This window comes from Spinacia oleracea, chromosome 4 (genome assembly GCF_020520425.1).
Source record: "Spinacia oleracea cultivar Varoflay chromosome 4, BTI_SOV_V1, whole genome shotgun sequence".
NCBI classification, from domain to species: domain Eukaryota; kingdom Viridiplantae; phylum Streptophyta; class Magnoliopsida; order Caryophyllales; family Amaranthaceae; genus Spinacia; species Spinacia oleracea.
The window spans coordinates 6,647,647-6,708,594 of record NC_079490.1 but is presented as its reverse complement, the minus strand read 5'-3'; the positions used below and the strand labels follow the sequence as shown (position 1 = coordinate 6,708,594).

The 60,948-nt window shown below is 35.0% G+C and overlaps 4 protein-coding genes across 7 annotated transcripts; 1 reads left to right on the top strand and 3 right to left on the bottom strand.

Annotated features, from left to right (window-relative positions):
• Positions 1-4,975: 4,975 nt before the first annotated feature.
• LOC110792798 (FBD-associated F-box protein At5g27750-like) lies at positions 4,976-10,757 on the bottom strand. The gene is made up of 2 exons (XM_056827625.1): positions 10,460-10,757; positions 4,976-7,740 (listed from the first exon to the last, which is right to left on the bottom strand). The coding sequence occupies exon 2, from the start codon at positions 6,613-6,615 to the stop codon at positions 5,146-5,148; it is 1,470 nt and encodes a 489-aa protein (XP_056683603.1). The 5' UTR covers positions 6,616-7,740; positions 10,460-10,757; the 3' UTR covers positions 4,976-5,145.
• A 1,969-nt stretch (positions 10,758-12,726) lies between these two features.
• LOC110792797 (F-box/LRR-repeat protein At4g14103-like) lies at positions 12,727-14,619 on the bottom strand. The gene has a single exon (XM_021997619.2). It carries the CDS (start codon positions 14,297-14,299, stop codon positions 12,836-12,838), a length of 1,464 nt encoding a protein of 487 aa, XP_021853311.1. The 5' UTR covers positions 14,300-14,619; the 3' UTR covers positions 12,727-12,835.
• A 10,883-nt stretch (positions 14,620-25,502) lies between these two features.
• LOC110792806 (uncharacterized) lies at positions 25,503-29,740 on the bottom strand. The gene is made up of 5 exons (XM_021997629.2): positions 29,534-29,740; positions 28,316-28,657; positions 27,213-27,317; positions 27,071-27,118; positions 25,503-25,941 (listed from the first exon to the last, which is right to left on the bottom strand). Exons 2-5 carry the CDS (start codon positions 28,586-28,588, stop codon positions 25,702-25,704), a joined length of 666 nt encoding a protein of 221 aa, XP_021853321.1. The 5' UTR covers positions 28,589-28,657; positions 29,534-29,740; the 3' UTR covers positions 25,503-25,701.
• Positions 29,741-35,194: 5,454 nt separating this feature from the next.
• Positions 35,195-52,313, top strand: LOC110792805 (inactive glucose-6-phosphate 1-dehydrogenase 4, chloroplastic). Of its 4 annotated transcripts, XM_021997628.2 has the most exons (13): positions 35,195-35,442; positions 36,923-37,166; positions 37,421-37,665; positions 38,205-38,299; positions 46,880-46,994; positions 47,125-47,330; positions 47,426-47,534; positions 47,624-47,664; positions 47,755-47,875; positions 47,962-48,164; positions 49,524-49,724; positions 50,680-50,921; positions 51,839-52,313. In XM_021997628.2, exons 1-12 carry the CDS (start codon positions 35,362-35,364, stop codon positions 50,915-50,917), a joined length of 1,899 nt encoding a protein of 632 aa, XP_021853320.1. In that variant the 5' UTR covers positions 35,195-35,361; the 3' UTR covers positions 50,918-50,921; positions 51,839-52,313. The 4 variants fall into 4 exon arrangements, with proteins under 4 accessions (XP_021853320.1, XP_056699114.1, XP_056699113.1 ...); XM_056843136.1 differs by lacking the exon at positions 35,195-35,442 and having other exon boundaries at positions 37,022-37,150; XM_056843135.1 differs by lacking the exon at positions 35,195-35,442 and having other exon boundaries at positions 37,111-37,245.
• The last annotated feature ends 8,635 nt before the right edge of the window (positions 52,314-60,948 follow it).

Genomic DNA, 60,948 nt, shown 5'->3' with positions numbered 1-60,948 from the left:
TCAAAAAAAAAAAAAAAAATACATATGTAATGTATTTTAGAATTAAATAATTCAATCACCGTGTAAGTTAAAAAAAATAGCAATGAGAGTAACTATAATTAATTAAACTAATTAAAAAATTTATTTTATTTTATTAATTATTTTAACATAAATCTATGTCACTTGCGTGTGGGTGGTAAGAATTGTAGACTCAAGAGAATTGTTGATCATACGTTATTATATTCCAACATTTAATTAACAAACATATATTCAATCTTTATATATTCCAACATATATTGAATCTTTATATATTCCAGTATATGTTTTGGTTTTCACGTTCTTGAGTCGGTCTATTAGTTCCAGGTTACTTGAAGTTCTAAGTTCCTCATTATTCTGTCATGTGTTATATATTAGAGGGATAACAATCTTTAAGCTTTTATTTATTAGAGTTGGACAAGGGTTTGAATGAATTCTTGTAAAGGGGAATTGGTCAAGGGTTTGAGTGAATTATTGTATCAACTGAGGGGCGCGAACTTGAGTGAGTTCCTGATATGTATTAGGGTAAGCTTTGAGTGAAGTCTATGAGAGAGAAGCAAGGAGGCTTTGAGTGAATAAGTCTATGAGAGAGAAACAAAGATGCTTTAAGTGAAGCCAAAGAGTCGAGAGAGATTTCTAGGGAAGTCAGTGAGAGCATAGTTGTTTAAGGGAACAACTATTGGGAACTTGACTTCGTAGAGGAACTCAAGTAATGGTCAAGTTTCTCATAGGATTGTAACTTAATTAGTTGTTTCCCTATAGTGATCGAAAAGAGTTTGAGTTGAAATCTCTAGTGGATATCGAGGTTTTATTTCCAGTTGGGTCATGAAAAGTTTCCTTGTAAAATCTATTTTGCATTGTTTCTCTACTTGCTTAGATTCTTTATAATTCCGCAAAAATAGTCTAGCAAGTTACATATTGCAATTCACCCCCCTCTTGTATTTATTGTTCCATCCGAATAACACCCATCAATTGGTATGAACAAATAATAGACATTACCAAACAAAACAAAAAAACAAATAATAGTCCTTGTTCTATTTTCTTTTGAAATTCAGAGTACGGCCGGAAATAATGATCCTTGTTTATCAAAAGCATGACTTATTTTTGATAAAAGGCCGAAATGTTAAAAGTTAATCAAAACATATTAAAAATTGCAAAACAAATTGGGTAAAAGTTACAAAAAAAAGTGGGTAGATATACTGATATACAATGAATTTATTATACATCTTGTGTGTGCAAGACTTTTTGTATATTATATCCCGATTGGGTTTATGACTAAATGGTAAAGTATCTTAAATCAAAACTGTTGGAGTGTGTTCCTCCAAAAGGGATGCTTCAAAAGAAGGAAAACTCAATTGTCCCACATTGATAAAAAAAAAAACCCCACATGCTTCCTTATTTAAATATCCCACTACCCTTTAATGATTTGTAAGAAGACTAGAGAGGTGGGTCTAGTAACCACACGCGCGCGCGCGTCGGGCCGGGCTTGGGCAAGTGGCGCGGCGCGTTCGCGGGTGTGGGTGGGGCACCTTTTTCTTAACCGTTATTATTTTTGGTCATGTAATCTTTGCAAGATTGACGTAACGGTTAATTGATTTCTTTGACGATTTGATTTCCGTCAAAGATATTATTCCGATTTATTGCTTCAGTTACGGAATCAATCAAGGACTAATTGATTGTGCTTCCGTTTTTATCTTAACCGTTTTGGCTATAAAACACTACCTTCCCTTCCAGAAAAATACACACAGAAAAATAATCTCTTCCTCTTCTCCGAAATGAAAACACAAAACCACCATTGTTCTGGGCATTGCTTAAGGGTGTTCTCAATCTAGTTCTTCGTCGTACACCGAAGGATTGGAGTCTTGTATCCCTGGGGGTCGGTTGCTACGAGTCCGCGTGTACTTAGCGGGGCAAATTCGACTTTAGGGCAGTGATAGGTGTCACGCCACGACATTATTACAGATAAGCTTGTTCTAATTATTGTTCTTATTAGTCATAGTTCCTACAAAAACTTCTACGACGGTCATCTTAAAAACAAGTACATGATCTTAAAATCTTAGCCATCAATTAGGGAATAGATTTTTGCAAGTACTCCTTAGTTTTATTTTAGCACTTTTCTTTTGTGTATAGAGAGCACGGTTTTCTGTACTCTTCCAGAGTTCCGGTAGGAATTGAATGTCACAATCAACTTCCCACCAATTGATATGAACAAATTATAGTCCTTGTTCTCTTTTCTTTTGAAATTAAGTCTTTCCTATTCCAAGTCAACTTTCATTTCTCTTTGAGGCTCAAGATTTCTACAATGCATTATTTCATTTCATTGGTTGATGGTTTGACGAGTTGACGTCCCTTAGTTGGGCCTTGATCTTTTTGGCTTAATTTTAATTTCAGGACTTATTTCGCAGTTAAGGTAAGTTCAAGAGCATTCAGTTCAGTTCAGTTCAGTTCAGTTCAACTCAGCTCTAAATAACAGGGTCTTAGAAGTTGCATCACAATCTCTGTAATTGGTCTGTCGTGGGTAGCCTTCGCCTTTTTATTCCTTTCCCAACACCACCATGGTCCACCAAGCACACCTAGGACTAGGAGTGCTAGATACGTTCTTCTGAAATGTATTTTAGTTCACTCTCAGGGTGCGTTCTGTTCACCTTAAAAAAATAAGTTTCAGTTCCAATAAGTTCAGATAAGTTCCAATAAGATTCAACAATAATAGTAGTAATAATAATAATAATAATAATAATAATAATAATAATAATAATAATAATAATAATAATAATAATAATAATAATAATAATAATAATAAATAATAATAATAAATAATAAATAATAAAAATGATATTTAATAATTAAATAATTATTCTTATATTATTATTCTTCTTCTTCTTAATATTATTATTATTCTTATTATTATTAGTAGTAAAATATTACTCCCTCCATTTCTTTTTGATGTATCCATTTGGAATCTGATGTGGTTTTTAAGAATATTGGAATATTGGTTTGTATGGATATAAGTGTAATGATTGGGTGTAAGAAAAATGATTGGGTGTAAGAGATTATAATAAATAAAGGAGTGAAAAAATAATAAAGAAATAAGGTAAGAGAGAGGAGTGATAATGATGGGTGATAAAGGAGGTGAGAGAGTGGGTATATGGGGAAGGGAAAAGAATTAAATATTATGGGTGGGGAAAATTAGGTGGGAATATGGGTAGAATCTTTAGGTATTTTGGTAATTAGATATAAATGTAAGGGTATTTTAGGATAAAATGTATGTCCAAAAATAGAATAGTTTCTAAATGGATACAACAATATGAAACGCTCAAAATGGAAACGGATACAACAAAAAGAAATGGAGGGAGTACTATTATGATTATAAATAACCCGACACGATATTAACCCGAACCGATAAGAACCCAAATTCGGCAAAAATTGACCCATTACATTCAAACCAGGTTTACCCGATCTGACATGAAGAGGACCGATATAATTCTCAAATCCGTTTAAACCCAACCCCTTTTCAACTCGTTCTCGTTTAAACCCGTACCCATTAATACCCGAAACCGTTTCAACCCGTTCCCGTTTAATCCAGGATCTGTTAAAACCCGAACCCGTTTCAATCCATACCCGTAAAATCCTAAACCCATTAAAATCCTAACCCGTTTCAACCCGTACCCATAAAAACCCGAACACGTTAAAATTCGAACCCGTTTAAACCCGTACGGCCGTACCCATAAAAATCTGAAAACGTTATTTATTATTATTAATTATTTTTTAAAATATATATTATTAATTAATTATTGTTATTATTATTATTAATTATTAATTATTAAATATTATTATTATTATTTTATTTTTATTATTATTGTTATTATTATTATTATTTTTTATTTTTTATTTTTTATTTTTTTATACTTTTTTTAATATTTTTTTATCGTTATTAATATTAATCATTATTATTATTTTTATTTTTATTTATTTTAATTATTTTAATTTATTATTATAATTATTTTAGTTATTTTAATTTATTATTTTAATTATTATTATTATAATTATTATAATTATTTTAATTTATTATTATTTTAATTTATTTATTTAATTATTATTATTATTATTACTATTAAAAGTTTCAATAAATTCCAATAAGTTCAGATAAATTCAGGTCAAATAAGTTGAACAGAACGCACCCTCAATAGCATTTTGAAGATAAATCGTTGCAGGTACTGTGTATTTAATTAGTTCTTATGGAAGTTGCTTCGAAATTTATGTAGTTGTGTCCTTAGTTTCTGTCTCTCACTTTATAATCATCTTTTACTGAGCATATAATCCTCTTAATGTACCACTAAGTATTACGGAGTAGGTAGTAAAGATGGCTATGGGTCTGGCCGGGTCAGGTTTCGTACTGAGTCCACGGGTCGTGGGCCTAACTGTGACGGCCTCATGGTAGGCCCACGATGTATCGTGTCGGGTCGGGCCGAAAATTTTAAAACAGGGCCCGGGCCTGGCCCAAGCCGATCCATCGTGCCTAAGGCTAGCTAGTTTTACTAAATTTAGTCTGCTTTGTCGTATCGGGTCGATTCATGATGTGCCTTGTCGTGCTTTTTTCAAAAAATTAAGGTACAGGCCCGGTCCATGGCTTCGTGCCCGTGCCGGGTCGGACTTTAGGCCGGCCCGGCCCACAACCATCTTTAGTAGATAGTATAGTAGTCATAACATTTTCTCACATAAAAGATAAAACGTACCGACTGTATAACATACTTCCTCCGTCTTTTAATACTCGCAACGTTTGGACTTTTGCCACTATTCATATAATCTACTTTGACTATTCTTAGTGTTTTTTATATAAGATAAAACATAGTCATGTGGTATCTTGTTCGATTCTTCTCAATGTTTATAAATGATCAAAGTTGTGCATTGGCATACATGAAACTAAGGATACGTTGCGAGTATTAAAAGACGGAGGAAGTAGTTTTGACAAATTTTCCTTAGAACAGGAACATCTTTAATTTCAATAATACAGTAAACTTCATACTACGTACTTCGTAAAGCACCTTCAATAAAAATAAAATAAAAAATAAAAAAAACTTCGTAAAGCCATACGTTGTTGTTTCTGAAGAATTCCATCTTTGCAGTCATGACTCATGACTTGATTCTACTATATATATCCTCAGATGTAATCCAAATCTCACAAGTTGAAGAGGCCCTTGGAAGATCGAACAACGACTTACGAAGATCATTTCCCAAACTTAGTCCATCTCTTATGTGAAACTCTTCTAAAACAGTTGCATTACTCAGAAGGTAAGCTATCAATTCAAGCTCACGAGTTAACCAAATCAATCCAAATATTGTTATTCTCTTGATTTTATTCACCAAACAATCTGCTGGTTTATCGTACTCCACTGCAACATCATCATTATTTGTAAGCCAATAATGATGCACCTCAAGATTCTTTAAGTTGGGAAAACATTCCAAACAAAGCAGCAAATCCTTCCACCCACTCATACCAATCATTCTCAAATCCAATGTAAGAGTAGCTAGTTTACCAAACATAACTCCATTATTTATTTCACCATTAGAAAGGTAACCCATTATATTCGAGTTTCTATCAAGTCTCAAGTGAAGATTGTTACTAACATTACACATTCTTCTAACAAACTTGGCCATGTCTTTTCGATAATCATAATCTCCTAACATTGCAGCAGTTTCAGTTAGAGTCCTGGTCAAATCAAGTGATGCTTCCAGTAATGTAGTTGGATTTTGGGTCAAGTAATAACACGAAGTGCTATCAACTATAGTCAGGTATTCCAAATTAGGTGTATCGATGTAGAATTTGTTGCGATGTATCTGACTTCTTACCACGGAGTAACAACTCTTTATCCACAATGACTTCAAATTGGCAGCAAATATATTCACAATACGAGGCTCAATGTCTCGTAATATAAACTCTAAGTCTAAAACTTCCAACAAAGGGCTACACCTACACAGAGTTTCTAACCAAGGAGGGATCTTGGAAAGATAGCGCAAATCAAGATTCTTCAAATTAGGGAGTTGAATAGCTACGTTTTCAGGCATACGAAAACAAATATGCATGAAACCCAAAGTTAAACTTACCAGAGATTTGGTTGTAAACACAAAGGGCGGGACGAAAAGAACGTATCTATTTCCCTCATCGGGGCAGAAGATATTGATATTCTCCACATCTCGACTGCAAACTTCATGGAAGCATGATATTTGATCTCTTAGTATATTTGTTACAACGTTAAATATCAAAAAGTTAGATAGAGATTTCAATTCAATATGAAAGTTGTGCAGTTTCAAAGAGGTCAGCTTTATGAGCTTTTGTACAAAAAGGATGTCGTCTTCGTCTTTGTTGTTGTTTTTGCCGATTTCGGACAACGCGACAAAGTTGGTGACTCCGGTCCAGAGGTGACGCCATCGGGTGGATAGGACGGAGGTGGTGGCAGCGGAATTGATAGGGAGGCAAGATAGTATTTTGGTCAAGATATCGTCTGGAAGTGAACTCAACCTGTCTTTTTTCTTTTTCAACACCCAAATTTTCCTGCAATTTTTTCTTAGCCATCTGACATTGTTGTTTATCTTAATCTTCATGCTGATAGACAAGAAGGGCCGTCCAAGATACAGGAAATTCAGAATTGGCTATATGATAGAATATGGGAGCGGAAATCTGTAAAGTATATTTATCCTAGCCGATAGAATATCGTATGTGGTAGAGTTGTGTTATATCTTAGCTATATATATAATACGAAATATAAGATAGAATTCTACGTGACTTAGGAAAACGATGAAACGTAGGATCTAGTGTGTGTTATAAATAGAAATCAACGCCCACGAATAATCATAACACACAACCTAATATAAATTAGGAAACTAGCTAGAATCATCAATGTACACAAGATAAGTACTCCGTATTTAGGTTCCCTAAATACATAATTCTCCAATACTCCGTACTATACAAGGAGTATTAGAGACCTAATAACATTAGATTACAACTTGATAATCAAGCAAGGAAACAACACAATGACACACTTTGATATGACTAGTTATTGGTATGACTAGTTATTGGGTACGTGCACGTGCCATACAATTCATTTTGCTGGCCTGTTGTATTAGGGGGTAAAGTGGCTACAATTCATTGGCATTTCCCTTATAATAGTGAAAAAGAGCAAAGGTGAGAGACAACCTTTCCTATATGCTACCGAGGCCGCCGCCAGCCAGACCGGTATTGTGGGGCCTTTCGTATAGAGCCAACCAGCCAAAGTGTTGAGGGTTGATACTGTAATCTCCGAGAATGGAGTTTAAGTCTCTTAAAATTACATTTTAAGGAGGATTCTACCGTCCTAACAATCAGCCGAAGGCTTTGATTGAAATTGAATTTCTCCCCCCACCATTGATGATTCGTGTGGATACAACAATGTCAGGATCACTGGTCAGGCAAAGCTTGGCATAAACATATTTCTTGTAGTAATTATAAAAGTTCGGAATGTCCCTTGCCTGATGTACATACACATCAAGGGTACCGATAAAATCTTCTAGGTTATGAACATTCACATTCACCACGTTCTTGTCAGTTCCGTTTAATTAGCTCTGTGAGTGAGAGTATAGCTGACTAAGACTTCTTACCTCTGTGGCCCACCACCGCTAACAGTCAAGATCTTGAATGTTGACACGGTAGATTTTGGTGAGTCAAAATTGTGCAGCACAAGAATCACAAACCTGAAAGATCATAAGAATATCACATTGTGAGAAAGTTTGACAAGGGCTAAATAGCACGACACACAGGTTAAACTCCAAAAAGACGTTCATGATGAAACATAACAAGTCCAATCAAAATTGATGTTCACATTGTAGCAATATTAGCAACTACAAGAACCACAAAAGCTAAAAAGAATTCCATATCATAATACAAAGCTTCTAAGATAACGGAGTAAGTATTCAGTTTTCTCATAAGGCATAATACCATCAAATTTAATCAATTCATAAATTTGGAAAACGAAAATTCTTGAGCATGACATTAGCATTTTCTCAAAAATCAAAAGGTATCTAAAGGATATATAGAAAGAGTTCCCTTGGTTAAAATATAGCATGGGGCTATTAGAGACGAGAAACAATTGTCATTTAAAATTAATTGATCTCATAACAATGAACAAAAGATGGAATTGAAGTTATCCATAATTGAAGAAACGTATACTGGAGTAAAACTATGCTTGCTTAGTTAAACTATGAGACTACAGTTACCACACTGTCAGGATATGAAATTTTATACAGTTGTAAAGACACATTCATCAAAACTTGTACACTGAACTAAACTGAACAAAAAATAACTGAAATACACATAAAACATTATTGCTATGAGTTCCATGAGTTATTGTGTGAAATCAAACTAATAACAACGAAGGATATATAATTTATGAGAAAAAGAAGGTTAGATAATCAAAACCATGTAAAGGATGAATATTATAACAGGATATTTGCTGCAAGAATAATATTTCCTCCGTTTTTTAATACTCGCAACGTTTGGACTTTTTCCACTATTCATATAATCTACTTTGACTATTCGTAGTGTTTTTTTTATATAAGATAAAACATAGTCATGTGGGATCTTGTTAGATTCGTCTCAATGTATATTTTCAAAATATCAACTTTTTATATTTTTTGCATAAGATATTTTAAGATATAAATGATCAAAGTTGTGCATTGACATGCGTGAAACTAACAAACGTTGCGAGTATTAAAAGACGGAGGAAATATCTTTTAATTTCGCATAATCATAGTGAGGTGTAATTCACAAAACATTCATAGTAAAGAGTTGAATTTAACCAAATAATAGTATGTAGTTCATGACTGCGTGACTTCCATAAACAACAACTAATAAAGATATTGGGACTTGAGAGTATAATTAAGTACTCCCTCCGTCTCTTTTTGTTTTTTACGTTTGGTATTTTGCACGCGTTTTAACGACTAATTAATGTGCATTGAGATTATTCTAAGTTTTTCATTAAACGAGAAAAATTACGTTTATTTATAATGTTTTCACTCTTATCAAAATTCTGATATGGGAAAAATGAAAAAAAGTTAATGTCTTTATGGAAAAGTGTGATGGATTAAATGACTCAATTGATTTAATTGGTTAATATAATAATTGGGTACAAATTTTGATAGAATATTAAATCATTTATGTGATAATATAAAAGGAAATGTAAAGAATATTTTGAAACACCAAAAAAGGAAACCTAACAAATAAAAAGAGACGGAGGGAGTAGATCATATTAGCAAATAAAAGTAACCATGCACTTAATCATTAGCAAAATACTACACTCACTGTAGTATATGGCAAAACAATTGGATATATATTATGTACCAAAGAATACACATATCCTGACTTCTAGGTATCCATAGAAGAATCTTATAAACCGAAATCGACGATTCAAAAACGAAGCAATGATGTTGAAAGAACAAAAATGCTAGCAAAACGATTGGTCCAATTCTAGACTTATAATAAAATTCAGCTCCCTCAATTAGATAATCTTTGACCACCATCAAATATACAATCATCTATACTAATATATTAAAAGGCGTTTATAAGAACATATATGTGCCACGTAGATCCCTCCTTATTACGCCACATCACCACTACTAAGTATCATGACATGTAGTTGACAACCAAAAAGTACGTTGTAAGGATTGAACACTAGACCTCTTGAATTAAAAGTTACCATTCTTACCATCTTAGCTAGCCACAATGATGTTATATCTTTCTATTTAAATAATAAATACAACCTTTTTAAAATGAATAATAATGAATTAAAGGTAAAAAAAACAAACAAAAGGGAATTAATTACTTAACTTATAAATGTACAATTCTTCTCTTCTCAACTTAAGCTTAAAAATTAAAAAAACTTAGGATAATGGCCATGGGGTGTAATTATGAGTGCGGAAGAGAGAAACATTGACAAGAGTATAATAATCAACTAATCACGAAGAAGAGAACTCAAATTTGTTTGGATTTTCGGATATGGGAAAGAAGTTTGTTGATCGACCACTGATCTTGCATGGAAATCAAATAATAGCACCACATACGCACATATTTAAAATAAGTAAATCCCACTAAAAGTAAAACTCGGAGCGACGCCCGGACCACAAACTAATTGAACAACTAAAACATGCAATTTCATCAAATGAGTTCATCCTTTACAAACACCCAATTTCCCTCTCCATAGAACAAAAATGAACCAAAAAATTCCACTAAATAAAGAAAGTAAACACAAAAGGACGACCTAAAGAACTTCGCACATCAATTGAAACACAAAATCAACCACAAATTAAAGTATAAAAAGACAATAAAAAAAAAATAACACAGATCGAACAAATAACGAATTAAAAAAAAAAAGGGAAAAAAAAAAAGAAGAGAAATATGCAAAAACAGAGTTCAGACCTAAACGAACTACGGGAGTATTCCTAGATCTCTGTCCGCCATAGATAGGAGACAACTTCGATGGAAGGAGTGAATTAGAAAAGGGCAAAAGAATTTCGCCATGTCGGTTGCTTGAGAGAGGAGAAAAATATGTAAATGTGTAAAATTAACTTGTAATATGTTATTAGGAGTAGGGGTAGAGAACTGGAATACAAAAATTACGACAAAATTACTTGGCTTCCATTCATAGGAAATTTTCTGGTGAGTTACAACACCGGTTGTTCGGCTTTTTTATATTTTGATAGATGATAGATATATGATAAAGAAACTGTATATTAAAAGAAAAAAAGAATAAGATAAGGAAACAAAAAATTACAGTAGTTTTATAAAAAATCAATAAATACATCAAGTCACTACAAGAAATTGTACTATTAGCGACGGGAAATCCCGTCGTGAAAGGCCAATAATCATTGATTAACGACGGGATTCCTGTTGCGAACCCGTCATAAAAGGGGGTCGTCGTTAATAGAAAATCCCGTCGTAAATTCGTCGCAAACCCGTCGTAAAAGAAATTTGCGACGGTTATTTCCGTCATTGTTTGGTTGTTAGCCCCGTCGCAAAATGCTTTTGCGACTGGATTTTTGACCGGTCGTAATTAGGTTGTCGTTAAAGATACAAGAATTTGTGCACCTTAAGAACATTAGTATATAATTAAAAGAACATTTGGTTACGTAAAAAGTACATGGACATATATTTTTAATAAATTGTGATTTTTTATAACAAAAAAGTAAAACATTATATTGCATGTTCTTTTGTCGTAGTGTCATGTTCTTTTGTTTATGCATATGTATTCTTTTGGTGCAGATGGTGCACCATGCTCTATGTGCACCATGGTCCATAGTCCACGGATTGATCGTTGGTGTACAAACCTGATGAGCTTCAACATGGCTATAATATGGGCTGTTCTTGCGACCACATAAAAGATTGTGTATCCAAATGAGGTTTGGTTCCTTTGAAAGAGCCTGTAAAATGTCGCCAATTCGACCCTCCTAGGATAATATGGCCCGCTCTTGACCACATTGAGGCAATGCAATCTGACATGACCGTTTACAACTATGATCACCTTTGTTTTACTCCGTATAAATATTATACATCGGAGTAAAAATTAACTCAAAATGTTTAATAGTTACCCTGCATATGTAAAAATTATCTATTTTTAGTGATAAAATTTTTCGGAGTCTCATAGTCATAGCCTCCAGTTACTTTGTTTAGGATAGACAAGACATGATTGGAAGCATGATCACAATCACAAACAAAACAGAAAGGTATACCTAGCATTCTAGTATCCAACAAAAGTATTGGAATAAGCAGTCTAGTTAATGTATGCATCTGTCTGAAATTGTATCTCCCAAACTCCCAATTAAGGAAGAGATTAAAGTTTAAACATATACAAATCACATGCTAATTGCAAGCCATAATACCATTAATTCCTTAGTTACAGTAGGATTCAGCATAAGTTCTACTCCCATGGCATTCTAAAGTAATCATCATAGATATTGGTTGGGGCAAAGTCTAAGCTGGAGACCTGGAGTACTGGACATATAAGGCATCAAATTCCTATTGGAAAAAACACTATCTTAAAATTAAACAACACTATCTGAAATTCAAAATGCTTTTCGAGAAAAAAGAATGTGGATCAACTTCAATGACCAGTAAAGTTTAATCAAAACAGGTCAAATTTCATGAATCATTTGGCCATTTGACCAAACTAGATGGAATTAAACAATAATCCAAAGGTAAAAACAAGATGCCAGTAGGCTTAAATCAGCTTAATTAAGAAGGAAAAGTCCCATATGGGCCATATGGTATTTTGTCTACAAGTCTCATATGGGCCATATGGCTGCTGTCCAAGCCAACAAAACCAAAACTCCGTATTAGGGGTGCAAACGAGCCGAGCTGAGCTTTACCTTGTTCAGGTTCATTTAACTTATGTGAGCTCGAGCTCGAGCCCGAGCTTTTAACCGAGCTCAAAAATCTGTTCAAGCTCGATTCGTTTAAAAGATTTTGTGTTTGCGAACTGTTCGTGAACGGCTCATTTATTAATCACAAGTACGGAGTACCTACACAACTAAGCAAAGGAAAATGAGTTCAAAAGGAAACACCTTTCCATGCAACCAAAAAACAAAAAAAAAACCATCTTCAGAACTGATTTTCATGAAAAAACATCTTCACCTATATACTTCCATATTTACGGTGAGGGTGTAACAAATTAAAATAGAAAACATTTTCACATTAATAGGTAATTGGTATTCCTTAATGCAGAAAGCTAGCTCTTTTAAATGCAGTACAAAACAATTACAAATTTTACATGTCTAAAAACTCTAAATGTTCACAACTCTAAAACCATACGTTGAGCAAGGATTCTTCAGATAGAATATCTTCATTACTTGATGCTGTAACCCAAATCACACAAGTCGAAGAGGCCCTTGGAAGATCGAACAACGACTTACGAAGATCATATCCCAAACATAGTCCATCTCTTATCACAAGCTCTTCTAAAACAGTTGCAGTACTCAGAAGGTAAGCTATCAATTCAAGCTCACGAGTTAACCCAATCAATCCAAATATTGTTATGCTCTTGAGTTTCTTCACCAAACAATCTGGTGGTTCATTACTTGGTGGATACCAAATCATATGAAAATAATGATGCACCACAAGATTCTTTAAGTTTGGAAAACATTGCAAACAAAGCAGCAAATCCTTCCACCCACTCAGACCAATCCCTTTCAAATCTAATATAAGAGTGGCTAGATTACCAAACATAACTCCATGATTTACAAGGTAACGGATTATATTGGAGTTTCTATCTAGTCTCAAGTGAAGATTGTTACTAACATTACACATTCTTCTAACAAACTTGACCATGTCTTTTCGATAATCATCATCTCCAACCATTGCAGTTATAGTTCTAGTTATGGTCAAATCAAGTGATGCTTCCAGTAATGTAGTTGGATTTTGGGTCAAGTAATAACATGAAGAGCTATCAATTATATTCAGGTATTCCAATTTGGGTGCATTGATGAAGAATTTGTTGCGATGTGTCTGACTTGCGTAATAATGAGTCTCTATCCTCAATGACTTCAGATTGGTAGCAAATACATTGGCAATACAAGGCGGCTCAGTGTCTAGTAACATGAACTTTAAATCTAAAACTTCCAATAAAGGGCTAGACTTACATAGAGTTTCTAACCAAGGAGGGATCCGGGAAAGAAAGCGCAAATGAAGATTCTTCAAATTAGGGAGTTGAATAGCTACGTTTTCAGGCATATCAAAACAAATATACACGAAACCCAAAGTTAAACTTACCAGAGATTTGGTTTTAAACACAAAGTCCGGCACTAAAAGAAAGTATCTATTTTTCTCATCCGGGCAGAAGATATCGATATTCTCCACATCTCGACGGCAAACTTCACGGAAGCATAATTCTTGATCTCTTAGTGTATTTGAAAAAACGTTAGATATGAAAAACTTAGATATTTGTGAAAAGGTAGATAGAGATTTCAATTCAATATGAAAGTTGTGCAGTTTCAAAGAGGTCAGCTTTATGAGCTTTTGTACAAAAAGGATGTCGTCGTCGTCGTCGTCGTCTTTGCCGGAATCAGACAATACGACAAAGTTGGTGACTCCGGTCCAGAGGTGACGCCATCGGGTGGATAGGACGGAGGTGGCAGCAGCGGAATTGATAGGGAGGCAAGTGAGTATTATGGTTAAGATATCGTCTGGAAGTGAACTCAACCTGTCTTCTTCTTGTCTTCGCCCTCGTTCTCGTTCTCGCCCTTTGACATTGTTGTTCATCTTCATGGTATAGCAGGCTATTAGGAAAACTTAATAGAAAATTAGAATAATCAATATACACAATATATATATATATATATTTAGTTTCACTAAAATACATAATTCTCCGGTACTATACAAGGAATATAACACTAGAGACCTAATAACACTAGAGACCTAATAAGATAAGATAAGATAAAAGAAACAAATAACTAGTTCAATAAATATCCAATTAATTTTAGAATTAAATAATTCAATCACCATGTTAGAAAAAACAACGAATGAGAGTAAGATTACGTCGTTTCAGTCAGCAACTTTTCTCTTGAGCTCATTCGCCAAATCCATAAAAGTTGTACCCTGTTTGGTTAAATAACAGAAAACATCAACTCTCGCATATCGGACAAATTTTTAAAGGATACCTATTCCCATTCTTAAGGGCTATGTCCAAGGGTGTATTCCCATCCTTGTTCCTTTCAAGCAACAACTCCCTCATGTTTTCTAAAAGAGGTGTTTGTGCTAGTCTGATTTCAATATCAGCACTCATACACCCACTCCTCCCATAAGGGAGTTTCTTCGGTCCAAGAGAAAAAACACTGCTAGAAATCAACATGCTTGTGTACCTTTCGGCTAAATCGATAGGATACATGTCATCCTTGTTCCTTACTCCCTCCGTCCCTTACTACTCGCACCGGTTTGACCGGTGCGGAGTTTAAGACATTTGAATTGACTTATTAATTTAATGGGTGTTAGTTTATAGTGGGGTATTTTTTTAATATAGTCAGTGGGAAATGGGTAAGAGGTGGAGAGTGGTGAGTGGTGAGTGGAGGTGTGAATTTTTAAATGATTTTTGTAGGGAATAGGGGTGTAGGTGGGGTTAGTAAGTAAGTGTGAGAAATAATATAATATTCGTATAAATTTCCATTTTATAGAAGCGGTGCAAGTATTAAGGGACGGCCCGAAAAGAAAAGCGGTGCACGTACTAAGGGACGGAGGGAGTATAACTGTTGCTGTCTTGTTAGCCATGATGCCCATGAACAAATAGTATGCTGTCTCTAGATTCTTGTTCTTAAGGGCTAAGTGCAAAGCTGTCTCCCCATCTATATTCGTTTTCAGGAGCACTCTTGCGAGCCTGTGTTGGTGTACAAACCTGCTGAGCTTCAAACGTACATATCGTGAGTGGTGGGGATGGGGATGAGTGATCTGTAGCCAGGTAGTATGTGGTTACGGTGTGGAGGGACAATCCTGATCACGATTTGTTAGTACTTTCGATGCGTGCATATAAAACTAATCACTATCTAAAGAAACAATCCCCAACAATTAAGACATCACTTAAGACACCTTCGTAGAAATTGGAACATGACTCCACAAAAGCATTGTTCATAAAGATGAGAATCCACAAAACAAAACAAATATTTAAAATACATTCATCAAACTTCTCTCCACAAACATTCATCAAACTGCTCTCCACTACTGCAGAGTGTTGCTGCCATCATCCAAAGGAATCACTGCTGCAACTGCCCATCTCCTAATTGGCGGAACTAAGGGGGGCTGGCGGGGGCCATGGCCCCCCCGTGATTTAGGATAAATATAAAATTTTCAGTTATAGACCACATGTTATAAGTAGCGTAGCTGGTTTGAATGTGTTGGGAATTATCCAATGCTCCTGGATGTTTGAAGCCTGCGAGTAGCCTTTTTTTCATTTTTTTTCCCTTTTTCACTTGTACTTTTTATATTTGAGGGGTTATAATAGTGCTATTACCTTACTTATACAACCGTATTATAGCTTTTTTGAAAAATATACGTACATCTTAGTTAAATTTATTGGGTAGAAGTTCATATATTCAATACCTCTTATCTAAAATTCACAAATATGTTATACTTAAATTTGTGTTTCTCTATATTGTGGAACTCTATGATATTTTATAAATCTGTTAATTTCTATCTCTATTCTCTTATCAGTAAAAATATTCATATCCTTAATTTATTTTCTACTGCTTTGAATAAAATTAAAGAAAATCGAAGGAATATTACTTCAACCTTTGAAATATTATGTGCAATAAATTTTTTCATTCGTATTATTTTTTTAGACAAAGATAATATATTCGATCGTACGTTAACCTTTGGCCCCCCAAACTTCAATTTCTGGTTCCGCCACTGCTTCTAAAGATTTCAAAAGTGACTCAAATGTGGGCTAATTTCCTTCTTTTGTGAGAGCTAGTTGAAGGTCTTCAACTTTCAGGTTATCACAAGGCGCGAACACACGACGCATATTGTTTTTGAAAGAACTATCGGAAAGACCTATCTACAATTCCTTGCAATTTTGGGTCTCTAGAATATTCCGTACCATATAACAAGACAATATCAATTATGCGGATCACAGTTGGTTGAACTATATTATTCCTATCACAGATAACCTTCGTAATTTTGGACCACAATTGGTCTTCTTTCCAACTTCCACCATAGGGAGCTTGTCCACATTTAACCGAGACCAGTTCTCTAAAAAGCTCATAACAATTAACCATGCTCTTCGTTTCTTTAAAATGCCCCAACCCCTTAATTCCCACTCTATCTCGCTCTTCTTGAAGGTCTTCAACTTTCAGGTGATCACATGGCGTGAACACAAGACGCACATTGTGTTTTAAAGACCTATCTACAATTCCGTGCGTCAATTTTAGCTTCCAAAAATATAGGAAACCACATCAGCCAATATATTTAGATCACAAAATCTTGTTTATAAAGGGTGTACAGTAATTTATTGTACACCAAGCCCATTTTAGACAAATATAATAGACTCCCACGTGTGAGTTCATTTAGACTTTTTATTTTTAAATTTCGAAGGGGTTTTGCTTCCACTTCATTTTCTCTTAATTCCTCTTTCTTCAACCGTGTTTCTCTCTTTTCTCTCTCCTCTCCCCTTTCTCTCTCTCTCCCCTGCGAATCTGTTGCGACTTTCTTGCGATTTCTTCGCGAATTGGAGTTGCTTTCTCTTCGATTGTTTTTCAAGGTTAATTTTCTTCCTATTTTTTTCGTTTTTTTGTTTTTTTTATATTTAGGTTTTAGGTTTTCTACTAGGTTTTGTGAGAGATGGTTCTTCATTGTGCATAATTTTTCAATATTATGTTTTGATTTAGGTTTTCTAGTAGGTTTTATTGATTGTTTCGATTTTTAGGATTTATTATGTGAATTGTGTTGAAGATCAATATTATGTTTTGATTTAGGTTTTCTAGTAGGTTTTATTGATTGTTGCGATTTTTGGAATTGCGTTTTTCTGTGTTTGTTTTTGTTGCGATTTACAGTTATGCCTGAATTGTTGCTCTTTGCAAGTCTAGTTGTGGAGAAAGGGCTTGCTCACGGTCGTGATGAATCCTATGTCAAACAATTGTCCAAATTCATAGTACCAGTTATTATTAGATGTGGTAGTTTATGTTTTCTTAATGCTCGACTGTTGTGTAATCCCTAAATCTAAATTGTTTGCAGGAGGCTGATGTTGAAATTTCTTAGCATGTTGGATGCATTAAATGAGTGTTTACAGGTTAGCTAGATTCTCAGTGTTTTCTTTGGAAAGCTAAGTTGTGTAATCTAGATTCTCTGTTTGTGGATACTTTGGCATATTGGTTATATCTTTGGATTATGGATGACAAGGAAGTAGAAACTAATGTTTGTTTGCTGCAAAGGGCAACTATGAACTATTGTATCATTCTTTTACAGTAGATGTTTGCTTTTAATCCCTTTGTTAAGAACTCCTTGGAGATAACTTATATTGAAAGGGCTAAGCCAGTTGAAGCTTGGCAGAGGTCCTTTGGTTGCTCAAATATTGTCTGCAACGATGTTTGTGTTGTTCTTCTCAAGCGTATATGGTCTCCTCGATGCACATTGGCGCTTCACAGATGTTGTTGCCATTAGTCCGACAGAACAAGTCCTTAAAGGTCATCACCTTCTCGAAGCAACTCTTCTTGTACACCTTGAATCAGATCCCTCGTCTGATTCTGTTGCTTTTCCCAATGATACTACAAAAGGCTATTAGCTCAAACGGCAGAGCAATGTGCATTATGTACATGATGTGGGTTCAAATCCCACATAGCCTACATGCTTGCAAGTTGCAAACCAAGTTATGAGGTTTCACTTAAGTGAAAAATTAGGAATATCAATATACTATGTAAAAGTTACGAATTTCAATGTAAAAGTTAGCTCAGGTGTAATAAAAGTTAAGAAAAATCTTATATTAGTTAACCTAACTTTTACTAGATAAACGTTGACTTTTAATGCAAAAAATGTAACTTTTACTTCTTTTTTTTAACTCAAAAAGGCCAACTTTAACTTCTGGGTGTTCACTTAAGTGAAAAATTAGGAATATCAATATACTATGTCAAAGTTACGAATTTCAATGTAAAAGTTAGCTCTGGTGTAATAAAAGTTAAGAAAAATCTTATATTAGTTAGCCTAACTTTTACTAGATGAACGTTGACTTTTAATGCAAAAAAGGCAACTTTTACTTTTTTATAACTCAAAAATGCTAACTTTAACTTTCGTGGGTCACTTAAGTGAAAAATTAGGAATATCAATATACTATGTCGTATCAAGCCTAACTTTTACTTTTAATAACTTAACTTTAACGACTAAAAGTCTGACTTTTATATTTCTACCTTTTTTCAGCTAATGTGAGTCATCCAATCTTTTTATTGCACACATTATAGTTTTATGTGTTAAAGTTATAGTTTTGTAGGTTAAAGTTATGGAAATTGTTCTAAAAGTTAAGACAGTCTTTTTCATCTCAACCCTAACTTTTACCTTTTTAACTTAACTTTAAGCGCTAAAAGTCCGACTTTTATATTTCTCCCTTTCTTCGGCTAATGTGAATCATGCAATTTGTTTTATTTCACACCTATTAATTTTATGTGTTAAAGTTGTGGTACTATGGGTTAAAGTTATAGAAATTATTCTAAAAGTTAAGACAACCTTCCGTCGTATCAAGCCTAACTTTTACTTTTAATAACTTAACTTTAACGACTAAAAGTCTGACTTTTATATTTCTACATTTTTTCAGCTAATGTGAGTCATCCAATCTTTTTATTGCACACATTGTAGTTTTATGTGTTAAAGTTGTAGTTTTGTAGGTTAAAGTTAAGGAAATTGTTCTAAAAGTTAAGACAGTCTTTTTCATCTCAAACCTAACTTTTACTTTTATTAACTTAACTTTAAGCGTTAAAAGTCTGACTTTTATATTTCTCCCTTTCTTCGGCTAATGTGAATCATGCAATTTGTTTTATTTCACACCTTGTAATTTTATGGGTTAAAGTTGTGGTTCTGTAGGTTAAAGTTATGGAAATTGTTTTAAAAGTTAAGACAGTCTTCCGTCGTATCAAACCTAACTTTTACTTTTATTAACTTAACTTTAACTGCTAAAGTCTGACTTTTATATTTCTACCTTTCTTCAGCTGATGTGAGTCCTCCAATCTTTTTATTGCACACATTGTAGTTTTATGTGTTAAAGTTGTAGTTTTGTAGGTTAAAGTTAAGGAAATTGTTCTAAAAGTTAAGACAGTCTTCCGTCGTATTAAACCTAACTTTTACTTTTATTAACTTAACTTTAACAGCTAAAAGCTAGTCTGACTTTTATATTTCTACCTTTCTTCAGTTGTTGTGAGTCCTCCAATCTTTTTATTGCACACATTGTTGTTTTATGTGTTAAACTTGTAGTTTTGTAGGTTAAAGTTATGGAAATTGTTCTAAAAGTTAAGACAGTCTTCCGTTGTATTAAACCTAACTTTTACTTTTATTAACTTAACTTTAACAGCTAAAAGTCTGAGTTTTATATTTCTACCTTTCTTCAGCTGTTGCGAGTCCTCCAATCTTTTTATTGCACACATTGTAGTTTTATGTGTTAAAGTTGTAGTTTTGTAGGTTAAAGTTATGGAAATTGTTATAAAAGTTAAGACAGTCTTCCGTCTTTTCAAACCTAACTTTTACTTTTAATAACTTAAATTTAACTGCTAAAAGTTTGACTTTTATATTTTTACCTTTTTTCGGCTAATGTGAGTCGTGCATTATTTTTATTTTCACACGTTGTACTTTTCTGTGTTAAAGTTGTAATTTTATAGGTTAAAGTTATGGAAATTGTTAAAGTTAAGAAAAGTTTTGTACCAGTCTACCCAATATGTAAATGTTTGAACACTAAGGCTATTAGCTCAAATGGTAAAGCAATGTGCATTTATGTACATGGTGTGGATTCAAGTCCCATATAGCCTACATACTATTGGGTTGCTTTTTGGTTCGATATAGAAATGACTAACAATATAAATAAAGTCTCCCCTAAATCGGTAAAAGTTACCCCAAAATGCCAACTTATTTTTCAAATAAAACCAATAGCCTATGTAGGATTTGAACCTACATCTCCACGCAATTTGCACGGTGCTCGACCAATTGAGCTAATAGGCTTACAAAATAAAAACATACAATGTAGAACATATATAGCCAATTTGATTACTTAAAGGGTACTAAGATGTTGAACTCTTACATGATCCTCCACAATAAGGTGACAGTAATTGAACCCACAATAATGACAATAATCAACTTCTTGTTGTTCTTGTTTGGAAATCAGAGGCTGCAAGTCTAAGATGAAGAGTTTTGCCACTAGTATCACCACAAGAAAGTTGCTGAATGTTGAATTGATCTTCATACCAAACAGAACACCCACCAATATCATACGCATAAGCATAGCAATTCAAGCAAGTTGCTTCGCATTTCCGTATGGTTGGAAAACTAATAAAACGATCAGATTGGGGTAATTTCATTTTGTAATACACATAAAATCTGTCCCTCTTTTTCTGAGAAGTGGAACTTCCACACTGCAATGGGGTCTTCCTTACACATCCCCTTGAGTAATCACTTAACCCCAATCACCATCAGAATTAGGTTGAAATCCTTTCAAACAGGTACAAAATGACAAAGAATTTTGGCTACAGCTCCCAAATGCACCACAATGAGCATAAACTTCACACTGTTGCTTAGGATTGGACCAAAACAATTTCCATTATTGGGTGTTCTCCAGCCATGCCAGTTGCTTAACATGACCAGAAGTATCCATCACAAACCTCAATATAATCGATGACTGATAAACACTATAGATAAAATAATTCTCATTTTCATTATTAATATAGCTGAAATTATAAGCATAATTCAACCTCGTCTCAAGAAACTAGATTGAAAATCCTCGTGGCAAGAACAAAAGAGCAAAATCAAGACAACAATTGCTTAGAAAATCAATCAAAATCAAATCAACCAGGCATACAAATAGATTATCGAAATTTTCACTATCAATCTATCAAAACAATAACTAAATCCAAAGATTTTGTATATATACCTAAATTCCTCAATCTATAAAAAAGAACTAAATTTCAAAGAGATTGAATACATACCTACACAATTATCCTCTGCGAATTGGAGTGAAGATCAATCACATGAGGGATTCAAGCTCCAATTCGCAGAAATTTTTCGCCTTCTCCTTCACAATTGCAGATTTTCGATCGATCTTGCTCTCTCCTCTCTTTGCGCCTTCTCTTTTGCTATGCTGTTTCTCTCTCCTATTTTGCAAGATGCTGGTCTGCTGCTTTGGTTCGCACGTGTGAATTTTTGGTGTACATTAATATTAATGTACAACTGTTGCGCGCAAGACCGATTGTATTTAGATTAAGTAAACATCCAAACCGTAAAAAAAGAAATGAATACAATCTGTTCAGATTACAAAAACAGCCAATAAAATACGGATGGCTATAACAAAAATACAGTAAAAAAGACGAATACAATCTGTTCAAATTACTTAAACAACCCATAAAATACTGATGGCAGTAGGTAACAAATTAATAAATAAAATTACAAAACAAAAATATTCCCCAAGTTACCTACAAAGTAGGGTAACAAATAAAAAATATATTCTACAAAAAATAGAAAATTCCTTAAGTTCCCTGCAAAATAAGAATGCATAGAAAAAAATAACATAAATATCTTTGAAAAGATTACGTACAAAAAGCATTTAAGAATAAAAAACAGGTAGAAGTTAGAGATAGATAATTAGGCGTGCAACAAAAATTATAAAATACTCCCTGCTTATCCAGTAATCCTTAGAATCTAGAATAATCACAAAGAATTAGGGTTACACCTAATTCAACTAGCCATAATCAGCAGTATATATACTCCCTACTAATCCAACAAATATTATCAAGCAACATTATAAACGCCATTTGTGAGAGAGAAAAAATGGCACAAAATTTAAGTCTCATACAGAGTATTAAACCATCCATAGAAAACGTAACGATACAAGATTTATCCGACTATGGACAGTTCCTGCCTTCAATAATCCGAGTAAAACGTATACTATTGAAATGGTTTTACTAGATGCAAAGGTAATTCCATCATTCATATTGTGCTATATTCAATGTTAATATCTTTAAATAATATGTTGCTGACTATTTCTTTATTTTACTTTTTATTATATACTTGGGAGGCAAGATTCAAACTTCCTTCTTGCTAACCCCTCTACTGTCCATGTCAGCAAGAAAACCGGTCTAATTATTTTTTTTTATAAAATCTACAATAAACCGCTATCTGAAATAGCGGCTTATAAAATCGCGCGGTTTTGTTTTAAAACAAACCGACATTTGAGTTCGCGGTTTATACCATTGAACCGCCAATTTAAATGGCGGTCATTTCAATTGGCGGTTCTAAGCTGAACCGGGAAAAAAGTACTTTTCTTTCTTCCATGCTGACGTGGACGGTATGGAAGGAAATAAGTTAGAAAGTGACGTATTTTGATAATTATTGGATCTTTAAGCAATATTGAATGAAATCGCTCAATAATATTTCCATATTTAGTATAAAAAATTAAAATTGTTTCATATTCATGTATATATTCATGTTATTAGTGGATATATTGTTCACCTATGCACCGTAAGAACTTCTCAAATTAATAATTATACGAAGTATTTGAAAAGTGGAACATTAGTGGTATGGAAATTAGATGGATACGAATTATTTTTTAACAAAAATACATGTCAATAATTTTGGATTACCGTGCATTGCACGGGTCCTATACTAGTTACTATATACTAAAAGAGACACCAGGAGTGACACATGTCATCTCCTAGTGCGATTTTTTCCCGCCAAAATGTTATTTTTTATTTTCTTACTTTAAAATAAGTAAATTACATTACGTTTTTTTTAGGAAACTAAGATAAAAATATATTTTAATTACCATAGATGTGTACTGCGTAATATATTATTGGAGGAAAGCTAAATCAATATTATTTTTCCTTTATGATATAATTTTATTTATGTATTAGTATAACTTTATAATCTGATAAGAAATATAAAAAATATTGATAAATGGACTTCTAATTTTAGTCTACTATTAATAATATAATACATAGTAACTGGTAAGTAAGAATGTTAATTAAAATAATAATACATGGTAAATAGACTAACATATAAGTTTATTTATCAAGATTTTAATCAATTAAAAATATGTTGTATTTGACTAACTCGGTTATGCTCGGGTCTTTTCGAAAATTAGTCTTGAGACATTCGGGTTTGGTTACGTTGTTAGATCGTTCTACATACAAGTAAAAGAATATAATTTTTAACTTTGAATAGTAATATCCAAATTTAGTTCATTTGAATATTTTTTTTACACAACTTTGAATTTATACTTTTTCGTATATCCTTTTTACTTTCATGTTTTCCTAATATCACAAGTATTTTAGTTACTATTATAATAATAAATTATTTTAGTAGTAGCCGTGCGTTGCACGGGCCCCTAAACTAGTATACTTCTATACAGTACTTTTACTAAATAATTCTTGTCCATTAAGTAATTACATAAATTACCATTGAAAAGTACTTGCAAAAGAGACTGTCTCCATCTTTGGGACAAACAAGTGGATATTTTTAGTGTATCGCTATTCGACGTCCTCATACGCTAATAACGTCCGCGTATTTCACATGAATGGACATTTTTTCTCTTATAAAATCCACTGACTCCACCACCATCTCCTTCACCTCTTTCACCTTCTCCACCACCATCTCCTTCATCACCATCTCACGAGCACCACCACCTTTTTCGCCACACACCATCACGCAAGAGCAGAACCACCGCACCACCACAACAACAAGATGCACCACCACGCACCACTACTCAACACACCTGGAACGCTAACACCTCATGGACGACGACGTTCCTTCAACGTCACGGTCGTCGGCCATAGTGGGCAGCCTCGTCGCCGGAGGTTTGAATTTTTTTTTATTTAAATTATCGCGTGAATGCCGCCTGGAAATGGCGGTACAGAGCCATGGTGGCCCGCCCAGAAAAGGCGGCACCGACCATGGCTGACCCGCAGATATGAGGTGGGTGTGCCATGGTAGGTGCCGCCTATTCTGGGCGGTGTCACCATGGCTCTATCACGCCATTTCCTGGCGGCAATCTAATGTTTTTGAAAAAAAATCGTACCTGTGTGTTTGCTTTATAATTTTTTTTAAATTTGTGTTTGCATTTTATAATTAGTTTTGAAATATCTAAAAAATACTCCGTAATTAATTGTAATTCGAATTTACTCAAATAAATCGTTTTTTTCTTAAATTCAACAAGATCAAGATCAATGGCAGCAAGAAAATGGCAGCAAGAAAATGGCGCGTAGGTGGTAAATTGATTTGGGACGCAACACCAAGATCTCAAGTACAGCAGCGGCGCGGTCCTCGTGGGTTTAAGTGCAGTGTGTGCAGTGAGGGTGGTGGTGGTGTAGTGCGGTTTGCGGTGGTGGTGGTGGTGTGATGCGGTGTCGTGTGGTGGTCGTGGTTTGCTGCGGTGACTGGTTGTGGTGGTGGTGATTTACAGGTGGGCTGAGGTGAAAGGGAGAGGGGAAGGGAGGGAGGGGGGTTAATTTTTTCAGGGGTAGTAACGTACTTTTACTTTTAAAATGAGGGCGTTTTTAACGGAATAGGACGTCGAATAAAAACCCCCTATTTTTAAGACTTCTGCTGATACGGAGTAATATTCAGTCACATTCATTCACAGTCAACATTATTTTCTTTAACTTAAGAAGAAATGCCCTATCAGGACGAAACTCCGCACAGGTCAACCCGGCCCATTATAGCCGGATTCCACCTTCATTATTTTTCTTCCCATATAATTTCAGATATAACTAATGAACATTTTGGACTCCGGGCAACAACATAGACAAAATGAGGTAAAAAAGAGAACCCAATTATGTAATTTGCAACTTCAACACAGATTTGCTCCAGCATGTAAGAAAACATGCCTCCATTTCCCCCGCACTCTAAATACAAAGCCAACAATTCAAACTACTCACACAAGCACTGACTGGACAAGATACAAGTCGAGCGAGTTGCTCGCTAGTAGACTTAGTAGAGTGTGGGCTAGGCTAGGGCGAGGATGCAAGTACCTCCAATAGGGAAGCTACAAACTGCATCTGGGTTTCCTCGTTTATAGTAGAGAAAAGGGGAACATGTACAAATAGGGACTTTGTCCCGTGTTGCTCTGCGAACCAGAGTGAATGGTAGTACACGTAGTTACAAACAAACCGCCCTGCATCTTCCGATGTCATCACCTCGTAACCTTTCTTCGCCAAAGTTGATGTAATGTCCTCGACAGGGAGCATTGTCTGGATAAAAATAACAAGATTTTTCAACAATGGTAAAACAAGTGTTGTTAATAAAACTTCTAAAAAAATTGCATGAAGGGAAAACCTAGTTTCAAGATTCACAGCAGGCTGATAAATAGTAATTACTCTCTCCATTTCATACTTCGTATTATCTTAACACTTTAATTTTAATATCAATGGACTATTACTTGTTCTTTTGAAGTGTTGGTCAGTTTCAACTACCAAAGAAACGATAACTAACACTACCTAGATTCCTTCCCATTAGAAAAGAACATATTATGTCCGCTTTTCATTCTCATTAAAGAGCTTTTTTTTCAAACATCTGAACATGTCTGTCAAAAACTGTTCTAGGATGTCAGGTTGCAATTTAGTTGCCCAAAACATTATGGGGTGTTTGTTTAGTGGGAAATGTTGTAGGGAATGGGAATTGTTATCCCAATCTAGTTAATTCCCACTCTTAATTCCCCTATTTTCCATTCCCACATACCAAACGCCACCAATGCAATCAACAGCAAGGTGCGGAGAAGGGGGAAAATACAGTTAGAAAAAGACATTTTGACAAAGATCACATTACTGACAAAAAAAATTGGTATAAGCAAGTAAATAAAGGGCCAATCTGATGCAAGAAATGGAAATGTAGAGCACCACAGGCAGAGACGAGTCTATTTTGTGAATAAACCCGAAAGGCACATGGTATGAAGTTCAAAATATGAAACTTGAGACCGCCAAAGAAAGCCTAAATCATGTAACCAGCAAATGAGATGCAACACAGGACAAATTTTAATATCTTTTTGTTGTTTATTCTCATTCCTGTACTTTGAAATGCTCTTAGTTTCCATATTTCTTGTGGATTGACAGGGTCAATTACTCAATTCAAAGTGCAAGTTTGAAATATCAAGGTCATCCTTTTTTTAAAATTCCAAATCCGTGAAAAATATACACAGCACAACAGGAATTTTCCAACTTCCAGAAATATAATCCAATCATTCACATACTAGAGGTAGACTACGTACATCTGAAAGACCGCTTTCACACTCACATTATGTTGAGGTAGTTTTCAGCACTGAATAATATGTATGAGAGTGTTTGTGCACAGAGTAATGTAAGGATAAGAAGAGTGTCTATTTACCTTTCTTGTTCTAGAAATCTCTCCATCTGTGGGAATAATCTGGACTTTCTGCAAGTGATTAGAGAAAGATTTAGGCACTGGATAAAACAATGAATTGAAAAAGCTAAAACAAAGGAATATAAACAGAGGAAATCACTAAAACCTGAGGTTTCCATCCCATTTCATCAGGGCAGCGAAAAGTGGCTTCGTTGACAGCCTGATTCTCGATGGCAAATCGCATAGCACCACTGTTAACTCCTAAATGCAACTGCAAAAAGAACAAAAAAACAAAATATTATAATGCGCGATAATAGACTTCTCACAAGGATCATTTCTTTCGGTGAGGGGAGGAAGGGTGCTAGGGGGTTGGAGAAATTTGTGTGGTTTACATTTGAAAAATGATTTTTACCAAAATAAACTCGCCACGGTAAGTAATGCATCTATAGATCAGGGGCTATACACTGATCCTATGATGGTTTGATTTTCGTTCTTCCAGTGTGCATAACATCTCATCATATGGTCTACGACTCTACCCAACATTTAACCAGCTTCCAAGTTACCAAAAAAAAAATATTAGAAAAAAAAAACAAGTTAGGTAGCGTTCTATTCAAGTGATTTTCACTTATGTTTCCTCAACTTATCTTATCTGAACTTATTAAAACTTATCAAAACTTATTTAGTTATAAATTGTGCTTGGTCAACCCTTATTTTTCTTTATCTGAACTTATTTTTCCTGAAATAAGTGGAAATAAGGTGAACAAAACAGAACCTAATATTGCCAACAGTAAGAGGCTGCTTCCATTCACTTCTGCCCATATACAACTCTTAGTGACAAATCTACCCCAAATAAGAGATTGAGCATAGTCGAGTTAAATAAATTCACACTGAAACAGAAATATATTTCGTTGCTCCTCCTACCCCAAGTAAAGAAGCTTTATTTGTATGTAGGCTGACACTGAAACATAATGTGTCCTAACACTGGCAAGCTCCCACCAAATCGTGGATTCTAATTGGTCGGTATCACTATCTAAGCATGCGACGTGATATAGTGAAAGTACCATAAAACTTATTCAGCAAGTGAAGGCTAAAAGATTACTCAAAGTATGATTTCCACCTATTCAGAATCAACAACTTATAATAGCACCAGATGATTCAGCTTTTGGTGGAACAAATGCCAGAAATTGAAAGTAAAGAGAATCCCAGACAGCTATTTTGCATCAAATGTTATTCAACAAACTTTGAAGAAGAAAGTATTGAGCAACTGACCCAAATAACAGTCCCAGAATTTGGCAATTCTGAATCATTCCCGTTAATGGCAGATTGCAGCGTCTGATGAAGAGGAGCAACTGCCCCGAGTCCTGCAGTTTCAAGAACATTGCAGCTACCTAGAGTTAACCCTTTTGGTAAACCCTTCTTCTCCATGTATTCTTTCAGATTACGCGCAATTGTCTCTGTTGGATTTTCTGCAACTCCATGGAACTTCTTAAAACCTGTCACATGAACTGTTACTGCTGATGGTGCAGGACCTTCTGAACCCATTTTTCCAAGAATCCAGATACTATTTTAACAAATCTTATACCACCAATATGAACTACAATAGTCAATAACCTGCATCAGAAGTTCAGAAGTTCAGAACACATTATTAGATTAGCCTGATAAAGTAAGAACATTGTTTCAGAACAAAATCAACACCAGTAAAGTCTATCAGCAATTACAAACTTTTTGCACAATACAAAAATTGAAACAAAGTGTTACTATGCCTGAAAATTTCCACCCCCTCCCATTCTCATTATGGAAAGTGCCCGTTTGAAAAAACAATTATTGCTAAGCAACAAAAGTTAAAGTTCAATGGAAATATTAGGCTTGTGATCTTAATCATCATGGAAGTTCTGGAAAGTAAGCTCATGGAAAAAGACACAATCACAAACTAAACACTAGAGCCTTCAAATTGCAAGAAAAACACTCACTTGAGAAGAATATACAGAAACCAATGAGAAAATCTTAAACCCAATTGAAATATCTTCAAACATAAGCTTTTATCAAAACCCAGAAAAAAGTTGCCTAAGAAACTTCTGAAATTTGAAGTGACAGAAACGTGACTTATCAGCTAAAACTAACCAATTATCAATCTCATAAGCACAATAATCATGCTGTGAAAGCAACTAATTATCTGATAAAGCAGAAAATAACGGAATTAAATTAATTAAAAACTAAAATTTTACCACAAAACAAATTAAAAGTTATGTCAAAGTTTGAAACTATTTTTTGTTTGATGCAAGCTGGGCGAAAAGTTTGAAACTTTGATCCGCAAATTACACAATTGATGACCTAAAACCCCCAAAATTAGAAAATTGAAGCTCAAAACAATGAAACCCAAAATTATTCAATGAAAAGATCGAAAACCCAGAAATCAAACCCGCAAAAAATTCGAAATTGAAGCAAAATAGATCAAAATTAAACGAGAAAGATAAGAACTTTGAATACCTGTGTTATAGTATGAACAATAATGAAGAGAAAAGGAGGATAAAAATTGGGCTTAAAAATAATTGAGAACAACCACCAGTCTTATCTGGTATTTTTCATTTTTTTCTTTGATTAATATGATGATGAGATTCCAAGTAGAGAGAAAATTAAATGAATGGAATAATAATTATATACAACTACAAAACGTGGGTGATTGGCGATTGATGATGATGATGCTGATTAGAGAGAGTTGTAGTGGAATGTCACTTTCTTAATGTGAGCCTTCCTAGAAAGTCCTTTATCTACTAGAACTATTTGCGAGAGATTATCATAAACTACAGTCGGTACAATGAATCGGTGTATTTGCCATTAATCCGGGTCAGGTTGACCTATACGGCTATACAGAAGTTTCGGTATGACATTTTCCATTTATCTCAAAAAATAATATTTTTGGATAAAATTAGTGATAAATATGATCAAGGCGAATCTGTTTTGCTTATCTAAAGTTCTCTAATAAAGCATAAAAATGTACAAATCATAAAGAAATGAGGGTCTCGTAATATGACAATTTTTTTGGGTGTTAGCATCTGGTTCACCCTTAGGGCTAATTCGGATTCGGGGCAAGTTCTGGGTGGATAGGTTCCAAAATCCCCTCCCAATTGTTGTAACGGGAGATCTAACACAGGTCCTCCCTACCAAGTTCAGCCTCAATCACCACTGAACCAACAGATAATTATCTCGTAATATGACAATGGGGTCTATATAATCAGGTTATTCATGTTAGAGGAATTACTCATTTTTGCTCTTAACAAATTGGTTAGAGATTCGAAATAATCAGATTATCAATAATTGTTGTCGACGGTAAACGTCTTGGTATTTGAAGTATACAAATTTACAAATAAGACAATAGGCCTATTGTGGGGCTATATAGATTCTATGGGCTAAAGTCCCAAAATTTGATTTTGGTTTTAACTTTTTAAGGGTCATGTTGTTTGTCATTGTACCAAATAAAAGCAAAGGCAAGATGAATAAAGGAATAGAATCATAATTTGGTAAGTGTAGCTGAATTAGGACTACCGGCCAACACTTTGATTTTGGCAAGGGGTAGGATGGTAACTTCCAAAAACAAGATGTTTTCTAAAAACAACCTCTAGAAACTAGGGGTGTTCATAAAAAACCGTAACCGCGTACCGTACCGAAAACCGAAAAAACCGACCTAAATGGGCGGTAAACCGAACCGAAAAAATAATATAAACGGTTACGGTAACCGAACCGGCAAAATTAACGGTTAAACGGGTCGGTTACGGTTACAATTTTTGACAAAACGGTTAACCGAATAAACCGAAATTTATTTTTTCAAAAAAATAATTCAATTTAATTTAGTTGGAGGTGACAAAATCACAAAATTATAGGTAAAGTATTTAAGTAAAAAAATGTTTGTTTGTGCACAACTAGCCCTATTAGTGTACTTACTTCTTAGGCTCTTAGCCCATTAGTCCTTTCTTGAAACAATAAGTACGTTACTTCGTAATTTTGTTTGAAGTTGATGAACTTGTGTAATTTTAGACATTGTTTACACTTATTTTTGTTTGACTTGATCTTCTATTTCAGATTGTTATTTTTTGTAAAAAAATAATACGATAAATGTGATCCAAAATAAAAATAAATAATTTAATAGCGGTTTATGGTTAACCGGGTAACCGTACCGAAACCGCGGTTAACCGTTTAAACGGTAACCGGTTTAAACGGTACGGTTACGGTTCATGAAAATGCCTAACCGAAATTTTCGGTTACCGAACCGAATCAAGTTTCGGGACGGTTAACCACCCATGAACACCCCTACTAGAAACAATCTCTCTACGTAAAATAAACACATGTTATGTATTAATTCTAACTTTAAAATTGAAAAATGCGTGTAAATATGAGAACCTGCAAGGCTGCAACCTCTTAAAACGGGAATTAAAATAGCCAACTACTAAGTTAATCTATTCACATTTCCAAAATAGTTTTAGCAAGTTGTTAACTTGCTATATTTTACTAGTGTGCAACCATTTCTAACTTTATAAGTTTTAAATATCTAAGCAAAACATTAAAAATGTTCGATGTTAGTTACAACTATATAAGTATATAGTAATAATAGTTATAAAACCATCACATCACCTACACCTTTAGTTTTGTTGGAGAGCACAAAAGATAGGGGGGCAAGTTACATGCACTAGCCATCATTTAATGTATATATAATATATGTCCCACAACTAATTGTAATCTTGTTACACACTTGCCACCACAAAAGTTAATTAGTGGTTTGCTAATTTGTTATTAGTTATTTCTATTTATATATCATCAATCTATCATCACCTTAATTACCTTTACTAACATGAATCATCATTCATGACTCACGCAGCTTACTACTCCATAAGTTTTTTTCAACGTTTTTCATGTTTGAAATCCTGCAACTATATATAATTTGAAAGAATATTTATCATTAAATATATAGAATTTTTTTAAAAAGTTATGTGAGCATTGCTTGATTCGTTTCAATGACACTTTAAGAAAATCAAATATTTATAATTTTTGGTAACACGAAATTAAATATATTGATGATTAATGATGTGCATTGACAAATATGACATTCATAACAAGAATATGAATAAGAAACAGAGTAATTAATAATTGTCCACTTCAACTACAATTATTGATGTCCAAAATAAAAAGCAATATTATTTAATTTGTATCCATAAAAGTATAAAATATTGTATGACGTCTTATAATTCTTGCTTTATCTAATCCAAATACATGGTACGGAGTATATTATTTTTAATATAGTTATGTGTTTATGTCATGTATGGGTAATTTTTTAATTTTATGAAGGAGAAATTTTAATATTTTAAGTGACAAGTCTATGTTGTCATTTGTCAAGAAAATTTGATGGAATTGTCCAACCTTCAACGTAACAATAATGAGATGGTCTCACTTGTAAATTTCCATAAAGTATGGCTTTACCGATTATTTGAGTCTTTTTCTTTATCAATTTGACAATAATTATAAACCAATCTAGGTCGTATATATATTTATCATTTACGTAGTCATCTTATATTTTGGTGAATGGTTTGCATTATAGACTTTTATATTATGAATTGATTGAATTCACACTCCACAAGAAAACAAATGAAACAACAATTCAGTGAAAGATCAAGTTCACCTTAGGACTAATCCAAATTTGGGGTGGATAGGTTCTAATCCCCCCAATCGTTGTTGCGGGGGATCGAATACGAGTCTTTCCTACCTAGTTCAGCCTCAATCACCACTGAACCGACAAACAATTTGTAGGTATTTTGAGCTTTTAAAGTGTAAGATTGAATAATTTGAAAATTAATAATTTGGGCTTTTGCCCATTGGGGTAAAAAAAACTCTTTATGCCATAATCCAATCTTTTTTAGCCGCATTGACCAAGCTTGTGTTAATTAACTTTGAAATGCTCAAAGTAAATGTGAACGTTATCTCTATTCTCCGCATAAAATAATGGAATATAAAACTTTTACTTATCTAAACATTTGAAGTACTCCGTATATTGTTATCCAAATTGTCAAAAGTGTAAACATCAATTACATAATCCACATTACCAAAAAAAAAATTACATAATCCAAATGCAAAGATGAAAACGATACATTAAGAAGGGTCATATTGTTGTATGGGGAGACCAGTTTTATTTTGTTGAATGAAGAACTTTCTAATCAACAAGAGTCATCCTTTCTTTTAGGGAATACCAATATCTTATAATTTCTATTAAATATATTACTGAGTACTTCCTCTGTTCCTTTATGTTCTTCCCATTTGAGAAATGGTGTGAGAATTAAGAAAATGAAATCTTATAATGATTGAGTGTAAGAGTAAATGATTGAATGTAAGAAAAAGTAATAAAGTAGTAAAGGAAAGTAATAAAGAAATGAAGGAGAGAGAAGATATTTTTAATAATGTAATAAAAAATCATAAAAGTGGGGTTGGGTGGGTGAATAGGGAAATGTGAATGAATTAAATAAGGGATGGTGGGGAAATTTATGGTAAAAAGTCATGTCCAAAAATAGAAATGGGAAAAACATATAGGAACGCCCGAAATAAAAACGATAAGAACATTTAGGAATGGAGAGAGTAGGATATTTATATTATGGGGTTAGAAGAATGATCAAACATTTTATTAAATCGGGACACTTAACCTTACATAATTCAACTCAACCCTATCATATAACCTAAATTTTTTAGAGTTGTTACAAATAATGGACTAAAATTGGTAAAAGTTAAACTTCTGACTTTGAGGTCACTACATGAAACTTAATTACCAACTTATACAACAAATAAAGTTGAATGGGGCAAAAAATAAGCGCTACTTCTCTTATCGATTCGACCTCATTACCTCATTCGATAAAAAAACAACTTAGCAATAATTTAGGGCCCGTTCGGTATCACTGTCAGTTTCCAGTTTTTGGTTTTTTGGTTTTGTAAGTCATATGATTTATATTGAATTATCAACTAAAAAGTAGTCATACCTATTGTAATCATGTTAATTTTGAAAACTGGAAACTACTTTTTGTGGTTTTCATATTTTGGTTTTTAGTTTTGTAAAAAACAGAAAACTGGAAACAAAAAACGATACCGAACGAGCTTTGAATTATGAAAACGAAAATACAAAAACTAAATTAGGATGAGTTAATCTCTGTCCTTAGGATAATATTAGCCCCCACTATATTGCTGATGGGATTCAAAGCTAATCTACCCCCAAGATTCCCTAATCAAACGAACGGATTACAACAAGATCATCCATTCTCATGAACATGTGTTTATCAGAAATATGAGAAAAACGTAATTAACATTAACCTTCTGCCTTAAATTAAATAGGAAAATAATATGGAAGTTATAGAATAACCGCCTCTGATCACAACAAGCCCAATGCCCACTTGGCCCAATGACTCAAGCCACAACATATTCAATACATCAAGCACATGGGTATATTTAAAGATATGAAAAGGATCATATTTCTTCCATGTGGGAGAAAACTCCCACAATAACTAAATGAAGACTATTATCTAACACTAAAGACTTAAGAACGAATTTCGTCTATATAATTTGTCGATTTGCCTTTTGTGGCTCTTTCACCACAAAAATGGACAAGAATTTAGTTTTTTGTTTGGTTGATAGGTATGTTAATCCCACTTGTTTCAAAAAACACTACGTATACGTTCACATAAGCAAAAATAAAGAAACTTCAACACATCCTCATGTTTGATAAAGGGAGTTGGCATTTTGGATTTCATTCTTTATACTCTGTAAGACCTTAACCAACAAAAAAAATACTTCGTGCAATACTCGATACTTCTTACGTAGTTAGTATTGCTTATGCGTCCATGCACTCTTAGTCTTGGGCAAAATTAATATTATAAGCAAAAGAACGAACTTCAATTCGTCGTGCTTACTCGGTATGTCCAAACATTTTATGTGCACAATGTGAATAATATAAGTTTTACGATCAATAATAAATTAATAACTCAATAGATAAATAAAATCCGGGCCGAACCCGACGGGCTCTGGACCTCCGGTGAAAGGTCCTCACAGGAAAACGTTACACTTGTAAGGCTGCACAGTGTACACTAGTAAGTAGTAACACAGTTAGAGCACACGTCGGTTTAGACTTTAGAGGAAGCTTGTGATTAAACTTTTGATGAACTGGGCAACAAAGTTAACTGTTCGCTACAATTTCTCCTAACCTGTTTCTCAATCCCTTCAAATCTTAATCATCAAAATTCCTAAAATTCCAGAAATTGAAATGCAATAAAATCTTAAAACACAACACTCAGATGTCGCTTTCAACGCTTTCTTCCTCAATTCACTTCCACGAATGGTCCACACAACCCTTAATCACTTCTCGAAGCTCTCTGGTTAGTCTTTTAATCATGGGGTTGCAAATTTAATTCATTTATCGTGATTTTTTGGTTGGATTTTGGCACCAATTATTTTTGTTTATCTTTTCTGATTTGGGTTTTTGCTGGGTGATTTTCTAATTATGTCTATTACAAATTAACAATGGTTTGATTAGTATCATGTTCATCAATTTGATTGATTTAAGTTTTTGGACTAGAATTGCAATATTGGGGATTTGGGGAGCAAGAATGAAGTATTTTGTATTCAAATCATTTGGTAAATATTGATTATTTGGGTATAAAATGGAAGCAAAATCATTGTTTGTGGTCCAGGTGTACTAGGGTATATAGTTGACAAAGTCTGTTCTACAACTAATTTCCCATGAATCTTGGTTTGATTTTGATGGGGCATAGCTTCTTGTGTTTGTTTTCAATGTGTAATTTTGTCTTTGCACAAGTATTTCCATTTTGGTTGGCCAGAATGTATGTCTTAAAACAAATGGTCTCTTAAAACGAATGGTCTCCAACATGTGGTTGGAAGTTCTTGAACTAAGGATAAAGTTTGATGTTGGATGCACTACCAATTTTGTGAATTTTAAAAGCCCGTCAACTTTGAGGACCGAGTTGAAAGGATACTGATGCAGGTTGGAACTTGAAATTGCCTGTTGAATAGTTGTATGTGTCTTTTTGGGAGTCAATTGTAAAGGGAGAAAGGCTTCTCTAATAGTCTCGAACATGTGGTTGGAAGTTCTTGAACTAAGGATTTAAGTTTGATGTTGGATGCACTACCAATTTTGTGAATTGTAAAACCCATCAACTTTGAGGACCGAGTTAAAAGGAAATTGATGCAGGTTGGAAGTTTGGAACTTGAAATTGCCGATTGAATAGTTGTAATGTGTCTTTTTCGAGTCAATTGTAAAGTGAGGCAGGCTTCTCTAACACTATTCTAGAGTATGGACAGTTTCTAGAGGGCTTAATCACTGTTTATGGTCTGGATTATGAAGATAGTTCTATAATTTGATAACCTTTAACATTATGTTGGACTCACCAACTTATGTATTTCAAATGGCTCCCGGTAGTGACATAAAGATGTTTCGTTAGGTGTAAAAAAAGAAGGAAAAGTAAAAGTAAAAGATGTGTTGTTGAGTGTTTACTTCCTCAGTTCCTTGTCATTTCAACTGTATCCTTGTGTATTTTTCAAAGGTAACTTTGGCACTTGTAGAAAGTAAAGTGATCAATGTCAATTAACTGATTGTGACGAACCTTTTGCTCATTTTCACAGTCTGCTATTGTTCCTGTCAAATGTCAATGTTAATTCCCCTCCCCCAACAGTAGAAGAGCATCTATTTTACTAATAACAAGTCTCAATATACCTGCATATGATTGTATACTTCGTATGTAAATTTTCTTTTGACCTGGTAACAAAATGTTATGGCTCAAGTTAACAATATTCTATTGTGATCAGAGATTCATATGTTCTGTTTGGTATAATTTGCAGGTGGCTGCAGATCTCCTGCCCTCTCCAACAGCTAATCTTGTTTTTTACGGGCGTGCTGGGAATTTTTGTCACAAGTTCCGTGGCGTGAAGCTTTGGATTTTAAAAAATCTTAACATTAGATTGTGCAACAGAAAATATGGACAAGAAAACAAGTTTAAAACATCAAAAGTTCTTGACAGTAATCGTATGGGTGATTCATTGATGATAAATACTGCATGTGAGGATCAGGTTCGAGATGAATCAGGTGCAATAAGGCCTGCTGAGAGTTAACTCATTTCACTTGGCTTGGATAGCTTATCAGATTCACATAGAGAAGTTCCTAGGTTAAGAAAAGAGTTAAAAACAGTAAAGTTCCTTTGAAAATTTTAGAGCTTCAGTTTCAAAATTCGAGTTTCCCCTTCTCTATGATGCTTTTGAAGATTTCAGGGAATGTATTGTCTTTTCATTTTTGTTTGACGTTTCGATAAAGTAACACATGGTAAATATCATATTTCGCAGATTCACTTGACAAAACAAGTAATGTTTCAACGCCTGAGGGAAGTTCTAGTTTCAACCCGACTCCAAAAGTGGCTCCATCAGATGGATCATTTAATGTGATGCAAACACAAGCCTTTGGTTTTGCTCGTAAGGAGGATGAGGTGCAGCCCCTTAGTATTGCAGTTATAGGAGCCACAGGTGACCTCTCCAGAACGAAAATCTTTCCAGCATTATTTGCTCTATATTACAGTGGCTTTCTCCCTGAGGTGGGGCCTCTTCTATTTTCATTTTAGCTTACTTTTCTGTGGTTCATAACTTCTTATATTATCTCTAGATCAGATTACATTATCGTGTCAAATCTGTTGTCAGCTCCTCACCTAAAATAAACTTGTGAAGTAAAAGTGATTGACCTCATTGGTTGATTATTATCTTAATAAATCGGCAAATAGGGGTGATTGTGCACATTTAAGAAGTCAGAGACTCAGAGTACCCATGATCACCAGCTTAGGAATATTGAAACAGATAGTGAGATGTAGCATGGGAAGGAGGCCTTAGGAATCAAGAGGTGGAGTTAGGATACAAAAATGGGGAGTGAAAATATGAAGGGGGGGGGGGGGGGGGGGGAGGGGAGAGGGGGGAATTGGAGGGATGTCCTTGACTCATTATTGCTGGAACATATAATTATGCTGACCAGGTGCTAATATCCTTTTAATCATGACAGAGTTATGAACCCCTTGTGTGCTCTTTCTTATGTTCTTACCAAATGAAAGGTTTACATCTCTCAGTTATCCTTTAATTGTTGCAGAATGTTCGCTTGTTTGGGTATTCCAGAGATAAATTGACAGATGGAGATCTGAGATCACTAATTGCATCAACATTGACATGCCGTGTTGATCATCAGTATGGCCTTCACCTTAAGTAGTTTAATTTATATATCTTTTAAATTGTTTGTAGCCAATGATAAACATATGTTTGTGCATATTCTGCTAAGCATTAGCTCCCCTATGGAATACATTTAGTAATAGATACTCCGTACGAGTTCGCACCAGAAGATCTACTGATGCTTGTGCCATTGATGAGGTGTAGATATAGGCCTGGATAGAGCAAGTGATATTTCTTCTCCACTTATATACCAACATCTGAAATGTTAGAGGCTTTAACGAGCCTCCTAAACATAATGAACTTGAGAGGTTGTTGGAAGTAAATAAACGCTTGTAGCTGGAGACAAGAATACAATGTCTTAAGTTTAACAAGGTAGTTTTGAAGTTTGGTCGCTTCTGGAAATGGAAGAACACTAATACAGTAATACCTCTTCTAGGAATGGTCGGATATTGGAGGGTGGGGGGGGGGGGGGGGTGGAAGCATTACCGATTTCTGTTTTTGTTTATGTGGTGTACACGCTCAATTCTCAAAGTCTCAAGTAATTTACTATAAAATATAAAAGATGGGTGTTTTTCTGTTAGAGGATGTGCATTGGTCGTGGCTCTCCAACTAGCTCTTCACTCTCTCTCGACCACTATATCTCTGTAAGACATCCTCAAAAGCCCCTCCAAAAAACACCTAACTTTGCTAAGTGTCTCTCCATAGACATACACCTAATTGTGGTCCCATAAAAAAATAAAGAGTCATGGACAAATGTCATGCTATGCTAAATAGAGCTAGGTCTCCAAAGAAATGAAGTAGCTCTCGGCCAAGAGTCACCCTTAAGTGGCTCACCATGGAGAACTACTCAAGAGCCCAGTGTTGTTAGGAAATTATGCAACTTTCCTTATGAATCAGATTAGTAGGAATAACAATAATATTCAAAATAACACACACAAATAAATTGATTATCCAAGAAGTGTTATTATCTCTAAATATGTTGCAAAACTTTTACTGAAAAGATAAATAATACATAAGTGTTTACAACAGTGATTGTAACTCACAACCCATACGCACCCAAATTACACCCAATAATTTTTCTGTAAAAATTCTCTTAAAGCTTTTCTCTCTCTCTGCTTTGTGTTTTCTTTTTGTTTTGGGATGATATGAAATGAAAAACAAAAACTTAATTTAGAGTTTCTAAAACAATATTACCCACCTGGTTTTTAGCAAATGATAATAACCGTTCTTTTAATTTAGTAAACTAAATTAATGTCTGTAATCCTAATTCCCTTTTATTTAGGATTCTAAATGTAGATTGCTATTTCCTTATTGTTTTCTTAACAATCTCCCACTTGAAGACTAATTTTAATTTGTCTTCACACCTTATTCTATGTAATAAAGCTTTCTCATATGCTACCCATGCAAACCAACTAAAGTGGAACACAACTTTAGTTTGTCAATAGTCACCGTCTTTGTTAACATATCTGTAAGATTCTTCGTTCCTTGAATTTTCTCCAATTTTAACACTTCATCTCTAGTAGAGATCGTATAAAATGATATCGAAGTCCAATATGCTTTGTTCTAGGATGTAATGCTGAATTCTTTGCCAAGTGTATCGCACTTTGACTATCACTGTATAGAACATTATTCTCCTGCTTGAATCCTAACTCAATTAACAAACCTTGAAGCCATATCATCTCTTTACTAGGTTCAGTTACTGCTACATATTCATATTCTCTGTAGTGGATAGAGCAACAATTTTTTGTAATTGCGACATCCAACTGAGCGTTGTATTTTCAACCATGAATATATAACCGGTGGTGCTTTTCCTGTGATCCACTTCACCACCAAAGTCTGCATCTATATAACCTTGTACTTTTAATTCACCTTTACCAAAGTACAAACACTTTTCTTTGGTACCTCGTAGATACCTCAAAATTCTTTTCACTGCTTCCCAATGAACTTTTCCTGGATTTGACATAAACCTGCTAACAACTCCCACTGCATGTCCAATATTTGGTCTTGTACAAACCATTGCATATATCAAACTCCCAATGGTTGTGGCATAAGGAACCTTAGCCATAATATCTTTATCTTCCTCCCTGTGAGGGCACTGATCCTTGGATAAACGAAAGTGACTTGCCAAGAGTGTACTAACTGGCTTAGAGTCAATCATATTGAATCTCTGTGATAGTTCAGTAGGAACACTTGACAAGAGGGGGGGTGAATTGTTTCTTGGGAACTTGGGTAAGTTTCTTGAGGAATTTAAACAATAAATAGACTGGGAACAATAAGCGAAGAAAGATATAAAACTGAGGAACCTTCTTGATCCTACTCAAGAAGAACCTCACAACTCTTTTGTATTAATGCAATAACTCTATTACAAATACACTCTTTAACTCGAGTTCCTCTCGAACACGAGTTCCCCACAGCAATCCCCTTCGATTACTGTGCTACTCTTTCTCACTCTGACTTAACTCTAAGTCGCTCCTTTTCTCTTTGACTTAACTCTAAGTCGCTCTTTTTTCTCTTTGACTTAACTCTAAGTCACTCAAGGATCACTCAACCCTTAAACCCAAAATACAATTTGATAGATAACTCTAGTACGTAATAAAGCTTATAGCAATAAGGAACTCAAGGGACACTCTTTTGAAAACTGATTCTCTTTTAAAACGTTTAAGCTCTTAAGATATATTTTGCAAAGATCAGTTGTGTGTTTTGAAAAGCAAAAACTCTTCTCCTTTTATAGAAGAGTTTTACCTAAGGTTGGGTACCCATGTTCTCCTCAACTACCCACTAACTGTTACTGCTCAGTAACATGGGCATAGTTGGAGAGAAACAGGGGAGACCAAATCAAAACACTAATTGCACGTTTAAACAGAAATACGTGGGAGAGTTTTTAGGATCATGGAAAATCTTTTACTTGAGAAACAAGGAGAATGAAAACAGAATCCTATGTTTACATTTATTAATTAAATTCATTTTATTTATTAAAAAGATTTTCTAATTTAAAACTCTTTTATAATTACAGTTAATATATTTCATTTAAAACGTACCAAAATACTTATGTCCCTTTCATTCCAAATTACGTATAAACATTATTAAATACTTACATAAATCCTAAAACATAAACTCATATGTTGTAGTCTTCATGTTGCATTTTTAGAAGTTTCACTCGAAGTCTTCCCAATTTGTTCCTTCTCTGGAACATCGAGGATCCACATAATATATTAGGATCTCGCCTTAGGAACTCGCCTTTGTAAACTTGCTTAATGATTATTTCTTCAATGTAGTGTCTGACATGGATCAATTACTTGCTTATATTCCACGTTGCTTAGTTTATCCAACTCAAGATCTCCTTAACTTAGCATTATCCCTTTAAGGATCTCGGAACTTATTATGCAACATAACTTAACCAATAGTCAGGAGTTTGCTTTGTCATCATCAAAACTTTAGGGTCAACACTCTGTAAAATACGTTTGATGTACTCTGATTGAGATAATTGCAAAGTCCCCCTATGCTTATCTCTTGTAATTTGCATTCCAAGAATTTTCTTTGCTGGACCTAAGTCCTTCATGTCAAACTCCTTTGATAATTGCTGCTTCGACCTTTTAATATCATCCATATTTGGACCTGCTATTAACATATTGTTAAGAAAACAATAAATAAATAGCAATCTACATTTAGAATCCTAAATAAAGGGAATTAGGATTAAATGCATTAATTTAGTTTACTAAATTAAAATGACGATTATTATCATTTGCTAAAAACCAGGTGGTAATATTGTTTTAGAAAAACTATAAATTAAGTTTTTGTTTTTCATTTCATATCATCCCAAAACAAAAAGAAAACACAAAGCAGAGAGAGAGAAAAACTTTAAGAGAATTTTTAGAGAAAAGTTCTTAGGTGTAATTGGGTGCGTGTGGGTTGTGAGTTACAATAAGTGTTCACACACTTGTGTATTATTTATCTTTTCAGTAAAATTTTTCCAGCGTATTTAGTGATAATAACACTTGTCAGATAATTAATTTATTTATGTGTGTTTTATTTTGAATATTATTATTATTCCTACTAATCTGATTCATAAGGAAAATTGCATAATTTCCTAACCAATGGTATCAAAGTCGATTTGGTAAATTATGTTCGTATCCATCGACGAATCCTCAGGAGCAATGGCTGCGAATAAAGGAAAGATAAAACTCGAGAAATTCGATGGTGCAGATTTCGGTTTTTGGAAGATGCAGATCAAAGATTACCTGTACCAGGAAAAGCTTTATGAACCTCTCTCGAAAACTAAGCCATGGGGAATTCATATGAAAGATGAAAATTGGAATCTTCTCGACAGACAAGCCCTCGGAGTTGTCCGATTAATGTTATCGCGCAATGTTGCTTTTAATATAGCAAAAGAAAAGACCACGACAGGTCTTATGAAAGCTCTCTCGAATATTTATGAGAAGCCATCAACCTCTAATAAAGTTCATTTAATGAGGCGATTATTCAATTTGGGGATGACGAAGGTGCATCGGTAGCTCAACACCTCAATGAACTTAATTCAGTCATAACTCAATTAAGTTCAGTCGAAATAGTTTTTGAAGATGAAGTTTCGAGCATTGATACTTTTGTCTTCATTACTAGATAGCTGGAATGCTACAGTCACATTTGTGAGTAGCTCGTCAGTAAGTAACAAGTTGAAATTTGACGACGTTCGTGATCTGGTTCTTAGTGAAGAGATCCGACGGAGAGAGTCGGATGAATCATCAACCTCTTCAGTATTGTATACAGAGTCAAGAGGAAGAAATAAAACCAGAAGGAATGAACGTGGAAGATCAAGCTATCGAGGTAAATCCATAAATTGGAGATCAAAATCAAGGACTCCCAATAATTCAACGAGCTCAAAGACAATCGAGTGTTGGAATTGTGGGAAGACCAGACACTACAAAAATCAGTGTAAGAGTGCACCGAAAAATCAAGAAGCGAAGGCAGAAACAAATATTACTTCTACCTTAGAAGGAGATGATACATTGATATGCTATCTGGAGAGCAAAGAAGAGTCTTGGGTGTTAGACTCTGGAGCATCATTCCACGCTAAGATTTCTTCGAGAGGTATGTCCCTGGAAACCTTGGAAAAGTATATCTCGGTGATGATCAGCCTTGTGATATTGTTGGTAAAGGTGTAGTGAAGATTAAGTTAAATGGGTAAGTTTGGGAGCCGAAAGATGTTAGGCATATTCCCGACCTAAGAAAGAACTTGGTCTCAGTCGGGCAGTTGGCTAGCAAAGGCTACACTACAAAATTCCGAGGTGATAATTGAAAGATATCAAAAGGTGCTATGACAGTTGCTCATGGTAAAAAGAGTGGTACTCTTTACATGACAGCAGGGGCATGTTATTCAAATGCAGTTGCATCGGGAAATAAAAATTCCAAATTGTGGCACCAAAGACTTGGCCACGTGAGGGAGAAAGGGATGAAGCTTATGCATTCGAAAGGAAAATTTCCAGAGTTACAATGTGTTGAAGTAGACATGTGCGAGGAGTGCATACTTGGAAAGCAGAAGAGGGTAAGCTTTCAGACTAGTGGTAGAACCCCAAAGAAGGAAAAGTTGGAGTTTGTTCACTCTGATGTTTGGTACCGAACTACTTCATCCATCGGAGTAAAGCACTACTTTGTCACTTTTATTGATGATCATTCTCGGAAGGTATGAGCTTACTTTCTAAAACATAAATCTAAAATGTTTTAATCTTTCAAGAGACGGAAAACTATGGTTGAAAATGAGACAGGTTCAAAAAGTTCAGAACTAACAATGGTGGTGAATATGAAGACACCACGTTCAAGAAATTTTGTTATGAGCATGGAATAAGGATGGAGAGAACCATACCTGGTACACCTCAACATAATGGTGTAGCTGAGCCTATGAACCGAACATTGACAGAAAGAGCCAGAAGCATTCGTATACATTCAGGTTTACCGAAGCAATTCTGGCAGAAACAGTCCATACAACAACTTACTTGATCAACCGAGGACCATCAACTCCGTTAGAATACAAAATACCAGAAGAGGTATGGAGTGGAAAAAAGATAAGTTTATCTCACTTAAAGGTATTCGTTGTGTAGAATATGTGCATATTAGTGATCAAGGCAGGCATAAGTTTGATCCTAAATTTAAGAAATGTACTTTCATTAACTATGGTGGGGATGAGTTTGGATACCGCATCCGGGATGATGAAAACAAAAAGGTGTTTCCGTACTAGGGATGTAATTTTCAATGAAAGAGTTTTCTACAAGGATAGACACAAAACTGACTCTAGCGACCCAGTACAGAGTGGGCCAATGTTTGTTGATGAAGATTATGTTCCAGATAGTACAATGACAAAGTCAATGTAAGGGAACCTCAACAAGATGAATCAATTGGATAAATCACTATACCATAGTCCAACATGCCACAACCTTCTAGTCCATCGCCAATATTGAGCAGGACTACTCGTCCACATGTGCCAAACAGAAAATATATGAATTATCTGTTATTGACTGATGAGAGAGAGAGCCTGAATGATATGATGAAACATGTCAGACCATTGAAGCTAGCAAGTGGGAGCTTACAATGAAAGATGAGATGCAATGTTTGATCTCAAACCAGACATGGGAACTAGTTGAGTTACCCATAAGTAAGAAAGCCCTTCGCAATGAATGGGTAGGGTATATCGAGTGAGAAAAGGAGCATGATGGTTCCAAGAGATACAAAGCTCGATTAGTAGTCAAAGAATTCCAACAGAAAAAAGGAGTTGACTACAATGAGATTTTTGCACCTGTTGTGAAACTAAATACCACCATCAGAACAGTGTTGAGAATTGTTGCCATTGAAGATATAATCTTGAGCAATTAGATGTGAAGACTGCGTTTCTTCATGGAGATCTTGATGAAGAGATATATATATATATATATGCATCAACCAGAAGGTTTTTTAGAAAATAGGAAAGAAAATATGGTGTGCAAACTTAAGAAAAGTTTGTATGGCCTAAAACAAGCCCCGAGACAATGGTATAAAAAGTTTGATAGCTTTATGTACAAGGAAGATTTCCAGAAGTGCAAAGCTAACCATTGTTGCTACATTAAAAAGATATCAGTCCACTTATATCATCTTACTACTTTATGTCGATGATATGTTAGTAGCAGGTCCAAATATGAATGATATTAAAAGGTTGAAGCAACATTCGGGTAGAGTTGGCTCTTAAATGCTTAACTTCCTTGACCAAGTAGCTGAAAATTGAAGAAAGCATTCTCCCACTAAAATTGAGGGCTGAGCTTAAGAGATTCACATCATTAGTTCTTCTATTCTCAAGTATTTGAAAGAAAATAATGATCAATAAAACCCACTTGAACTTTTCAGGGGAACAAAACTTGAGATTAGAAGATTGCTGCCACTGTTTATCTTGTCACGATACCATAAAATACTACTTTGAATAGCTTTTATCCTACATAAACTGTATTTTTCTGAAGAAGGGGCACACAAGAATATAAAAAGTACGTAAAATAGTTTGCTTCTTCAACATGTTCTCATAATTACCCAGTCAATGAAAAGATTAGGGAATAGTAGACCCAACCAGCTGTGCACTCAGGAATATTCAGTTTCAGTTTGTGTCTGCCGGTCCAAAGTTTGCTGCTTCTGGACCTCAGGGTTTCAGTTCCATCTGCCTAAGAGAAGCTTCTACTTTGGAGGAGTTCTCAGGAGGAGAAGAGTGAAAATTTGAGATTATAGCAGTTGCATGTGAGGGATATTCCCTATAAATTGGCGGTCACATTGACCACTAGGAAAAGTGAAAAAGTCAGTGCACGCCTTTGGTTGAAAAAGGTCATTGACTCATTTCTAGAGCTTGGAGGCGATCAACTAGAGTCTTATCCCATACAGGGAGGATTTAATTGGAAAAGTCTATCTTGTTTAGTTTGATCTATTAGGCTCAAATGTTTTCTCTCCCAAAGGTATTGAAAGCAGGCAAACTAATCTGACAAAGAAGGTTACTTGGCATTGCCCATTGGAATATTATGTTTGCCTCGGCCTGCTGGAGGTTGGTGATGTGGAATAAATTATGTCCCTAATTTACTATAGTCTATAGGCAGGTAACTCTGGCTAACAGAAACTTTTTCTAGAAGGTATGTTGTAGTTCTTATCTTAATATAGGTCTTTTGTGAAGTGAATATTTTAATACAAAGCTATGGAGAAGCAAACATTGTTTGTGAACAATATTTTTTCTAAATTAATCGACGAAAACAGAAAAGATAACTTGTCTACTTTTCTCTACAACTGAAAACAATAGCTTGACTCACCTTCTTGTTTGCGGAAAACTTTTGTAGTGTGCTTGCTATAGAATAACTTGGGTAAAACAGCTTTTGTGAGGTAAAAATTCTCCATGTTGCATCCTGTTCCATTTAAGTCCTTCGTCTTCCTCTTCTTCTTTCTACATTGTGTGAATATCCTCTTTTTTTGGGGGAAGGAAGAGTGATTTGGGGTTTGGAACATGGTGGATTATCTTCACTCCTGTATTTTTCTCGTATCTTTTCTAACTATAAATTAGTTACATGTAGCTGTATGCGTCACCCTGTTACCCGTTCATTCATTTTGCAGGGAGAACTGTGGGAGCAAAATAGACTCTTTTCTTAGTAGGACGTTCTACGTTGACGAAGGTTTTGACAACCAAGAAGGAATCTTGAAGCTCAATGCAAAAATGGAGCAATTAGAGGTAACACCTCTCTTGTTTCAGATTTGAGATTAAAACGAATATAAGAGAGATGGACAAAGTCTCTTTTATTAAATTGTGAGATCTTTAGTGGAACATTTGAAGTTAAATAATGTAAGCCGTCTATTTTCAGGGAGCACGTGGAGCAAACCGGATCTTTTACCTGTCAGTGCCACAGGAAGCGGTGTTAGATGTTGCGACCTGTATTGCTGATAAAGCTCAAACAAGAAAAGGATGGAACCGTTTAGTAGTTGAAAAACCCTTTGGCTTTGATGCATTGTCTTCTAAAATGTTGACGGATTCTCTTCTTTTGAAATTTGAGGAGAAGCAATTATACAGGTGTATATTAAATTATTAACATCATGTAGTCTTGCTGTTATGTGATGGTTGTTCTTTAAGTAGTTCAATATACCTAATAACATGTTTTTTTGCAGGATGGATCATCTTCTGGGAAGAAATCTTATAGAAAACCTTACTGTTTTAAGGTTCTCTAATCTAGTTTTTGAGCCATTATGGAGTCGTAAATACATACGTAATGTGCAGGTATCTATCTTCTTCTCTTTAAGTAGGCTTTATGCCTTATTATGTGCTCTAGAAATAGAAAGCTTGATTTTTTGAGTAATTTTGTGTAGGTTATTCTATCCGAGAAACTGAGTTTGGAGAGTCAATCAAGGCAACATAGATCCATCATTCCATCTTGCTAATTCTAATCCAGCTTTTGTCTTCTCCTATTCATATCCTTTGGAAATTCCTTCATGTGCAGGTATCCTGATGATTATGGAGTCATCCGAGAGTTGGTTCATAGTCATATCCTTCAAATGGTAGCACTTCTTGCCATGGAAACTCCTATAAGTCTTGATGGTGAGGATATCCGAAATGAGAAGGTGTGCTACTCTTTAAGTCTGTTATACTATAGCCCTTAGCATCATAATATGCAAGCAAAATTCTTTACAGCTAAGGATGTTTGTAGGTCAAGGTTCTGAGGTCAATTGGTAAATTGGAACCTAAAGATGTCATTCTTGGACAACATAAGGCTATGTCCAAAGACAAAACGGACGTCTCTGTGACATCAAATACCCCTACGTTCTTTGCAGCAGCTTTGTATATCAATAATGCACGATGGGACGGTGTACCATTTCTGATTAGAGCTGGGACAGGACTCACCTCACACAGGTATGTTTATACTTGATAATTGCTGGTTAATTAAACATTTGAGTGAATGTCTTCTAGTAATTTGCACTAAACTCTCCATGGTAAAATGAACTTTGATTAATTAAACATCCTGAGTTGTGTCTTATCCTTAGCTGGTAGTTTCTCCTCCTATGTGACGGAAGAAACAATTAGAATGTGATGGATATTGAAGGCAAGTACCCAGAGGTGATCTATCAATCTTCAGTAGAAGAAGTGCCTTCATTTCCAATTATTGTTTTTCAACTTCTTGTTTGCTTATGGAGACAGTTAAAGATAGGCCCTACCACTTTGAGATGCACAAATATTTGGTGAATTCCCAAAAGGGTCACTTTTACAGTTTTACGTGATTATAGATGAAGTTTTGCCTTCATTTCTATTTATCGTATGAACTCATATTTCTTGTTAGTTTATGGACAGTCAAAGCTAGGTCTACTGCGTTGAGATGCTAAATTTTTTAAAAATATTCTCAAAGAATAATTTTTGGGATGATTAATACTGTTATACCGTGTTCTTGATGATGATTGATTAGGGTCACTGTGTCAAAGCCTTCCCAACCATCAATGGTGACAATTTTTAATGTGGGGGCAGACAAAGTCTTCAACTTTGTGACTGTTAGGATGTCCTTTCCCTTTATGCTTTCATCTCTTCTGGAACCACCGAATCCATCAGATTAGAAAGTGGGTGAAAGGTGAGCCACATAGTGGAAAAAATGTAGCAAGTGTAGAACTGATTGTTAGAGATATTATGTTCCCTTTTTTTTCATGGTACTGTTACTAGATACACATATTTAGTAGAGTAGGAGGGAGATTGTGGGAACGGTTCAAGTGTAAGAAAGAGAGTGTTGTTAGTACTTGGTGGTGTTTATGTTAGGAAAAGTAGGAACGATGGCGTTGTAAGTGGGTTATGTGTAAGAAAAAGTAGGAAAGTGAGTTTTGCATGTGGGGTTAAAGTGAAGTGTAACGAATAAAAAGGAATGGGGTTAAATGGAAGGCGTAACCAACAAAAAAGAACGGGTAGTAGCACGAAGAGGAATTTATTAGTCTAATATTTGGTAACATATGGATCTTGATGCAGTCATAAATATAATATAAGAAAACTTGAAATTTACTGTACTCAAGTTGATTCTTGAAGGATTTCTGAACAGCCTCCAAAGGCAACTTGCTAGAGTAATGAATGAGTTGCCATTAGGTAAGAATTTTTTTCTTACTAGAACTTTCTTGTACATCTATCAAATCTAACCATGTTCAACTGTACTAGAAAAACCAATCGCGCTCTTAACTGTGATGATCTTCCAAGTGGCTTGATATTGGATTCTTAACCTTAGTGGACTTGTATTTGCAGGATGGAAATACGTATACAGTTTGACCATGTTCCAGGAAACATTTACAGAGGGCGTATGGGGCATAGTATTGACCTTGCCACTAATGAATTGATATTGCAAGACGTTCCTGACGAGGCCATCTTAATCAGAGTCAATAACAAGGTTCCTGGCTTAAGTTTGCATCTGGATACTTCAGAACTAAATTTGCTTTACAAAGACAAGTAAGATTATGTTCATTAGAATCTCTCATAAATGATGCGAAGTACATCTTATGCTCTGATTGATTGTATCATGGTATGATGCTCAAATCCAAGATTTAAGTGACAGTTTTAGGTATGGATTCAAGAGTCTGACATAGAACTTCTTTAACTTGAAAATAAAATACAGGGACATGGTTCAGTATCCAAAGTTATGATATCGACATAGGAAAAAGGGGGCATCTAAGAATTGTATGAAGGGTGGCAAAATTCATGGTCCATGACAACAATAAGTCTATAACCACTATTTTTAGCAACAAAACATAGTTGAACTTCTTAATAGTATTGCTTAAAAGTTTTTGGAAAATAAGAAAAGTGGAAAGCAGAAGTGCATGGGTAAACATATGCAGTGGTATAATTATTTCAGAGGAGAAAATGGCATAATATTTTTCATCTTTTTTCACTTTTAAGAAAAAAAAAATTAAAATTATGGGTGTCAGTTGCTATCCCGTAGCTAAACATAGACCTATCGTAAGAGGAAGGAGGATAATTTTGGAGTTTCCTTTGTCATACATGTACATGCAATCTGTCCATTTCCGATGGAGTCAAAGATTCATTTGTTCTTTTGGCTGTGGGATGTAATGGACTAAATCAAAATGGCTCTTAAAACCTCTTCGCTTCCTTTCCATGAAGTAGAAGATGGTCGTCCCGTTGTCTTCCCGTTATCGCTTTTGGGTCAATTGGAAACAATCTCTCTTCAAATTGCAGGGGTAAGGTTGCGCACGTCCGACCTCCCTTACCCCGCTTTTTGCGGGAGCCTCTTTGAGGCAATGGGGTTATGATAATGATAATGATACATGTACATGCAAATACCAAAGCATTGATCTTCCTGTTTTTGGTTAATTAGTGTCCTACTGTCCGGCACCCACCGAGCATAATGTATCCGTCTTATTCTAACTCGAGTATGTTCAATCTCTAGGTACAATGCTGAGGTGCCCGATTCATATGAGCACCTTATTCTCGATGTTATAGACGGAGACAACCATCTGTTCATGAGAAGCGATGAGCTCGCTGCTGCATGGAATATTCTCACTCCCGTCCTTCAAGATATCAGCAAGAACAACGTTTGTCCGGAATTGTATGACGTAGGAGGAAGAGGTCCGGAAGGAGCGTGCTATCTCTGGGCAAAACACGGAGTTCAATGGGTGGAAGACTAATTAAGTACGTTTTCTTCTTTCCCCCTAACTGTCTCTTTTCACCAGTTAACTCATATGGAGTACTATCAGGATATCAACGTCAATCACATGTTTCGTGAGGTGATTGTGTGTTACTGTCGTACGTAGTTTAATTGAATTGTTAATGACATTGATTATGGGTTGGTGTGATGGTGTCCTTGTTGACCACCTAACATAGAGAAGATCACTGATGACTCTTTGATATTGCATGTGGTTATCAAGGACATATCACAATCATGACAAGAAATAATTGTAAACCATCTTTTTTGTTTCTTTTCTTTTCCTTTTAAGATTAGGCATCATTGTTTTTGTCAGTATGAGGTGCAAAGGTGCAAAGACCAGTTGGGGGAACGGGGGATTCGAACCTGAGACCTAATAAACTAGGCCAAGATCTCATGGTTTCTATATTCTAGGTATATCGTGTTACTTGAGTTGTCAGCTTGTGGTGATTCATTTTCTTAAGTACTCTATCTGTTTGGAAATAATAGCCAAATGTACTTAAACAAAACTAGATTATGGTTATATTTCGAATTCAAAATTTACCCCACTATCTTAAAGAGTATTTATGGAGGTGAGCATGAGAAGAATACAATTACTGGTGAGGGCATTTTAGTTTTTATGCTATGTTACCCGGACTTGGATACCCATATCGGACAAGGATACGTGTCCGACACGGCTATTTTGTGAAAAAAATTGGCATGAATTTGGTCCAAAATGAAGTGTCAAAATGTCTATACCTATGTCTGGATGTCGAGGTTCCGACACGGGGTATTCGAGGTAAAATGAAGAGTCCGGGTAACAGAGGTTTTATGGTAAATCTTTAGTTATATAGGGTAGAATGGGAGTAAAATCTTCTATTGTGTAACCTTGTTTTTGATGCTGAGATGTTTGAATGATCATCAGAAAAGTGTTAAGAGGTAGTCGCGGGACAAGGTGAGATTAAGAGGCATTAGCTTGAAATAACAACACAGCGAGCAAGCGAAGAAGCAGCACAGGACTGCAGCCTGCAGGAAGTTCCTGGAAGGTTCTGTGAATGTCTACATGTCCGTGTTTGTTTTGGCATGTTCGTGTTAGTCAGGTTTTACCAGCTTCTTACTGACTTGAGAATATGTTTCCTAATCTTGTCCAATATCCTAGGATTGTAAATATGTTAATATGATTTCATATCATTCAGTTTAGTTTAGTTAAAATTCAGTTCACTTCAGCTCAGCTCAGCTCAAAAGAACAGGGTCTTACTGTGTTAGGTTCTTTAAGTAAAAAGCTGTAAGAATTTATATGGAGTATGAGACTTCGAGGTTGGTGGTTTTCACCAGGATCTCTGAGTTTCCATGTAAAGTCTTCTTATGTTCCTTCTTGTTAATTCATGTATTCCCTTTGATTGCAGACTTTTTAAGCCCCTATTCCTAACATCTAACTGGGTCGCGGATGAAAATTTCCCGAGGAAAGTACACTCGACGAGGGTAAATATTGTTTTGGAAAAATCATCGCGTTTTTTATGTTTATTTTCCTCGTTCCTTAGTTTCCCTCAAGGTTGTTCTTGAAAGATAGTAGTTGATTAAGCAGTTTTGTCAGAGTGAGAATCTGATTCCAAAGCAAGGTTTCTTCTTTGGCTGTCAAAATTAAATTAATTTCTATTCTTGTTAAAGAATGAAAAACACGTTGTTTAAATTCTAGAAACCTTGAAAATCCATTTAAATTATTCCCATAAAAATTGAGGGATTCAGATTTTGCTTTGGGAATCCCTAATCCCTATTATTGAGTTGTTTATTTTTAATTAATCGACGTGGTTTAGAGTTGTTAACTCACATGATTCAGGAGGTTTTTTTCTTTCCCATATTATAATTGATGATTTACTGTATTTAAATGAAAATTTACGAATGATCCTTGAAGAAGTTGAATGGTCAAAAATGGTTGGGGTTGACTTAACTTCATCTTTGAAGGGGACAAAATTTGTAATGCAATAAGCAATAATACAAGTAGTAACTTTGAAGGTTGATTTTTGTGATGAATAGTTGGACTTGTTCTAGAACTTAAGACTTCTAAGAGACTGTTTTTCCCTATATGCAAGGGAGATAGTTGTAAAAATGGATGTGGGCAACATTGGCGAATCGAGTCGTGCTTTGTGTTGAGACCGCAAGCCTTGTGCTTTAACGAGCTTGGTCCATGCCAAGCACACTTGTTTCATGCAGGTCGGGTTACAAACCCTCTCGTTGCATCGGTCCTTTTTACGTAAATCTGATTTCACTACATGTAACATGTCTTGTTGTGTCACGTCTTATAGTGCTTTTCCCAAAATATACGATAGCCCAACCCACGGCTCAAGACTTGTGCTTGTGTTGGATCGTGTTGAGTCGTGCTATGCTCCTGTTCAGCCCGACCCAATGTCATCTTTAAATGCTGGTTGATACTTTAGAGCCTGTTCAATATTGTGACAAGCCACAAATATACTTGAAACTTATGTTATGGAACGAGAAATTACCATCTTGTGCTCTAGCTAGGTCAAAAGATCATGGTAGTCCTCTTGCTGATATTTTCAAGTACTCCGTAATGGAAACGAGATCTTCATATTACACTCGTATACAAGTTAGGGGCATTTTGAGGAAGGAGTTTCAATTGTCGTTCATTCATTACCCCACTTTTAAACCGTTTAGTCCACTAATTCGATCAACTCAAAAAGTATTCTGACTTGGTAGAGCACTTCAACTCATAGTATAAAAAGACGAGAATTATGGGAATTAAGGTGTGAGGTTGTGCTTCCTAGGCTAAAGTCTAGAGACGTTATACACCGATGTCACCCTATTTCTTTTTATGCGTGATTATATACGAAATTTATAATTGATTTGATTATTTTATTATATTATTATATTAGATTCTAAAACATGACGAATTTGCTTATAAACAAAAATACAAAAATACATGACGAAATTGCTCTGTAATACAGGCATACAGCAGGCAGCAGTACTATTAAATATGGTCAATTGCTAATCAATTAGTCAAAAGTTAATGGAAAACTAGTAGCACCACTAATAAATCACTAATAGTTTTCTTCTTCTTTAAAAACAAAATAGTTGCGTATAGGAGAGGTAACGAGATTAGGGATGTCAGTGGGGCGGGTTTTGCGGGAGACCCGCCCCGCATCCCCCCCAAGTAGGCGGGGATGGAGGTAGGTTTGGCGGGTGATGGGGCGGGGATGGGTATAAAAATCGTACCCGCCATGGGTGATGGGGCGGGTGTGGATTTTGTGTTGAACCCGCCCCATCCCCGCCCGCCCCGCCCCATCCCCATTCTCCCCGCCCCATCCCCACTCGCCCCGCTTCATACCCGCAATGGGTGATGAGGTGAATTTGGATTTATTTGCATCTTTAGGTGATAATATAAATTTCGGATTTTTCATGAAATGACCCCGAGGTTTGCGTTAATGCACCAAATACCCCTAATGTTTCTAGAATGCACCAAATACCCCCAAGGTTTAAAACAATAACACCAAATGCCCTTAATGAGCATTTTCCGTCCATTCCGTTAACTCTCTGTTAGCGTGAATTTACTTTTTTGCCCTTACTCAACCATTTTCTCTCCTAATCCTAATATTAAAACTTAATTATATTAATTAAACCCCCCAAAAAAAAATTAACTACTATTATTTTTAAAACAAACCCAAAAAAGAAACCCAAAACTCTTTTTTGGGATCTTCTCTAATTAAACCCAAATTTTACAAAAAAAATTAAAAAAAATAAACATTCTTGAACTTCCTTCTATTGCATTTCTTCTTCTTCCTTCTACTGCGTTTCTTCTTCTCTTCTTCTTCTTCTTCACCATTAAAACGCATCTCTCATCTTCCTCACCATCATATTAATTTAATCCAGTGTATACTTAATTATATTAGTTAAACCCAAAAAATTAATTGCCTCAATTTAAAAAAAACCCCAAAAGTTTTGTTTGGGATTTCTTTCATAGATCTGAATTTTGAGGAGATGCGAAAAACGCAGGCTAAGACAAACGCATACAGAAGCTTGCGACGGTGGTGGTAGAGGAGGCTGCGACGGTGGTGGTGGACCCTGCGATGTAATTGCCTCAATTGCGGTGGTGGAGCTTCTTCACCCTCAATCTTCGATTGAGAAGACCCACCATATCTGATTTATTCAATGAATTTTTTGGGTTAAAGAAAGAAAAGAAGAAGAAGAGGGTGGTTGTAGGTCTGGGGAATATAGATTGGAATCCCCCAATATTGTTGATTTGGGGATAATATTTTTGTTAAGGTTTGTGAATTTTGAGGAGGTGCGAAAATCAAATGTGATTGTTTTAGGTTGAGTTGATCTGAATCTTTGAAAGGGGAAGCAATGGGGTTGGGGATTTTCAAAAAGCCCAAGGAATGTGAAGGTGAAATAATGGGTTAACAATGGAGATTGAAAAGGGAAAGAGAAAGATACAGAAAGATAAAGGGAAAAAAAAGAAAAAAAATTAACTTAATTTTAACGGAAAGTTAACGGAATAGACGGAAAATGCTCATTAAGGGCATTTGGTGTTATTGTTTTAAACCTCGGGGGTATTTGGTGCATTCTGGAAACATTAGGGGTATTTGGTGCATTAACGCAAACCTCGGGGTCATTTCATGAAAAATCCGTATAAATTTAGGTGAGATTTTTATATTTTTTGTTTGGATTTTTTTTGTTATGACGAGTATTTTTTTCGATTATATAAGTTACTTTAGTCATAAGGTATTTTTTTTCTATAGTTAACTTTGATTACTCCGTATATATGGCAAATGTTTGCTAAATAAGAAAAATTAGGCGGGTATTAGCGCGGGTATGAAGCGGGGATAAGACGGGGATGGATACCCAGTTGGGTGGCGGGGCGGGGATGAATTTTAGCTTACACCCGTTGGGGCTGGGATGGGGATGAACTTTGTACCCGCCATGGGTGATGGGGCGGGGATGGGGATGAAAATTTTAGGTGGGGATGGGGATGGAGGGACCTACATCCGCATCCGCCCCGCCCCATTGACATCCCTAAACGAGATCGAGTACTTGGTATGTAAAAGGATCGCAATTTGGATTATACACCCGGGTGTACAGTGTTCATTGTGCACCCTGTTGAACATTTATTGAAAATCTAATAAACATTGAGAACGATTTCAATGTATATGTACTAGTGAAATATTTAAACTATATGTTTTATAGATTTGAACTACATGTTCATTGGCTATATGTTCTTTGGGTATGAACAATATGTTCTTTGTATTTGAACTATATGTTCTTTGTAAAACAGGGTGCATAGTGAGCATTATGCATCCGGGTGTATAAACCATATTTTGGAAAAGGATTGTCATGTCCAAGGATTCAAAATTTTGATTCAAAATTTTGCAGACGTCGGCATGATCAAGGGAGAGTATTTTGACTAGTTGTTTGTTTGTTTAGCCTCGGTTATCATATTAATTATTGGAAAAAAATCACCCCATATTATTTTAAAATAAAAAATAAAAAATACGAGGAAGATAATAGGTTTTAACCTAGGCTATTTGGTAAGACTGATTTATTCACTGATGATGCTTCATTTTGCATACCAAAAAATGAATTTTTTTAATTCCCTTTCTCTTGTCTTCGGACTCCGACGCTTGATTTCGTATCCTTTTCCAACACATGAGCCGACACTTCCTTAAAACACCTTTAGAATATCATGTACGTCGTGTCTACACTTAAGGGCCGACAGCACTAGTTAACCCTGTTGTCAAAGTAACATAAATCTCACAAACTTCGAGGTTATGAAATTAATTTTTACTAACCCTTTAAAGTAACGAATACTTTACTCTTACCTTGTTAACAAGTCAGATATAGACTATACGAGATTCCAACACAATAAAACGTCTTTCACCATAAAAAGAAAAGAAAAAGGGTAACCTAAAGAAAACAAGACGCCACAAAGTTGTAGTACTACATAAGCATGTCGGCATCACAACACATGATAACATGACATCATTTTAAAATCTGATTTTTAGTGGCCAACATTACGTTATGGACAATGATGTAATAGATGATGCTCATCTAACCTAACTTCCGTCACTAAACTTCATCATTCTCTCCCCAACTTATGAATTTACTAATCTACCCCTTATCCTTTCTCTTGTCCCTTGAATTTTCAACTCAACATGGCTATTTTAGTCATTTTCAATCAACCTTAGTTTAGTACTCCATATAATGCTAATTTGTTAGCCCTACGAATAACTTTGCTTAACTTTTCAAATATTAATCATTGACCTTAACGAATATTACTTGCATAATTGATTCATTTCTTATTATTAAAAAATGTTAATTTGTATGGATTACATAAGTATATTATTAATCCTTTTGTCCGTCTGACGACTATCATTTTTAGTTGCAATAATTTCCTTTTCTGATTAGACTCAACATTTTTGTAAAAATTGAAATCTATTCATGCCTTAGTTTTCTTTCTATTTCCACACCTTTGGAAAAACGTACAAAAGAATATGTTGAAACTTTAAAGACACAGATAGACTGATTTGTATTTGTCGTGAGAAGATTTTTATCGAATTTTTAAAGTTCTAAGTACCTTATCTACTCACTTTTTCTCTCCTTACTTTAACACTTTTAAATTTTTTTTACAAAGTACTATATAACTGTATAAGTTTTTCGATACAAAATCCCCGATGAATAATACTTTTCCTTAGTACCCTACAAGCTATAGAAAACAACCCCCTTTTTTCAATGAAATTAACCTAGAAAAACAAAGACTAAAACTTTGACATAGTCATTATAACATAATAGTCAACATTTTATAACATTTTTTTCCCTCTCTCTTTCCCAACAATATTAGTTATATAAGTAAACATTTCTTCCCAAAAACCAATACTCTTTTCCTAATGTAGTAAGCCATTGTAGAACTAACTTGATTATTCATCCTTCCTTCCCTTTCCCCATTTTAAAAAAAAAAGAAAAAAAGAAAACACCCTTTGTTTCCAATGAGGCAACTAATGGAAGGAGAGACAAGGAAAAGGAAGATAACAAACATTTGTGGTGAAGACGAAGAAGAAGATGAAGATATAAAGATGGAGAAATTCTTTGCTCTTATAAGGAGTGCAAATGACATCCGTGATCAGCTTCTTGATGCAGAAGGATCATCCAAAGAGAGAGCGAAGAAGGCGGTCGCTACGGCGGAGAAGAAGGCGGAGGTGGCGGTGGCTGGTAGAGCCGCTCAAAGGAATAATGAAAAGGGTTTTGCTAGTTTCGCAACCGCAACAGCAGCAGCAGTTGATGCAGACGCGGTTGTTCCTAATAAAAAAGCTGCGGCTGCGGCGGCGGCGGCGGCTGCTGCTGCGGCGGCAGATTCTGCTGCTAGGATTAGCAGATCAGCAGCAGCAGCAGCAGCAGCAGAAGAGAACAGCAAAAAAGCAGCAGATCAGAAGAATGAATTTAAAGGGGGTAGGATTTTCTTGGATCTTAATCTTTCCCTTTAATTTAAATTAAATCTGATGTACTGTTTCGATTTGATTCTTAGACTGTATACATTTAGATTTTTAGCATGTATTTCACCAAATAACAGTAATTCTTTTCGTTCTTTTTTTCAATTTCAAATCGAGTAAATAGCCCATTTCCAATTATTCTTGGGAGATTGAGGTTATGATTTTCAGATCTGATTTGGGAAAAAATAGATGAAACTTTTAATTAGTTCACATTGGAAAACCTGTAATTGATGACAACATCAAAAAAAATATCAACAGGGCTGAATCTGGTTGTAGCCACATGTTAACAGTACCTCTGGATTTTGAAGGTGAAGTTTTTGGAAACTTCCTAACATTGTCGGTTCTGAAATTTATGTTCTTTGATTGTATCTGGAAAACAGAAAGGATGAACTTGTTACTTGTATTTTGTTTCCTAACTTGACGGGACCGGGGAAATGATTTTGGCACACCAGAAATGATCTCGGCACATCCACTATGAGAGTACCAGAAAATCGTTATTTTATTTACATAGAGATGTGTCAAAATTAGCGCTCCAAGTTTACTATTTTATAGGGGAAATTTTAAAGCATAAATTTTGTGAACTTGTATGGTTTTTCACAAGTTCACCAGAAATGATTTTCGCGCACCAAAAATGATTTCGGCACACTCACTCTGAGTGCACCAGTCAACCGTGTTTAGAGATGTGTTAAAATCAATTATCTAAGTTGACTATTGTACAAGGGAAATTCTATAGCATAACTTTTGCGAATAATAGGTGTACTCGGGTGTATATAAGAATTGCGGCGAAAATAAGGCTATTGTCAATTTTGTCAATCAATTGAGAGGGGTTGTGAGATTTGGAGTATTAGAGTAGTTGCCTATTCTTTAAACAAAAGGAAAGATTTGGGTGATGAATTGATGATATCAAACTAGCTTAGGTCTTTTTTTTTTAGCCATCAATAATTGTTGACAACCAGATACGAAATGGAGTAGCAAATACTTGTACCAACTACTCCGTACCTAACTTAGGCCAAAGGGTACAGAACTGTGAATAAAGAAGAAGCTAAACTAGATTTCTTTTTGGGAGAAAACTAAGCTTAGGATATGTCATGTTCACCTTATATCTGATTCTACTGTGGACAATAAAGTTCAGATAAATTCAGAGATAGTTGTGGGTCGGGCCGGTCCGAAGCCCGACCCGACTCGGCACGGAAAAAAGCCAGACCCGGCCCGGCACGAGCAAGAAAGAAGCACGGCCCGGCACGGGCACGAAGTCGTGGGCCGTGGGCTTTAATTTTTTGGAAAAAGCACGACAAGGCACGGCACGACTCGACCCGGCACGACAAAGCACGCTAAATTTAGTAAAATTAACCTTTGGCACGACACAAAAGCTCGTGGGCTTGGGCCGGGCCTGGCCCTTTTTTAACTTTTCGGCCCAGCACGAAACAACGTGGGTCTGGTACGGGGCCACCCCGGTTAGGCCCGCCCCGAAGCCCGTCTTCAGATAAGATTGGAAAAAGCAAGTTCAAGAAAATTAAAGATTATCACGTACAATCTAAAATAAGTACTTAATAACTTCACTCCATTTCAATTCAATTCAGATAAGTGAAAATCAGATAAATACAACGTATCTTTAAGTACTCTGTATAACATGTACGAAGTAGAATATATTTGATTACTTACAAAAATGGTGTTTTAGTTATTTGACATTAGTTATATCTATATATTAAAAAACGTTTATAAGCAAGTTAATGTGTTACATGACGCTTTCCTCATTCAACCGTCTTTAAGTTTGTGTAATCTTCTTACATTAAAAAACTTAGAAACATAGTTTGTGCAAGAACTAACGACGTAAGTTTAAACAATTAAATTAGTCGTATTACATCTCATACTTTCAAATTGTTTTGGGTGCTGATTTGGTTTTTTTTATTTTTTTTTTATCATTGTCGACTCAGATCAAATCAGTCATCGGTTAATATCGGGATGGTTTGGGTTACAAACTTACGAGCCATTGGTCTCACGAATTGTTCAAGTATAAGTCAGTTTCGAGTCATTGCAAGTCCATGTCAATGTTTTTCGTTGGGTCAATTTTTGACATCTTATACAAAGCATCCTAAGCAGGGTGAATACAAGAAACGAACACAGAAAACACTATAGATTTATGTTTTCCTAAAATGGTGTCTCTAAATGATGTACCTATTTCTATTTTAAATCATTAATTTTTACCCATAATACCTCATGCACTAATTGTAATTCCAATATTGTCCTAAAAAGTCAGAATTTTTATTTTGAAAATTATACTTTTGGACTTTTATTCAACACATGTGCTTGATTTTTGTCTTTTTTAGGCTCATTTATTATGTACACACCTTTAATCTCTAATTTCTCTCTCTATAAAAGCCACCTAACATGTATTTTATCTTGAAAGTACAAATAATTATTGTTTTATTATCAATGTTATCTTTTACCTTAATAACCGTGATTTTGGTCAAACGGACACTATATTATGGGACGGAGGGAGTATTATTTTTAAAAAGCGCTTACTTCCATTCTAACGAAA

Coding starts and splice junctions, on each gene's coding strand:
- LOC110792798 (XM_056827625.1), bottom strand. CDS start 6,615: ATGAAGATTAAGATAAACAACAATGTCAGATGGCTAAGAAAAAATTGC.
- LOC110792797 (XM_021997619.2), bottom strand. CDS start 14,299: ATGAAGATGAACAACAATGTCAAAGGGCGAGAACGAGAACGAGGGCGA.
- LOC110792806 (XM_021997629.2), bottom strand. CDS start 28,588: ATGGGTTCAGAAGGTCCTGCACCATCAGCAGTAACAGTTCATGTGACA. Junction 27,318..28,315: donor ATTCTGGGACTGTTATTTGG/GTCAGTTGCTCA, acceptor TTCTTTTTGCAG/TTGCATTTAGGAGTTAACAG. Junction 27,119..27,212: donor AAATGGGATGGAAACCTCAG/GTTTTAGTGATT, acceptor AATCACTTGCAG/AAAGTCCAGATTATTCCCAC.
- LOC110792805 (XM_021997628.2), top strand. CDS start 35,362: ATGTCGCTTTCAACGCTTTCTTCCTCAATTCACTTCCACGAATGGTCC. Junction 35,443..36,922: donor TCACTTCTCGAAGCTCTCTG/GTTAGTCTTTTA, acceptor TATAATTTGCAG/GTGGCTGCAGATCTCCTGCC. Junction 37,167..37,420: donor TCAGGTTCGAGATGAATCAG/GTGCAATAAGGC, acceptor CATATTTCGCAG/ATTCACTTGACAAAACAAGT.